Source organism: Eretmochelys imbricata, chromosome 1 (genome assembly GCF_965152235.1).
Source record: "Eretmochelys imbricata isolate rEreImb1 chromosome 1, rEreImb1.hap1, whole genome shotgun sequence".
NCBI classification, from domain to species: Eukaryota; Metazoa; Chordata; order Testudines; family Cheloniidae; genus Eretmochelys; species Eretmochelys imbricata.
The window spans coordinates 89,052,782-89,124,870 of record NC_135572.1 but is presented as its reverse complement, the minus strand read 5'-3'; positions in this window follow the sequence as shown (position 1 = coordinate 89,124,870).

Here is a 72,089-nt window from a genome sequence, read left to right as displayed (position 1 = left end):
AAAAGCAGTTCTAACCAATTATCCACATACATTTTATAACTCATTTTTAATTGAAGTGTACAGACCTATACCAAGGTTGTTGCACTTGTCCTTCCTCACCCTCCACTGCTGTATGTTACCCTTTCAATTTGGATTTATAAAATCCTTGAAGTAGGGAGTACCTATGTGTTTTCACTTGTTCTGTGAAATGCCTGTGGCAAGTTTTCTGTTCTCAGATACAGCCATGCCTCAGTTTCCCTCAATCACTAGGTGTTTTAGTCCTTAAGCCAAAATAAACATGACCAATTCTGAGGAAATGGAAGTCTGAAAGCATCCAAATGAACTACTGCTCCAACACACATTCATAAACTTAGCTCCTTAGTGGAGCACTCACCAGAAGTTATTTACATATATATACTCTCCACAAGTTTCCTTACTTTCTTGCCTGCCTCTTGGGCATCCTCCCAAGCCCTTTTTTCATATTGCTTCCTTAGCTCCCTCTCACAGGTCTTCCCCAGGCCCCAGTAATTTTCTCAGAGGAAAACAGGCTATAATTTTGGCCCTGTGCCCAGAAAGCCATGTTATCAGGCTCATGGTTTCCAAAGTGCCTAGCATGCTTTCAGGCACTATGAAAATAAATAAAGGGCCAGATGCTGACTTCCTGTTGCCATACTATTCAGTGGAGTAGAAAGGTGAAAGGCCCCAGGATGTGGCTTAATCACATTACCAATCTGCACCTGGCAGGCAGAACAGGCTCTCAGAACTGCTACTCTCCCCCTGCAAAGGTAGGCAGGGAATGGAAGGAACCTTTGTTCCCTCTCCGCCTTCCCCAATAATGCACTGGCCAGTGTAGCTCTGCCAGAGGACAGGGATAGAGACAATTAATCTGTGACTGTTTAATATCAGTAGATTATGCTTTTCACCTGGAGAAAAAGAGCCTCTCTGAGAATCACAATTCCTTCCTTGGGCTGCTCCAAGAGGTGTGAAGTCTCAGGACCTGAATCTCACACTAAACCCCTGTACATAGTTTTGGCAATATAAAGAGGCCTTAGTATAAGAAGCAGGTCCCCAGTCTTCTCCTACATAAATTAAAAATAAGTAATTGCTTGTAGTATTTCCAGTCCAAGTGGAAACAGTAACTAGGAATTTCACAAGAGAGCCTAATCTATGAGAAATCCAGCCAAATTATGCAGACAACACAGCTTATCTGGTTTGGATAAAGTTCAGATAAGTGTCAACACTTTTAGAACTGAATCCCCAGTCCTAATGAATTTTTTACATTACAGTTTAGAAAAGAAGTTAGGAGTTTCTGACACTGACCCTGATCCTGCAGCCTGTACACTAACGATTCTCTCCTTGACGTTAATGGTGGTTTTGTGTGAGTAAGAGCTACAGTTTCAGGATCAATATTTGTATGTCTATTCCTGTGTCAGCTTCAGCATCTAAATTTATTTTGATTTTGTTCACTTAATACTGTATAACGCAGACAGATCTTGGTCTTCGGCAATTGAATCTGCGACCTCTGGAGCTAAATGTATGAGCCTCTACTGCATGAGCTAAAAGCCATATGCCTGTTAGCTAACGCTATAGAACACACTCATTAATCTCTCTCTAAGTGGTCTCAGTGCCACTAGATGGGCCAGAAAACCACACCCAGGAGATGGGTGGGTTTCAAATGCACTTACTTTTAGCCCTTTAGTACATAACTGAACCATAGTGTAATGATGCAATAGTAGTAACAGTAGTAGAAAAGTCTATTTATTCATGTCTGAATACTGGTGACATCATGGAAGAATTTTCTGAAGTCTTGTTGATCCATTGCTAGTTTTGCACACTCAGCAGTTGTCTTCCCAGTGATCTGCCACACACCATCTATCCATCTCCTCACTGGTTGCCCCGACTTCAGTGACCCGTCACCATTCCTCCCATGACAACTTTCAAGGTTATTTCCATCTCTGTGCATGTGACCAAAGTACATAAATTTGCACCTGTTTGTTTCTGGCAGCAAAGTCTGCTTCTCTCCAATCATACTTCTCACTTAAGCTTTCATCTTCTTTCCTGTCCAGGAGATATGCAGGAGTCTATGCCAGCACCACTTCTCAAAGGCTTCAATTTTCTTCTTGTCAGCAACTTGTGTTTCCCAGGCTTCACATCCATAAATCACTATGAAAAAAAAAAAGCTGAAAAGTCAAGCCTTTGCACGTTTCAAGAGACCATGGTTTTCCCACACTTTGTAACAGAGGCCATGGCTGAGCAAGCCATCCTAGTCTTCTTCCTATTTCTTCAGAGCAACCTCTTATGTTGAATATGTATAATCCCAGATAATTAATCTACTGCCTCTATAGCTTGACTGTTAATCATGATGTCTGCTTGCATCCTATTATTGATCATGGCAATGCACATGCATTTTGGTTTTGCTACATTCAGGAATAGTTTTCATTCTCTGTTTTCACAGACTCCAATGGTTGTTGAATTGCACTAATGCTTGCAGCAAACAGTGTTGTATCATCAGCATATCATCACATAATCATATATCACATCAGCATATCGTATATCATTATCATTATAATCAGCATTATCATTAAAATTAATCAATCATATATCAGCATATCTGAAGCACCCAACAATGGAAATCCGAGCACCTTCTCTTTAATCAAAAACATTCAGGGCTTGTCTCATAATAAATTTGGGGTATATGTTGAAAAGACTGGTGAAAAGAATGCAGCCTTGTTTCACACCGTGCCCAATAGAAAGCCACTTGCTGTCACCCACTGCTGTGGTCTAGTGTTAACAGGAGAGACTTGCAATAGGTTCAGTGGGAGAGGTTTTGGAATCCCCATGCCACCCAATATCCTCCAGAGTTGATCATGGCAGACAGTATCTTTGGAGTAGTCAATGAACCATATGATCAATGGGTGACTATACTCCCTGCATTTTTCAATGGTATGATGGATATTCATGATTTGATCACATGTGCCTTGTCCTTCTCTAATAGTATCTGGACTGAGACCATCAAACCAATTGCATATAGGCCACTGAACAGCTATCAGATAATTTTCAGTTCTAATTGGCTTGGGTTACATTTTGGGATGTTCGGCTTGGGATATTTAAAAATAAAAATCTGCAGCTTCCATCCTGCAATGGCATTCATGTGGGCAGATTATTGTGATGATATAGAGCTGAACTGCATACAGAGCATCTCAGTATAATCACCTAGGTCCACCCAAAAAAAGATGTCACTGCAGGATAAGGGCCCTAATCTTTAAACAAGCTATGAATACCACAGGAATATGCAGAATGTGAAGCAGCAGGCAAACAGTAACTGGATTTCTCTTATCTAATATTTTAATCTGGAATCCAAGACTATTCAACATATCTGAGAAAGGACTAATTCATAAGAATACCCATACTGGGTTAAACCAATGGTCCATTTAGCCTATTATTCTGTCTGTGACAGTGATCAGTGCCAGATGCTTCGGAACAGAAGAGGGCAATTATCAAGTAATCCATCCCCTGTCATTTAAGTCCCTGCTTCTGAGAATCAGAGGTTTAGGGACACCCAGAGAATGGGTTTGTGTTTTTGACTAGCTTGGCTAAGAGCCATTGATAGACCTATCGTCCATGAATTTATCTAATTCTTTTTTTAACTTAGTTAACTTTTAGCCTTCACAACATCCCCTGGCAATGAGCTTTACCTGAAACATTCTCACTGATTTTTCTCAGGGAAGTTTGAGAAGTTTTGACAGAAACATTACATATTCATTTGTTCCCTCCTGGAAATATCATCGTTAATGCCTGGATTTTAAAGTTTGGTTCCATTTGGATATGTATCCAAAACAAAAAACAAACAAAAAAAAACCCACACACAAAAAAACCCAGATGGCTCATCCAAAGTTTAACAATTTTACCTGGAAATAGGATTGGGGAAGTTCTAAAAAGGCCCACAGTTTTTGCCAAACTCATTGTGTCCCAGTTCTGTCCAGGCCAGAAACATAAAACCAAGTTAACAGCTTTTTCTGCAGTATTTTAGTACTGGTACATGTAGTACCAGCCAAAACCATTAAGTGCAGAAGCATGCAAACATTTGAAATGGTTACCTTAACTTTTCAGGATGAAAATTTAAGTAAGCTCTTAATTCATCTGTCCAGGCTGATCCTCGGCGCCAATAATTATTCTGTGTTCTATATACATGCTTGAGAGCACTACAATAATATTTTAAGTGGTGTATTGTTGTAAACTAATTATTTATGACTTGCATTGGATTTGGGAATATCAGCCCTCCGATTTGTCTAGCTAGATGAGAGACTGCTCCACTTCATTAAAAAATAAAGTAAATAGGGAAGTATTAACCTCAAGAATATTCTGTTGCAACAAACATTCTGTGCATTCAAATGCAGATTCTGGGCACAGAAACAGGCATGTTTGCAAAAATCTGCTTGCACAATTTCAGAGGCTAGATTTAAAATTTTCCCTTCACATCTAATTGCCTGATTCCTGACATATGTTGTTAAAGCAGATGCATCCTCCAACACTTAGTTTTACCATTAATTATGTAACAAACCTACACCTACTTTGGAATATCCCAGTTGTTAATATGTTGCACAATCTGTCCACTTGGAATTTCATGGCGACAGCAGAAATAAAATTCAGATCCTCCTGCACCAAAACCTCATTGTTTTAGCTGTGGCAGTAGAAGGCCTACAGCACACAGCTGGGAAGCTCTGATTCTGTGCAGGAGACGGCAATAGTGCATACATTGTAGCTGGCACTTTATGAAACAGTCAGAATAAAACTAGGGTGCAAGAGGCTTTTACTATACAACTGAGGTGGTGGTGCCATTTGATTTGATTGACAGAAGAATAATTGAATGTATAATACTATAGCTGCAAGGAGCAAAAATATAGCTACTGGTGATTGTGCAACAAAAAGCTGAAAGCTGCTGTAATAAAATTTGCTTGGTAGTCAGTAATGGATAGCCTTTCTACTGATAATTTGCTCTGAGCACAAGCAGTGCACCATACTGTTATTTATAGTGTAAAACTTATTTAAGATATTTAGAAAGCTTGTGCTGTGGAGTTAATCACATTTACTCACCTGGCTTCCCCAGATTTGCAGTCTTTCCTCACAGAGATCTGACATTTATTTCACCACAAGGTAACTTCCAGGACCTTTGATATTTTATTTGGAAGTCTGACAGGGAAAACAGCAGTGCTGCTATGTTCCATTGAAATCCAATATCTCTGCAGTAGCACAGAGTGCAGGATCCAAAATTTCTACTGCTAGGATATCAGTTATTAAGTATTTCAGTGCTGTATCTTGCTATACCAGTCTTTTATGTTCTCATTATTGAGAAGTTCCCATGTGCTGCCTCTTTTTAAGTTCTCTGTAGTATTTCTCCATACTCTGGAAGCAACTACATAAAGCTTTAATAGAGCAAAGTCATCAATTGCTCATGAAGTGTCAACAAACTCAAGCTTTCATTTCCAATATTTACTTTTTTCTCTTCCAATTCACTTGTTTTCCTGGAAATTCAGAACAAAATGCCACAAAATTCTTCAGTGGTTAGTACAAGAAATTCAGAAGCACATATATAGCCAAAAAAAATTATGTAAATAATTGACACTTCAAACATCCATGAGAAGCAGGGAATTTTTATTATTCATGCAACAGTTAGCTTCTCATGATACAGTACAATACTTCCTACAGATGTCTCAGATGGATCTTTACTTTAAGAGTAAAACTCTCTTAGCAGTTATCAAGCAAAAAAAAAAAAAAAAAGAGTGATCTCCGTTGCAGCCTCATAGCCTCATACATGTGTGGAGAAGGACCTTACCAATGGCACAACCCTGAGAGTAAAGTATTATTCAATGACAGTTAAGATGGCAGAATCTGGACCTATGCACAAAGAATTATCTAAAGGCTTTATGACTTCATTTAGGCACAGTGGATATTGAAGCATGGTGTAGAGCCATCACTCCACAGAGCAGAAGAGAACTCCTTATTCTCTCCCAACACATTCACAGAATCTGGTCCTATATTTACAGGTGAACTGTTGATTTTATTTTATATAGAGCTCCATATGTGCATGGCAATGTACAGAGAAGTATGCAGGGTGGGTCCCTGCTCTGAACATCTTGCAGTCTAATTGAGAGGAATACCATTTTACTTAGTTAGGATAAAACTAGATAAAGAAGATCAATACAGAATTTGTGGCAAAGACTAATTATGTCTGTGTTTATATATGTACAGTGCTTAACACAACTCTGAATGAGGCCTTTAGATGCTTTTAGGATATTAAACAGTAGAAACAATATGATGGCGGTGGGTATGCAGAGAAAAGAAGACCACAGAAAAAAATAGAAAAAGGAACAAAGCTCTTGAAAAACAAACACACATTTTTTAGAATGAAAATGAGATATCTTCTTCCCTTGATGGAATCTGATGCAGAGAGAGAGTTGAGGCTGAAAGTGGAGACAAAGGTTGGAGCAATGAGAAAAAAGCTGATAGTTGCAGTGATATTTTGAATGGTCTGGTGTGACGGGGCTGGGACACACCACCACAGAGCCTCCTGCTGTTCACTCTGGGAATTAGCTCAGTTCATGCGGAGTGCCCTCTGCCGGGGGTGTCCCATCCGTCTCTCACCCTCGATTGGCTTCTCGACCCGCGTTGCTCCCAGCTCGCGGCGTCCTCTTCCGGACACTGCCCTGGGGCATTGCCCCCAAGTCTACACTTGCCGTCTTCCGGGTGGAAGGGAGGGCGGGGTTAACATCAATCTTTTCTCCTCACCCTCGCCACCGTGGCCAACCACATCCCCAGAGTCTAACCCCTTCTATCAGGGGTTGGGTGCAGTCCGCTATGGCCACTCCTAATGACCAGGTGTAGCACAAGGGGGAAGGGGGGGACCCAGGCCTGCCCTCTACTCTGGGTCCCGGCCCAGGGACACTCTGGCAGCAGCCTCCCTGCCCTCCTTTACTCCCCTTGTCCACCTCTCCTCCCTGGGCCACTTCCCCTTCGGCCCCCTTGCACCTTGTAGGCCCTTCTATCAGGGCCTGCAGCCTGGCAGGTATTGGGCTGGAGCTCTCCTCAGCTCCCCCCAAGCCTGCCCAGCACTGTGCTATCCTGGGTGCTGGTTTTCTTCACTCAGGAGACAGACCTTCTCCCTTGAAGGTCTGGAAGAGACTGCCTGCTCCCTTCCTGGGCAGCCTTTATATAGGGCCTAGCCTAGCCCTGATTGGCTGGCTGTAATACTGGCCCTGATTGGCTCTCTAACAGGCCCTCCCTAATTGATTGCCACATTGTGCAGCCGCTCTGGCCTGTTGTAGCCCAATCTGGTATGGGGGTGGGGCAGTGCCCCACCTCATCTGGGCAGGTGAAAAGAATGGAGGTCAGAACAGAGGAGGTTGCAGTCGTTGTAGCAAAATATAAAGAAGCCATGGACACAAGTCTTAGCAGCAGGGATGGACTAATCTGATAAATTATCTTTTTTTTCCGTTTCCCCTGCACCCTTCTTCTTCCTCTTCTCTGCTATTATTGCCTATTTTACACTAGTGGCTTTGCTCCCGGGGCCTCAATCACACTTACCTAGAGACTATTGGTCAAGTAGTGCAATTGACGCTCCCAATATGCATGCTGAGGTGAGGATGGTGGGCAGTTTGCTACCTCCCATGGAGTACTGCTTGTAATACTAGGGGCCTCCAGTAGAGGGAAAGAGAGAGGCACAGAGCCAGTGGGTCACTCTGAAGGACCTGTCAGTTGCTTTCCCTTCTCCATGACAACTTCAGAAGACAATAGTTAAGAAGCTTGCCACACTACACTCTTTCTTACCACTTCCAGTCTGCTTTCAATACAAGCCAAAAATTGGGGGAAATCTGATTTGCCTTGTCTTCTCCCAGCAGTGGCAATTCACTGTAGATCTTCCCCAATTAGATGTATGGTCTATGGAGACAGGAGTTACACCTCAGGAGATCTTAATTCAAATGTTTTCTTAGGCCAAAAGTGAGACTCATCCAGTGACTAGGGTATTTTACATAACCATACCAAGAGTATCCAAGAATATAAATAACATAATTGATTACTGATTAACATTATCATGATTGCAACAACACTCAATAACTGGGTACTGCTTTGCATTGTCCAAATACTCAGGAAGCCATAGTCACCTCACTCAAGAACACATAAGTAAAGATGCAGGTTAGAGTTTGTGGTATATTGAAAACTGAGTTACAGTTACAAAATGTCACTTTAAATGCTAAGTGTTTTCCTGGTGCTGCTTGCAGGGTAGCAGGCTCTGAGGGAAGCCTGTGATCTGGGGCCTCAGCAATCAGTCTTCAAAAGAGCCAGTCCGGAGCAAAGTGGGTTGAGTTGTACCTCTGTCTTAGGTAGCAGCATGCAATGCATCTCTCATTTTTTGGTTCTCGTGTTTTAGGGCTCATCTACACAGTGGGGTAATGTGTAAGTGTATCTATGTTTTGTTTCTAACTCTCCTTGTGTACAGTGGGACCATAACAGGATAAAGTGCATTTTTAAAGCTATGTGGGAAAACATTCCTAGTGAATTTTAGCACTGTGGGCTTGGTGCAAAGCCCACTGAAGTCAATAGGAGCTTTTCCACAGTCTTGAATGGGCTTCAGGTCAGGCATTTTGTGTACCTGAGGCCAGAATTTTTAAGAGCACTGATATTCGCCTACAAATTTATCACACACATAGATAAGGCTTCATGATAAAGAGTGTGTATCCGTTGTGAATTTACAGAATGACTAATATAATAATGTATTTGTTTCAAAATATGCACATCGAAGAAACAGTTTCGCTGCCTCCTGTTTCAGTCAGTCATTTCATAGCATCCAACCAAGAAGGAATCTAAAATCTGATTAGGAGACATGTCACCCAGAACTACAGCTGCCAGATGTAAATAGTAAGTAGAAAGTAACACAACAAAGAGACTGAGGGGCAGAAAAAGCAGACTAACAATAAAACCTAAAATAGGTACCAGAATAAAATTTCAGGAAAAAAGGAAGAATAAATAACATTTTCAAAAGTGCCCAAGTGAGTTGGACTCCTAGGTCCCTTTGAAAAATCAATACCATATGGGCTCCTAAGTCACTTTAATGCCTTTGAATATTTTAAATCCTGAATCTCTCTCTCTCTCTCTCTCTCTCTCTTTCTGTATATTAGAAAAAAAAAAAGGCAAATGAAGAACATAACGTTCCAAGAAAGACAGTTAAAAGTAACCAACCCATACATGCAGGTACACAAATATTTGGCAACTAATTCCATTAAGTTCTGCAGTACATAATTAATTTCTGAACATTTCAATTTCAAGGAGCTTTTAAAAAATTAATGTAACCCTCTTTATTAACATACTTACCTTATAAATTTAATAAAAAATAGAGTCAGAATTCTGTTTCTGAGTTAATAAGAGTTCATTCTGTTAAAATGACTAAATCATTCTCTTCTTCTGAGTTTTTAATAGTACATCATTCCATTATCCAAAAGCAATTCAACACAAACGAAAAGTTTCTCACAGATGATTGAACAATCAGGACAAGAAAATGTACTTTGGAATCTATGCTAAAACATAGGAGGTTTCCATGTTCAATTAAAGCTTTTTAGAGATGAAAATAAGCTTCTTAAATGTGATTTTTAAAAGTTAAATTTCAAAGACAAAGTTTTGTGTATCATTTAAAGATTCACTGAAATGCTTTTGAAAACTAATTTTAAAAACCTGTTTAAGATTACCATTCATTGATAGAATACATGTGTATGCCTAAAAAATAAAACTACATGCATTTTAAAGTTGAATCAAAGGTTTTTTAATTGCCAAGACTTGAATTCAGGCCATCCATAAGCCTGTGTTTTTCCCTGCAACAGTTAATGACATAATTAATAACAAGAGTAGGGTGAGAATTCGCACTGTGTCAGTGATGTAAGTAACCATAGCAAGAGAAACACAGAACCCCCAGGACTCAAACTTTAATATTGGCTTCAAAGTGAGGGGTGATCAATTTTAAACAATTTGTTTAAATAGAGATCTAGATATTAAAAATATAGTATTAATGGATACTGGCTGAAGCTGCAAGATTTGAAAATGGCTCCAGATTTCAAACTTCCTACATTTTGGGGATGTTGACATCTGGGGTCTTGGTTCTGGCAAATCTCAAATTTGATATCAATGGAACTACTTGCATCAAAGAAGTTACACCACAGATGTATATGGTATCAAGATAACCTCCTATGTGTTCTATTTTGTTGGGGTCAGATGCCAAATGTCCTTAATTTCTATTGAAGTGATAAAGAGCTGAGATGTTTAAGTGCTTTGCTGGACTGGGAATAACTGCGTACATAGAATTAAGTATGTGACTGGGGGCCAGAGTTCTCTACACCTTTTTTGATTGAACCTGGACGTTTGGCCATTTGTTTGTATGGGATCAGGTCCTTTTGGAAGGTTTTCCTCTCCATTTCCTACCCAGTTCTTTTGCTGACAAGTCCTTAAAGGTGGGCCCTAAACTACACTTGGATGCTGTGATGTAACAGGGCTCTGCGACTCCCCCTGCCTGCACCCACAAATCCATTTCCCTTCCACAACCTGCTCGTTAAACTGGGCAGGATGGACTAATGGATGTGCAGGGCTCGGAGCAGCACATGTATGCCTACAGACAGTTCCCCGCAATAGGGGAATTCTCTGCTGGCCAGTTGCTGTCAGTTTCCAGACACTTTGCACCTCTTGAAGAGTCTGGCCTTAAGGTTCAACACCAATTCATAGAATCGTACAAATGTCATACAAATGGCAGACTGAAAGAGACCTTGATAGGTCAGGTAGTCCAGTCCCCTGCACTAAGGCAGGACCAAGTATTATCTAGACCATTCCTAACAGTTACTTATCTAAAAAACCTCCAATGAACAGAGATTCCACAACTCCCTAGGTAATTTGTTCCAGTACTTAACTACCCTTACAGTTAGGAAGTTTTTCTTAATGTCTAATCTAAATCTCCTTTGCTGCAATTTAAACCCATTGCTTCTTGTCCTGTCCTCAGTGATTAAGGGGAACAATTTACCAACCTCCTCTTTATAACAACCTTTTACATACTTGAAGACTGTTACCATGTCCCCCCTCAGTCTTCTCTTTTCCAGACTAAACAAACCCAGTCGTTTCAATCTTTCCTCAGAGGTCAAGTTTTCTATACCTTTAATCACGTTTGTTGCCTTCATCTGGACTTTCTCCAATTTGTCCACATCTTTCTTGAACCTTAACTGTCTTCATGTGCCTATTTCTTAAAATTATGTTATCTCCTTAAATTATTTTACATATATTGTCAGTGCAGTATGATGCAAACTGGAATATACAATACAAAACGTATTTACAAACTAGACATGAAGATATACAACTGAACATACAGATCTCATTCTGCCACATCATAACACTTGGTCTTGTAAAACCAGTGCAGGGAGCACATTCCAGGCCTCCCCCTGAATATAGCTTCCCACTTTCCTCCTCCTTTTAATGCTGGAGACTGTGATACAATGACAGATGAGCAGAGATGCTTGAGATTACACAAGGAGAAAGATAATCTGGTTCCAAACCATGTATAGCTCTATAAATTAAAATGAATACCTTGAACTGTTCTCTGCAACAAATACTAAATCAATGTCCTGGAAATTAGCTGTCATGTGCTTCCTGTGAAAGGCACCACTAGGCAAATGAGGGGCATTCATGTTCTACAATAAGTGATGTTCCTAAGTGCTTCACAAAGCATACTCCACTGAGGAGATATCAAAGCCATGGATAACTGTAGCAAAATCTAGATCTGAAAGGAAAGTTCAATCTCCTACTCAGATAGAGAGGGGAAAGAGCACCTATATGCCACTCAGCCAGGGATGCAGCTGCATTTTTCAGATTTGTTAGTAAGATGCACAAAGTTGAAAAAGCAAACACACAAAAAAACCTTCTGTTGAGGAAAAAGGTGTCACATCTGCCTGCTCCTCTGAATATTTTTCCTAGTCAGCAAGCATCATAGCCTTCTATGGCTTCAGGGTTAGCCATCAAGTTCTTAGCCAGGCCCCAAGCTCAACTAGATACAGAGAATTGACAGGATGAACTATCTGGATGTGATATAGACGTACACCTGAGTGTCTTCCGCATGTTGATGGCACTGCAGTGCAAGCCTCTTTACAATGTGGGCACATTGGTGTCACATATACACTGAGGATGGAAAAGAATAGATGCTTGTAGTAGCCCACGCAGGAGATCTCTTGGGATGGAGGACCCCTTAGAGAAAAGAATAAAAAAGATTAATTAATTGAAGCGCACAGCAATAAACACACATACCTGAATTCTTTTCCATTCTCAACATCTGCTTTTGTCCTATAGTTTATGTAGTAAAATGGGATTAACTAAGTAACTCAGAATATTATGGGCCTTTGACCTCACTTCCCATTTGTTGGCGGGGTTGCACCACCATTTTGAGTGTGTACTTCCAACAAAAAGGAGTATGTGTGTTAGCCTGCAGTAGCTGGAAGTACACATAGTGTTATTGTACTCCATGGGAGTCCCTATAAAAAACAGGCAAAGAAGAAAAAATACATAAGGATGGCATCTGTTGGGAAAATTCATGATTTTAATGCAGAAAATGAAGATTGGCAACAATATGTAGAAAGGTTGGACCACTATTTTCTGGCAAATTAGTTTAGAGATGAGGACAAACATAAAGTAATATCTCTGCGTCAGTAAAGCCTACTCCCTTTTAAGGACTTCATTACAACTTCTGAAACCGGGAGAGAAAGGTTTAGAAGCACTGCAAAGGATCTTAACTGAGCACTATACTCCAAAGCCCAGCAGTATTGTGTCATGTTTTAAGTTTTATCATCAGATGAGGAGGCAAGGAGAATCTGTATCACTGTAAATGGCTAAGCTTAAAAAGCTAACTGAATATTGTTCATTTGGAAATGTCCTAAAGGATATGCTGTGAGACATATTTGTTTGTGCTATTTATGATGAAAAAAAAAAAATCAAAGACAGTTACTGGCAAAAGGAAACTTAACCTGGCCCAAAGCAATAGAATTGGCAACAGCTATAGAAGTAGCAGTAAAAAAATTACAAGATTTGCATTTAGACTACAAGGGTAATCAAACTGATTCTATAAACAAAATGAAAAGCCAACAAAAAGGGGTTCAGGCTCCTGAAGGGAACTTCTGCTCTGGCATAATAAAAACATTTTATGTAAACATAAAATGGTCCAGTGTCATAAATGCCTCAAGGTTGGACACTTAGCCAGGAAATGCATAAGGAACAGCATATTAAAGCCAAGCAGTGAAACCCCGTAATTACAGAGAAAGAGGAAGGAAGCAGAGGGTGTTTTTCCTGAAGTGGGGAAGGACGAGACAGAGAAGGAGGCACACACTGGTATATCTACACTGCAATTAGATATCCACAGCTGGTCCATATCAGATGACTCAGGGTTGTGGGGCCCGGGCTAAGGGACTGTTTAATTGTGGTGTATACTTTCAGGCTTCCGCTGGGGCCCAGGCTCTAGGATCCTGGGGGTGGGAGGATCGCAGAGCTCAGTCTCCAGCCTGAGACTGAACATCTACACTGCCATTAAACAACCCTGTAGCCCAACCCCCACAGGCCAAGTCAGCTTGTATGAGCCAACTGTGGGTTTTTAACTGCAGTGTAGACATTGCCACTATGTGCTGCATAACAGGGAAGAAATTGGGATCTTACAAAGTAACAGTAGAGTTAAACAATCAGTAAGTACACATGGAAATAGATATGGGGCTTCAGCTATAGTGATTAATGAATACGCTATACCGAATAGGTGTGAGGTCACAAGTGAAGGCAGGAATAACCCTGCATACCTCACCGGAGAACCTATCCAGGTACTAAGTTCAGTGGTAATTCCTGTAAAATATAAAAGCAAAAAAAAAAAACAAACAAACAAAAAAACAATTTACCAGTCTTAGTTATCTGAGGAAAAAGGTAACATTTGTTAGGCAGAGATCATTTGAAAGAAATAAACTGAATTATGAAGAAATATTTACATTAGACCCAAGTAAAAATACCCACAACTCCAGGAAGTTCTGGATGCTCATCCCATAATTCTTTTAAGAAGGGTTAGGGACCTGGAAGAGGTGTGTGTGTGTGTGTGTGTTTGTGTGTGTGTGTGTGGGGGGGGGGTAATGGACAAGGTTTATTTTCAGGATTGGAGGACAGTCTATATATTTTATGCTGTCAGAGAACAAAAAGAGACTGAATTGGACAGGTTAGAAAAGAAGGTCATCATTTCACCTGTGCAATTTTCAGAATAGGCTACCCCCTCTAGTGCCAGTGATAAAACCACCCAACAAGACCATCCATATCTTTGGGGTTTATAAAGTAACAAGTCACTAAGCTTGGCAATTATCCCATTTGGTGATCAAAAGATTTGCTTGAGGTTCTAAGTGGAGGTCAAAAATTCAGTAAGCTGAACATATCACAGGCATACCGGCAGATAAGACTGGAGAAAGACTGTAAAAAATTCACCAAAAACTGACAAGACTTATAGCAATACAATAGATCACCATATGGAATATCAGTAGCGCCTGGAAATTTTTCAGAGCTATGGAAATTTTATTGCAAGGTATTCTGGGAGCTATAGTGAGGATCTCATCACTGGCAGAATGATCTTGAATGTGTTTCAATGCTGGAGAAGGTGATTAAAAGGTCTGCCAAGGTCCTCGCTGTTGAACAAGCTCCAGCACTCCAACAAGCTCCAACACAGAATACCACTGAGTTCAGAGCCTAGTTAGGTATGTTAAATTACTATTATAGGTTTCATCCAAATGTTTCATCCCTTTAAAAAGCTTTACATGACTTTTGACCCCTTGGCATCCAGGGACGAAACAAGAAAGTCTAAAATGCTACTAAAATCCTCAAAGCTCCTTGTTCATTTTGACCCAGGCAAAGAATTAATCCTGTCCTCCAATGCTTCATCATATGGGATGGGGGAAATATTGTCCCATAAAATGAGAGATGTTAGAGAAAGACCAACTGGATACATTTCTAGGACCTGCATAAACCTGAATGGGATTACTCCTAGTCAGAGAAAGCCTCACTATTTTTTTTGGCATAAAAATATTCCACCAATACTTATATGGGAAACCTTTTACCCTTTTGACAGATCACAAACCACTGGTGGGATTCTTCAGTGAAAATAAGGGGGTGCTAACCATGGCAGAGGCTCCGTAACAGCATTGGGATTGCATATTAGTTGCTTATAAGTATAAAATAGTTTATAAGGCTGTACATCAGCATGCCAATGCCGATGCTTTCAGTTGATTACTGTCACCAGGACCAGTTGGTTCAATGGTACCACCAGGAGAAATGGGGCTACTCATAGAACATCCATACCAAATCCCAGTAAAAAAACTTCCCAGATAAGAAAATGCGCAAGACAGGATCCAGTCCTGTCCTGGTTCATGCAGCACATATTACATGGTTAGCAATATCAGAGTAAGGGGAAAGATTTTTGCCCATTTAGGAGCAGGAGTACAGAGCTAAGTATAGAGAATGGATGTAAACTGTGGGTCACAAGCATCATTATTCCCTCACAAAGATGATATCGGATGAGATCTAGATAGGATGGGGATGGTTAAAAATGAGAGTTGCAGCCCTTGTTGTGGCTCAGTTCTTCTTTCTTCATCACTACAAAATGTGTTGAAGTGGAGAGCCCATGATTCCATGCATCTAGACTTAGGGCTGCTTATTGGGCACTAACAGTGAATAGAATGAAAGTTGGATAAACCAGAAGGGTATTGCCACAACAATCTTTTTACATTTTAAAATTTATTTTTAAATGTATATCACAGCTATTTCTCCATGCTGCACTAGCTACAATCCACTTGCATCATAGAATACATACTTCCCCTCAGAGCTGGTTGAATAGTTAATTGCAAAATTATAGCAATTATTCATTAGTTATTTGCCAACAAGTGTATCTGTTATTTGACCAACTCTACTTACTATATATATACGGCTAGATCTTCAGGTAATGTACGTGGGCAAAGCTCCATTAAAGTCCATGAGCACAGCTCCTCTTACACCACAATGTGCCCATTTGGCCTGTAGTGACAAATTTTCAGAGAACCAGATGTTCTTACACAGTGATGCCACTCTGTGTGTAAACTGTGTAGAGCCCACTTTACAGGGGCTTTGCCGAAGGATCAGTATTTGGTCCTAAAATTTCAGTGGGATTAAACTGCTAGCATTGCATCTAATCAGGATATGATCAATAATATTGTAACATAATAAAAATGTCTATGCACAGGAAACAAGTAGACCAGAAATAAACTGTAGCGAGATATAAAAAATGAGTTATTCACAAGGCTGTACACAAATTGATGCCACATGGATATATATTATAGAATGCCAACAATAATACTGCAGATATCTTTATGGTACTGTCATTTGATTTCAGATTCTGATTCGTAAGCCAAATATGGCCTGCCTTTCATTTATAGTTTATAATAATAAGTCACTTTACAATCCGAGGGGGGGGGGGGGAGGGGACCAAAACAAAACAAAACAAACTTGCTTTTCAAATGTTACTCTGCGTTCATATCCTAAATATTTTGGAGGGAAAAAGGTATTGAGGGTGCTTTGAAGATCAGTACATGAATCTATAGGTATCTCATTGAAAGTAGTGGGCTGATTCCCCACTGCCTTGTATCTCACATATTCATTTACATTTGTGAAAAATGAGTTCAAAGAGATTGTAAAATACTAACAAATCAGAATGCGAGTGATTTTGCACTCACTTTGTGCTGGGGTAAGTGACAGTACAAGAAATAAGGAAGTGGATAATCAGGTCCCATTGTTTTTGTTTGGAAAATGTCACTCCACGTCCAAAATGTATAGCAACACCTTGTTTCTGTATTTAATACAGCAGTTCTCAATAAACAGAGATAGCAACTTCAGTGGCAAGAGTCTCTCAAAGATATTGTGCATAACTGATCCAGACTCCTGTAACTTGCTCTATTAGTTATCATAAAACTATTCTGACTGCATAATTCCAAGTAATGAGATACTAAAAACAGAACTGCAGCAAACAGGCTACTGGAGATTTGAATTCTAATGCAGTAGCTAGTAATTATGATGGTGAATTTTATTAAATAATACTCTTCCTAGACTAAGCAAATGTATAATATTAATTTTATTGCAATGAAAACTTGAGAGTACTATTTACAAGGTGATAACCATAACCTGAGCTAAATCAACTCTGAAACCAAAAAGCTCTACTTTTTTTTCAAGTGCAAAGTTTATTAACTTATGATATTGTTATTATCCAGTTAATAGGAAGGACTCCAAGGTTATTTTACAATGGTGTTTAAAAATAGTAACCTTTACAAAGAAAGAGAAGAAAAAAGATGAGAAACAAAATAGGCTGTCAGATAATGGAAGTATTTTATTAAGAAAGTCTTGTATACTTTCCTACAGTCTTTTTTCGGCACGTCTTTCCTCACTCCATATTTTCCATCTCTCTTCCCCTCTTATTATTTTCCGTATGCCCACCACTTCCTTCCCTTACAGTCAGTAAAAAGAAGCCTACATGATAGATATGATGGGGCAAAGAACCTTTAAGGGACATTTAAGGGTATAAGATCATGGGACAAAATAATCAAAAGGTGTTTTTGTTTATATGCAATTTTTCTTTAATTACTTGGACAACCACATTTTCTCCCTGGTATTTTGTTCTTTTCTTTCATGCAATTTTTGGGGGTCTTGTGCTGCAGCAGAATGGTGTGACAGACACTGAGATAGCATCTTTGTTGCTGGCAAACAGTTTGAAAGCAAAGTAAATTAAAGGAGATATCCAAGATCACATGGTCAATCAGTGACAGTGTTGAGATTAGAAAATGCCAGGTCTGTGCGCTAGCAGCTCAACCAGAGATTCCCAAAATGATCCACAACATTTATAATTTATATGAACAATTACTGCTCCACAATTATGCATTCCAACTAGGTAGAGTGTGTGTGAAGATGACCAGTTATTAGAAAATAAAGTCCCATTTGTGTAAAGGGAGTAAAGTTGGTAAGACATAAAATACAGCATGTGTTGTGTGCCTCAGTTATAGTTTGTTAAGCTTGGAATACTACTTTAAAAAAAATGGTTCATTTTTAACAACCACTAAAATATGCAGAAAAAACAAACATATTTTTATTTCAGTGATTTTATCTTTCCTTTGGTATTCATGCTCGAAGAGGCTTCATGGACACTAAGGCACTTGCATCCAGACCCTGTCACATTCTGAACTTACAAAAAAAATCATTGACTCTGATTTCCATAGGAAATAAAATGAAACCCTCATCACTGAGACATAACAATATATTATTTGGGAAAAAAATACGTTTTTTGCAAGTACTCTCCAAGGTTGCTCTGCAAGCTTCATTCTAATTTAGCTGCATTAACTCTCATGAAACTGGCCCTGCTGTACAGACACTATAGGCTTGTTCAAAGGACTCCAACTCTCCTGCAAATCCTCTGTCTTTGACAAGAGTAGTCCAAACCCTTATGTTTCTATTTCTAGAACTCAGTATATTCAGAAAACAAATATTACTTACATTAATATAAATATAAGGGCATCCTCAGAGCCTGTCAACAAAAATGTAAGCCTTAGGATGAAATATACTAGCTATACCATACTGTGTTCTGCTAAAATGTAACTGTGCCAGCAGCATCTATCCTTTATCTTTATCTCAGGGGAAACAACATAAAAAAACCCTGTTCCTACAGTGCCTTAAAATTACACTGTTTCAACTATGTTTCTGTCCAGTGCCCAGCTTCTCTCCAGGAGTAGGTTACATGTACTATTCTTTGCTTTAATACACCCAGTGGGTATCCCTCTTTGGCATGATTGGTCCTGTGAACAGAGTTCCTACGTAATGAACATCAATTTTTAAATTAACATAGGTAAAATGTATGTTCATGAAAGTTGCACCAGTGGTAATGTATCAGGTTTAGAAAATTCCTTGGTGCAATACAAACAGTATCCTGGTGAAATGACAAATCAAGATTAACTTGTATTTCTTTTGCTTTCTCTTTGGAAAAAGGAAATGAAAAGGCCTACAGCAGTTTCAGAATCCATACCTGCTGGATAAATGAACAGATAATTCAACTCAGGATATTCAATCCATACCTGCTGGATAAATGAACAGATAATTCAACTCACTGAAATTAGTGGTATTATATCAGTTTGGTCCACACTTTACATCAAGATTACAGAGATGTCTGACAGAAATGTGGTACAGGGTAAGAGCACCACTGAAGTCTGCTGCATGTCAAGTTCCCTGCATATTCCCACTCTTGGAATAGTTTGACAAGCAGTACCGCAGATGAAAGAGAGAGCAGAGTCTTCACTGAATAATGACTGAAGATTCATTCTGCCAAACCTAGTATTAGATCTGGATGCAAATCCAATACATAATGTTCTGTAAAAGTGTACTCCATGTAGCAATTGTACTCCATGTAGCAACCCTGCATATTTCAATAAGGCAAATGTGTTTCTAGAATGCAACAGATGTAGTCACTCCTCTGGCAGAATGGGCTCTAAGAAAACCCAGAGAGGAGAGCAAAACTCTATAACATATTTCTAAGCCTGAACCAGCTGAATAAGGACTGAACTGAAATGGCCAGACCTTTTGAAATACCAATATATGAAATAAATAACTTAGAAGACCTATAGACCTTAATTGTATCTCTAGGTGACTTGAAAGCACCTTCTTTGCATCTAAGACACACAGTCTAGTTTATCTGTATGGAGGCTTGGGGAAAAAAAAAAAAACACAAGTAAATTGATACTTTGGTTAACATGGAACTCCAAGACTACCTTTGGAAGGAATTTAGGATGTGATCTAAGAACCAGTCTATGAAAAATGGTGTAGGAAGGATGTGCCACTAGTGTTTGCAGCTCACTAAAACTTCTAGCTGAAGTGATTGCTGTTATAAAAAACATCATTATAGAATGTGAAACAAAGAACAATCCAGTAAAGGTTTAAATGGGGAAGACAGGAGGTATGTTAAAATCAAATTCAAATTCCATGCAGAGACCGGGTAATGAACTAGGGAATAAAGGGTCAATAAACCTATTAAAAAGTTTTTCACCTGCTTGTTTGAGAAAATGAATTAATACAATGTGAGTGTGGCCTGCTGCTATTGCTTCCAGATAAAAAATAATAGAAGGTACAGATAACATTGTCTTTAAATGTAACATATATTACTAAGTTCAGCTGTATAGGGGCTGAAACTGGATCAATATTCCTATCAGCTGCTCTCCAACAAATCTTTTTCATTTAGAGCCATAACTTTTCCTGGTAGATGGCTTGTTGCATCCCCAGGGAACATGACCTTTCTAAAATCATCAAAGTCCTATCACCCATCTTGCTAGGTATAATAATTGAGGATATGGGTGGAGAACCTTTCCCTCTTGTTGAGATAGTAAGTCCATTGGCAATGGAAACTACTTGTACATGCAATAGGAGAAGAGGAAAATTTGGTGTCTCACTGTTGTTTTAGCCATGTTGAAGGAACTAGGATCATGCAAATTTTGCTTTATTTTCTTCAGAACTTTGGGAATTAGGAGGAAATAAATACATGAGACCCATTCTCCGGTCTAAAAGGAACACATCTGTTAATGACTATCAGTCCAAACACGCTCTTGGGGACATTTCATATTGAGTCTGGTGGGGGAAAAGATCTATGTCTGCAAACCTCCAGTGACTGAAGATGTTCTGAATCCTTTAAATACTACTTGTGAATCTGTAAAGAGTCCCTGCTGAGATGTTCACCCACCACATTTAAAGTAATTGGGTAAATGTTAAATACAATGCACCAGTCCCAAAGCTTTATTACCTCATGGCATATCTGGGACAGATGAGATCCATCTTGCTTGTTTATATAATATACTCCAGACATGTTGTCTGTGGCCAACTGGATCATTGTATTCCATATCTGAGGAAGAAAAGCCTTGGGAGCCAAACACATAGCTTGCAGTTCTAACAAGTTTATGTGTAATAGAGATTTGTTGAAGTTCAAACGGCCCCCCAACTATCTGTGGTCACTATTAGAATCGGAGATGGGTTGAATAATACACCTTTAAGAAATTTTGTGGCTGCAGCCACCGCATTAGACAACATCAAATTTCTTTCAGCAGTGTGAGTATTTTTAGAATACTGTTCCCTACTTAAAAAACTAGTTTTGAAGTGGCTTCATCCTGAGTCTGTTGTATGGAGTCACATATGTTATAAATGTCAAGCATTGTAGCATCAGTATCTTTATGATAAATTATTTTCAGCAATCTCTCTTCCAGGAAAAAAGCCCTTCCCCTCACAGAGTCAATGCTTGGTTCAATGAAAAGAATCTTTTGAGATAGAATAAACAGGGATTTCTCTCTGTTTATAAGGAGACCCACAGCTTCAAAAAGAAGAGGTCATGTTAATGGCTTCTTCTTATTCCTCTTTGGATTGGCTCTTTAAAATGCTATTATCAGATAAGGAAGATGAAAATCACTCTCTTATTTAAATGCACTGCTACTGGAGTCAGAAATTTGGTTAAAAGCTGGGAGTGATGGAAAGGCCGAAGGGTAAGACTCTGTATTGGAAGTAGTCTGAACCAGAATAAAAAGTAGATACCTGAGGTGTGATAATTTTAGAGGAATATGAAAATATGCATCTTTGAAGTTCAGATCCCAGAACCAATCTAGAGTAGACAGGGACAGTGATGATTAAAGTCAGTGACAGCATCCTGAATAGAAACTTTATGATGTATCCGTTTAGAACTTTGAGATCTAAAATCAATCTATCAGTTCTTCTGGGGGGATTAGAAAGTAATAGTAATAGAACACTTTGTTTCTGAAGTTTAAAGATATTTGTGCTATAGATCCCATGCTGAGTACAGCCTGTACTTCAGCTCTTAACAGATGCTTGTGGGAAAGGCCACTGAAAAGGGATGAGAGAGGGGAGACACATTTGTCCATGGTGATAATTGTCCATGCATAGTAAAATTTGGACAGGTGGACTCCAGAATTGTAGATGAGTTCTTCCAAGACTGGTTAGAAGCTCTCAAATAACAAGTCAAACCTGTGACCTGAAATTCAGTATGAAGGATATGACTGAGAAATCCTTTATTCTCACATGAAGTTTTTGTTTTTTGTGAAGATGTCTGCTGTTGAAGGTGCTGATGGTAGTAATACCGTCTACTCTTCCTCTTAACTATGATTAGATGAAGATAAGGCTTATTGCCTGTGATTGCCAGCAGGAGAGAAAAAAAAAAACAACACCACCTTTTGCAGTGATAATCAAGATGGGCCATTTCCAGCAGTTGATAAGAATGTGTGAGGACCAGTGGGGGGAGGGGAAATATTTTATTTTTCCCCCCTACTGTTCCTCACATGTTCTTGTCAACTGCTGGAAATGGCCCATCTTGATTATCACTACACAAGGTTTTTTTTTTATTATGTTTTTCCTCTCCTGCTGGTAATAGCTCACCTTAACTGATCACTCTTGTTATAGTGTGTATGATAACACCCAGTGTTTCATGTTCTCTGTGTATATATATATATATATATATATATATATCTTCCTACTGTATTTTCCACTGCATGCATCCAATGAAGTGGGTTTTAGCCCACAAAAGCTTATGCTCAAATAAATTTGTTAGTCTCTAAGGTGCCACAAGTACTCCTGTTCTTTTTGCGGATACAGACTAACACGGCTGCTACTCTGAAACAGGTACAGATGTCTTCCTTCTAGAAGAAGACAAAAGACCTTAAGATCTTGCTATGGGCAGAGTCTCTCTCAATTTTTCCAGTGTCTCATAATTTTTTTAACTAAAATAGGCCATCCCTTTCAAAGGGCAAGTCCTATATATTTTTATCTCATACCAAATGGAAGAGAAGATTAATATTATCACACATTCTTTCATAGAGTTTTTGCAGATGTCACCCATCTTGAGACTGTACCGGAAGTATCAAATGATGCCATAAGTCAGGATTTTTCAAAGTTGGGGGTCACGACCCAGTACTGAGTCATGGCATGTAAGGCACTGGGTTGCTCTGGTCAGCACCGCTGACCGGGACATTAAAAGTCCCGTCGGCGGCGCTGCCCAGCTAAGGCAGGCTAGTTTCTACCTGTTCTGACACTGTGCTGCACCCTGGAAGTGGCCAACAGCGGGTCTGGCTTTTAGGAAGGGGGGCCAGCGGGCTTCTGTGCACTGCCCCCGCCTCGAGCACTGGCTCCACACTCCCATTGGCTGGGAGCCGGCAAATGGGAGCTGGGGGGGGGCTGTACGGGGCAGGCAGTACCTCCTATGGCCATGCCCCCTGGACGTGCTCAAGTGCTATGGCATGTAGGAGCGGGGCAAGGTGCTCCTTGAAAGCACTGCTACTAGAAAGTTCCACCTCCTGGCTGCATCTGGTTGATGTTTTCCAAGGGTAGGAATATTCAGAGGAAAACTGAAAAAAAAACAAGACTACACCTGGGTAGTTGCTGCATTTGGCAGCATATAAAAATGAATTCCTCTAATATGGCAGGGGGAGGAATGATATAAATGCATATCACACTGATGAGTATAGTGTAAATACCTAGATATAATGTGTCCTCTCTTGTAACTACAATCTTGATCTGGTGAGGTCCTTAAACAATGGGACTTCTCACATTCTTAAAGTTCGGCACACACAAAGTTAGTACCTTCCTGAACTGGGGTATAAAACATGGGGGGAAAACAAAAAACAAAAAACCAAAGCACTTTATGTGTGTGTGGCAGGGTAGGATGGGTGAATCATTATTACCCCATTGGCAGATAGAAACCAAAAAACCATGTCAGTCTCCTCACTTATATTGCTCATAAAATATATATTGCAAGCATTGAGAGAGACAAGTATATATACCAGGCTGCAGGTAAATATAAAGTCATTAACATTAGGAGACAAACCTGTGTCATCTTCTATAGACAACAGGGCAGTAGCAGCAGACAACATTACAAAGTCCAAGCAAAGTCAGGCTTTGTGGCTTAGTGTGGAGCACGGGTTCCCAAATTTGGTTCGTGGCTTGTTCAGTGTAAGCTCCTGGGTGGGCCGCGAGACACTTTGTTTACCTGAGTGTCTGCAGGTATGGCCGCTCACAGCTCCCAGTGGCCACAGTTCACCATTCCCAGCCAATGGGATCTGCGGGAAGCGGTGGACTGGCGGGAGCTGTGAGTGGCCGTACCTGCAGAAGCTCAGGTAAACAAAGCGTCTCATGGCCTGCCAGGGGCTTACCCTGAACAAGCCGCAAACCAAGTTTGGGAACCTGGTGTACAGTATCTCCCAGCCTGAAGCCACTTTGGCTCAGATTTACAAAGGTGCCTACAAAAACAATGAGGAGACCAGTGACACCTTAAAGACTAACAGATTTATTTGGGCAAATCTGTTAGTCTTTAAGGTGCCACCGGAGTTCTCATTGTTTTTGTGGATACAGACTAACATGGCTACCCCTTTGATAAAGGTACCTCGGCATCTAAGTCTGGGGTTTAGGTTCCATTGTAATTCACAAAACTCCTGCCTAACTTGTAGGTGCCTAAGTTTCTGCCTCTGGGCACATGCACTGGTGCCTCATCTAGACATCTGGATGCCTATATTCCACCTAAACGCCCAAATGATTCACAAACTCGGGGCTTGTCTGTGGGGCCCAATCCAATCGAAATCCTCAGAACCTGCCTACTGGAGTAGATCCCATTCAAAACCTTGTTGCCCAATGGTTAGTGCACTCACTGGAGAGGTAGGAGATCCAGGTTCAAGTCCCTCCCTCTGCCTGAGGGGGAAAAAGGATTTGAAGAGGACTCTCCTATATCTCTCAGGGCAACACTCCAACTATGAGATATTCTGATGGGGCATTCCCTCAGTCTTTCCTGTTGAAACTGCTCCACTGTGTATAAATATTTAAAGAGTCATTGGACCAGACAGTAAGAGAGAGAATGACACTGTTGTCCTGTGATTAGGCACCAAGAGGGGAGATCCAGGATCTAGTGCCGCTGCTTTGATCACTCTTAAGTTATTTATCCAAAATGGAACAGCTTCAAGAGAAGACACTGAGGGAGTCCCCATCAGACTATCCCATAGATCTGTGGTTAGAGCACTGATGGAGGTGGTGTCCCTTTGTTCAAATCTTGCCACTGCCTCCTCGGATAATTGAACCTGCTGTTAGATGTTATAAGGTGGGTGCTGCTGCCACCACTACCACCTTCTCCATTTGTGTGTGGTGTTAGGCAGATGCCTAACTCATTCTCACGAGGACCAAAATAGGGTGCCTAAGCCACCTGACTCTGGGAGAGGGGTTCTATTTGTGGATTACAAGCAGAGATAGGGTCTTCCCTGCAGCCTTGACTTAGGTGTTTCTCTCCTAGAATGGGGCAGAACTTACAACACATCCCTCTCCTCAGCATCTCCCACTCTTAGGTAGCTCCCTGGCCTGCACGATGGCTTTTGTGGATCACAATACAATATTCCTATTGTTCCTCATTAATTTTATAGCCATCTCGGTGCGTAACTCAGGCTTTGCTGATCACAAGGTGTTCCTGGGATTTTCTAGGGGCCTAAAAAGTTAAATATTTCAATCATTAGTGTCATAACACCTATGTTCCTTTGTGGATCCAGGCTTTCATGTCCATAGTAAAGAGTTTCTCTCTTTCAACTGTGACTCTAAGAAGATTTTCCACAATATTTTTATTTCATAATTTTCACAATTACAAGTTATCCATTTTTTTTCTTAAATCCCTCCGAACCTCACAGATTAGCAGATCCCAGAGACAGTTATGGGTCTGTTTGTCTAATATGTATCAGTAGCTCCCTGATCTGTTTTTTTTTTTTTATTTTGAAGGACTCAAGAAAGGTGGCTATATTTTAGCACCATGCAACTCTTTGCAATGAATGTCCATATGATTTGGAGACTTTTTTACTATAGCAAAGCTCTTTCAGGCTGACACAAATTTTTACTCATAAATTACCAGACACATAGATGAACATGATATATTCTTAGGAAAAGTCAACACAGCTTTTGTAAAGGAAAATTGTGCCTCACCAATCTATTAGAATTGTTTCAGGGGGGTCAACAAACTTGTGGATAAGGGTGATCTAGTGGCTATGGTATACTTGGACTTTCAAATAGCCTTTGAAAAAATTCCACACCAAAGTCTCCTAAGCAAAGTAAGCAGTCATGGGAGAAAGAGGGAAAGTCCTCTCTCATGGATCAGTCACTGGTTAAAAGATAGGAAGGAAAGGGTAGGAGTAAATGGTCTGCTCAGGGTCCGCCAATGATCTGAACTGGGACCAGTGCTGTTCAAAATATTCATAAATGATCTGGAAAAAAGGGGTAAACAGTGAGGTGGCAACGATTGCAGAGAATATAAAATTACTCAAGGTAGTTAAGTCCAAGGCTGACTATAAAGAGTCACAAAGGGATGTCACAAAACTGGGAGACTGGGCAACAAAATGGCAGATGAAATTCAGTGTTGATAAATGCAAAGTAATGCATATTAGAAAACACAATCCCAACTATACATACAAAATGGTGGGGTCTAAATTAGCTGTTACCACTCAAGAGAAAGATCTTAGAGTCAGTGTGGATAGTTCTCTGAAAACATCCGCTCAATGTGCTGTGGCAGTCAAAAAAAGCTAACCATGTTAGGAACTATGAGGAAAGGTGGTAAACAATAAGACAGAAAATATCATAATGCTACAATATAAATGCACCTTGAATACTGTGTGCAGTTCTGGTCACCCCATCAGAGAAGGGTAACAAAAATTATTAGAAGTATAAAGCAGCTTCCATTTTAGGAGAGTTTAAAATGCTGGGACTGTTCATTTTAGAAAATAGACAACCAAGCAGGGATGGTATCATTAATTGTATGGAGAAAATGAATAAAGAATTGTAAATTATGCCTTCACATAACACAAGAACTAGGGGTTAGTGAAATTAATAGGTAGGTTTAAAACAAACAAAAGGAAGTATTTCTTCACACAATGCATAGTCAACCGGTGGAAATCATTTTCAGGTGATGTTGTAAATGCCAAAACTGTAACTGGACTCAAAATAGAATTAGATAAGTATGTCTTAGCTAAGATGGTCAGGGACACAACCTCATGCTCTGAGTGTCCCAAAATCTCTGACTGCCAGAAGCTGGGGCTGGATGAACGGATGGATCACTCACTAATTGCCCCATTCTATTATTTCCCTTTGAAGCAGCTGGTGTTGGCCATTGTTGGAAGACAAGTTACAGGGATAACAGGACCATTAGTCTGACCCTGTATAGTCATTCCTATGTACTCCATCTTCATGCTGAGGATAGATCCCATTAAGTTTTGTTTCCACTGATTTTCAAGGGGTTAAATTTATAATGGTAATGTCATACTAAGATGCTTTGCATAAAGTATGTATAATATCTCTAGCTATTAGCATTGCAAGCTTAATCTAATGCATGACAATTAGGTGCTTTCTAAGTAGTTTTTGTTAGCACTGAGAATGAAAAGCTGATTATTAATTATTTATGATGACATGCGGAGATTGGTCCTGCATAACTGAAAACGTACAAGTATACTAAGCAAACATAACAGGAACCTTGTAGATTTTACGATAAATCAGTATTGTAATAATCAGATTTAAATAATATTTTATATTAGTAGCTTCTTCACTAATGCTAAATTAATAAATCATACAGGTTCTTCTTCATAATCTTTATGAAACTGAGAATTAAAGACATTCTAAATTTTAAGTAGCTGTTCCATGGTACAAAAAATAAGGTCACACAAATTAGGCATGGTTAAACTCCTACAGTACAAATTTCTTTTAGCTCCTATATGTTTCAGGGATAGAATGAGGAAACTTCTTTTGCTCAGACCTGTGCATGATTATGTTCCACAGGATGGGTCACACCAGCAACTATTTAGTTTGCAAATTCATTGTGTGTGTTGCATCTAGTATCAAAACATTCCTAGCTAACCACAGGTAGTCTTTTCTATTTATTTAATTCTGCAAATAGGTAGCCATCATTTGTTTGTTACAATGACAAATCTGGTCAACCCTAAATATTTTTTTAAACCCTTCTTTTGCACAATAGAAGCAAGACACAACTGTTACTTTAGTTCCTGTCCTTCATAACCATTTAAGAATCAGAAAATAATTTGTTTTCAGGTTCATGCCTGGAATAACTTAATTAAAACTACTGAGGGAGAAATTTTGTCCACTTTGCTTAATCTCAACTGGCACTGATAATTACTTATAATTAAGTAATAGTAGAATGATTTGAATAATATAAAAAAAAACCCTAGCCTGTAACTGTGCATATTCCTCAGACAAACCGATTAAAAAGCCCCTCAAACTTTTACAGTAATTTTCAGTTACCAGTGGCCTGTGTGTATATAAATCTCCTCACTGTATATTCCACTTTATGCATCCGATGAAGTGAGCTGTAGCTCACAAAAGCTTATGCTCAAATAAATTGGTTAGTCTCTAAGGTGCCACAAGTACTCCTTTTCTTTTTAGTTAAACATATATATTTCAGATTGCAGTATGTCCAATATGTGTGATTTAACCTTACCGCAAAACCCTTAAACTTTCCACTTTTGACTTTATGTGGTATAAATTTGTAAACTTAATATCACCCTAATATATAGATTGCATATGATAGAGGCACCAATATCAACTTCTAACGTAAAGTTGAGTTTTCAAACTTAAAGTAGAGACGAACCTTCTCTGTTATGTGTGAATAATATAATGTATCCTCCCTAAACTTACAGTATTCAGTGCTTGTCTACACTTAAACAGTGCTGCAGCAGCACTGGTACAACAAGACTACTGTAGACCTTAGTGAAGATGGGAGAGCTTCTTATGCTTGTAGTTTAGACCAGGGCTCAGTCTTTAAGCAAAGATATCTACACTGTAACATCAGTGCATCTGAATAGACCCAGGTTACTACTAGAAATAAGTGAACAAAACGTGGCCAGTGAGAAGACACGGCTGTGAAATTCCTTGTCACAAGAGATCAGACTGAGCACAGGCCCTAATGGTGTTCAGACCAGGTATAGCATTAAAACTTCTCAATACACCTTCTTTCAAGAAATAGTGCTGTTAAAGATAACCTGCACCCCAAAAGTCACCTTCTTCTGCCCTGAAGTAATAGCTACACCTGTTTGCTCTGGAGTTTTGTGCTCTGTAATTTTGAGCAGAACTTTGGTACATAGTCCTCGGGGATGTGAGAGAGAGAAAAAAATGTGTTTTTTCCCCAACTTTCAAAAGACCTCTTAACTTTGCAGAAAAACATTCCAACAAGGAGAATATTCCCAAATAAAGTGTTTTACATCAGTTCTGGAAGATAAATTTTACCATTTTATATATTTGAAGTGTCTGTTAAAACACTTTTCCCTAATTATCCTCATAGACTGAGAATTGGCCCAAAATAATTCATTTTCACAACAAGTTCTAGCTAATCCATCCTTGTGTTAAACTATAATTCATTTTTAATCTTTATGTCCCCCCAGATGGGATCTCATTCTATTGCTGTTTATTCTTTTCACATCTCTGCCTTCAATCTGTCCTTATTATGGTATCTAATATTACAATCTTAAAATAATAACAACAGGAATAGGTTCAATTTGTGCCATTTTCCATTCCTGATACAGTCGTCTTGGCAATTAATTCATATAGTGCAATTTCTCTGATCTTAGTGGAGACACACTCATCAGAATTATTACATCCAAGGTAGTCTGTGAAAGACCATATAGTGTCTATGCTGACTTTTTTAGGTTCTACATTTTGTTTGTTTAGATATTATTATTCTTTGTCCCATTGCTTAAATTATAATGAGCAAGAGAATGAATTACAAACCCTTAAACAAACACTGAAAAGATTAAGGTAATGATTAGGGTTTATGTATCATTGTGGGCCAGAGATTATATGGACTCCACAAGGGGAGTCTTATCACAGCTCCTCCAGGAAGTCAAAAGAGTAGGGGATGACTTAGGCAAATAATTGAGGTTCTAACACTTCCAGAGAGGTACCACCTCCCTGGAAGGCTCACATGTTCTGGTTCAAACTGGATTCTTAAACTAATTTGGGGCCTTTGGTCTTGGCTCCTGATTGAAACATTGATTCACCCATAGATGCCAAGGCCAGAAAGAATCATTGTAGTCATCTAGTCTGCCCTCCTGTATAACACAGGCCATAGAACTTCCCCAAAACAATTCCCAGAGCAGATCTTCCTGAATCCTGATTTAAAAATTGATATGAACTGTCAAGGTTCCTTCTCCACTCTGAACTCTAGGGTACAGATGTGGGGATCTGCATGAAAGACCCCCTAAGCTTATTCTTACCAGCTCAGGTTAAAAACTTCCTCAAGGTGCACACTTTGCCTTGTCCTTGAGCCCTATGCTGCCACCACCAAGCGTGTTAAACAAAGAACAAGGAAAGAGCCCACTTGGAGAGATCTTCCCCCTAAAATATTCCCCCCAAGTCCTACTCCCCCTTTCTTGGGGAAGGCTTGATAAAAATCCTCACCAATTTGCATAGGTGAACACAGACCGAAACCCTTGGATCTTCAGAACAATGAAAAATCAATCAGGTTCTTAAAAGAAGAATTTTAATTAAAGAAAAGATAAAAGAATCACCTCTGTAAAATCAGGATGGTAAATACCTTACAGGGTAATCAGATTCAAAACATAGAGAATCCCTCTAGGCAAAACCTTAAGTTACAAAAAGACACAAAACCAGGAATATACATTCCATTCAGCACAGCTAATTAACAAGCCATTAAACAAAACAAAATCTAACGCATTTCTAGCTAGATTGTTTACTAACTTTTTACAGGAGTTCTGAAGAGCATTCCTGACCTGGTCCTGGCAAAAGCATCACACAGACAGACAGACCCTCTGTCCCCATCCCCCACTTTGAAAGTATCTTGTCTCCTCATTGGTCATTTTGGTCAGGTGCCAGCGAGGTTATCTTAGCTTCTTAACCCTTTACAGGTGAAAGGGTTTTGCCTCTGGCCAGGAAGGATTTTATCTTTCTGTATATAGAAAGGTGGTTACCCTTCCCTTTATATGTATGATATGAACGTATAACCACAGGAAAAATGCAGTGGTGGAGTTTGACGGACTGACACCTACCAGAGCCCTATGTTAGAGTTGAGGGTGACGTCTGGTAAGCTTTTTAGTATGCATGCATGTAGGTTCTTTTATAGTTCTTATATGCTTTTTTTTTTTACAATTTTTTTACAATTTAAGAACAATAGTCCTTAGAAGCTTAGAGGAGCTGGGTGGTCTGTTAGGGGAGTGGGTGATAGGCAGTCAGGCCTAGTGTTCAGAGTCCTAATGCCAGAGCCAAGGGTCAAAATTAGGTTACCTAGAGTCAGAGAAGGTAGGAGAAAGGTTAGGATAGGACTGGAGCATGAGTGGGTGTAAAGCAGGGTCAAGGCTGAAACAGTGAAGGATCAAAACAGGAGCAGGACTCTTGGACTGAGGAGAGCATGCATGTACATTGAGTAGCAGTGAGTTGCTGCTGGCATCGGCGCCAACTCCATGGGTGCTCTGAGGCTGGAGCACCCATGGAGAAAAATTAGGGGGTGCTCCGCATCCACCAGCAGCCAAGCTCCCCCCGCCTCTCCTCCATCTCCCCACCCCCCTGAGCACACTGCATCCCCAGTCTTCCCCCTCTCTCCCAGCGCTTCCTGCCCCCGCCACTCCCCCCACTGCCTAACAGCTGTTTGGTGGTGCTTAGGACTTTCCGGGAGGGAGGGGGAGGAGCAGGGACACGGCACACTCAGGGAGGAGGCAGAGAAGAGGCAGGGCGGGGACTTGGCGGAAGGGGGTGGAATGGGTGAGGGTACTTTGGGGAGGGGGTGGCATGGGGGCACGGCAAGGGAGGGGTCAAGCACCCACCGGGCAGGGCGGAAGTTGGCACCTATGGCTGCTGGGCTTAAGAACAGCCTGCTAGCTTCTTCAGCCAATGAGGCTGGTCAGTCTGCCATGCAGCCAAGCAGACTCCTTAGGCTGTCAGGAGACTGAGCAGGTATGGCTGTAGGGCCTTCCTTCTTATTCCAGGCTATTGGGGAGAAAACAAAGAACAGGCACTAGCCTTTTAGAAAGAATGGCTACTAGAGATATCACTGTGTATCTCAGAGAGCTCAGCAGCCTTAAAAATCCCAGTCAGAAGGAAGTGAGATGCAGGTCTTTGCCCAATAAAGGTGACACCTGGGAGCTGGAAACCTTTAAATTAGTGTCTTTGAGGGATCATGGGCGGGGGGGGGGGCGGGTTACAGGTACTGTTGCCCTGTAATTGTGATACTCCTAGTCGGTCAGAGGGGGAAATTTAACCAGAGTATCCCACACAGAGGGAAATATGTTATAAGGAGGGCACACCCACTACCATCTAGCATGCTGGCTTTTGTGGATCCCATTCTAAGGTGCCTATCTCTCCTCATTCATTATTGCACAGGAAGCTCGGGTGCCAAACTCATGCTTTGTGGCTCCCATTATTCCAGTGCCTGCAAGTTAGGTGTCACAATGCCTAACTCCCTTTGTGGGTGACCAGTGACCACTTTTTTTGAAAGGAGTAGAGGGGAAAAAGGATTTTTCTAATTATCAATTTTCATTACAGTGAAATGTTTCTAACCCTTTTGGTGGTGATGACAGGAGATATTCACAGGCCCACAGACACTAAGTGGCAAGAAACAGTAGTTACCTTCTGCCACAATAGTGTGTGGAATTCCAGTTTGAGGCATTTTATACAAAAAGGAGTGGAGGGGGAATGAGGTCAGATCAGAAGAAATAATTGATCCAGGCCCTGATTCTGGGATACAGCGCTCCAAGACTCTGACAATCTCTCTCTCCCTTTTCTCTCTCTGTGATGTTTCTTCCCACATCTGGTCTCCAGCTCTCTGTTTAATTCATCTCCACTGGCACATTTAGGACCCACAATTCACCACTGATGCAGGGCTACTGGTGGCAGGAGTGGTGAGGCTGTAAGTGAAAAGGGCTCAGGCCTTTTTACCACCATGCTATTTAACCCTATCAGGAGGTGAGATGACATAATGATAAAAATAGCTGAACTCATCTGAACCCTGAATCTACATTACAGCTTTCATCAGTGTTGCTACTCATGGAGCTGCACCCACTCAGAATTACAGATCTGAAGAACTCTATTGTGGATTATACCTGTAGGCAGACAACAACAGGCTCAATGCAGTGCAGTATAATGACAGGACAGCTACTAGGTATTGCTTTTCTTGAGGTATGGAACTCATTTGTTATTGAATTTGTTTGTGAACAGCAATAGAACTGGATTTTCAGTTTTTTGGAAAATTCTATGAGTTTGAAGATTTTTCCCCATTCTGAAACAGAATGAAACCAAAAGTTCTGAAGTTTCTGCAAAATGAAATCCCCCCAGAAAATCATTTTGGCTCAATTGAAACATTTTGTTCCAATTTCAACATTTGGATCACCGTTCTGATCATGTATGCTCCAATAGACTTTCTGATGCCAACTGGCAGAGGCCACAGGGGTACAGGGTCACATTGGTCATCATAATCATTGTGAGATGTATGTAAAGAGAAGTAATGTATATACCCCTGAAAATTATGTTCTCTAGGCCTTGTAGTGAAAAGCAGGTCACTCAAAGGTAGCACTGAGACAAACTTTTCCACACAGGAGATGGGAGACACATATTTCCCTGGTAGACAATTGTGTATTGTGCATCTTACAATAGGAATCTATTAACATACTTTGTCAAATGCTAATGAAGAGCTTGAAAAGACTTCAGAAGAAAAATAACAGAAAGAGGTAAACAGCATGGAAGAGGGAAAACTATTTTCAAATGAACATCAAAGCTCTGATCTGGTATATCAATGGGTATGTCTACATCGGGACAAAAGACCCGCAACGTGGTGGCTGAGGCTGACTCAGGTCAGCTGATTTGGACTCATGGAACTTGCAGGGTCCCAGAGCTGGAGCTCAAGCCTGAACATCTACACAGGAATTTTTTCAGCCCTGCAGCCTGAGCCCAAGTCAGCTGACTTGGGCCATCTGCAGATTTTTTATCCCTGTGTAGATATACCCTGAGAGTATAGAGACGCCCTGAAATCCTCCAATCTGTGAAGACAAGCTGCCTGCAAACTTGATCTTATGAAAGGGGGAATCTCAGCCACCCTGGTTGAAAATGTTCAGGAAAGAACTTGGGATAAGCTAACACTGAAAAAACAGAGAATGCCTTGTGAGTTAAGTTTAGGATATAAAAAGTATGTTATGATTTTGTTTTTATGTAACCATTTGTTTCCAATATTCTTACTTACTATGCTTTGAGTTTCTTCTTTTGATAATAAGCATTTTCTTGTTTTCACTATAAACATATCTAAGTGTTGTGTGCTAAGCAACTGGTGTGTACTGTTTCCTTTGAAGTAGCAAATTGGAGAGTTCTGCGAATGTTCAGAGGAACAGGGGCTGGGCACTCTAGAGAGATACTTGGAGGACTGAGGGTTTGGTATGTGTGTCTTTCACTAACCTGTACAGACAGAGCAAGACCTGTGGAGGGCTGGAAGGCAGTGCTTGTGTTGCCAGATGTTGGTGGAGTCAAGGAGCTGATCCACAGCAGGCACAGATAATATCTGATCACACTAAAGGCATGTGTTAGAGAGGTGCTTCATGACACTGGGTACCCCTGGAAAGCATCACAATATGGCAATTCCTATGCTCTCATCGTCACAGTATGTGAATAACTTTCCAGTGCTAGAGGAGAGCGTGTACAGCCCTTTAAATACTGTTTAATCCTGTAAAGCCAAATCATGCAGTTCTTATCAAGCAACATTCCCATTTACGTCTACTGTTGTCTGAGTAAGGATTGCAGATATTGACCTATAAATGGTGTGTAAGTGGTATATAGAATTTTACATAGCCGTATTATATAGTCATGAATTTTACATAAATAGCTTTAAAATCTGAGTCCAAAACTAAAAACAAAACACTTCCATTTGCTTCAGCTAAAGCTATGTTTTTACACTGTCTAAAATCCATCTAAAATTCAATTGTATGTATATTTGAAACTAAAGGGGGAGACTTTTCAATTATTTAACTCCAGTCAAAAAAACAATTTATTCAATTTAATTTCTTTTAGCAGCATTCACATTTCCAACAAACAAATCTGTCAGCCCAAAAATTGTTCAAAACAGAAATAAAAAAACAATACTTGTACTATTTTTTTTTCTATTTGCAATAAAAAATATTTTGGAACTTACTCCTTTGGAGAAATCAAAGCAACCACATTCAATAATTTCACTCCAACAGCAATAAAAACAAATCAATCAGACAAACTCAGCTCCACAAAACATGTATAAAATAACTATGCCTTGCTGAAAAATATGTAGTCCATTGCACATCTTAGAGGCATAACTCTGTCAAACTTTTCTTTGGTAACATAACCTTCTGAATTACATTTTTAAAACTTTTTAATACAAAGGGTTCTTTGTAGGTCAGCATCAGTAGCTGGTTCAAATGTAAAATCTTCACAGGATTTCAGCAGGTAATGATGGTTGCACCAGTCTCTGACTTCTGAATATTATGAATAAACAAAGAGCTGAAAACAAAACAAGTCGTTGGGCTACCATTATCTCGCATTAATGCGGCAGACATGCTGCTCTGCGGCAAGTACAAGTCTCATTCATAGATCATCAGTAGAGACAAAGGCATTTCATTAACCAAAGCAAGAGCAAAGGTTAGAATCTAATATGATTATTTAAAAATAATCTTCCATGGAATATGAAGGTTAGCAGCCAATGACTGTTTTGTACCCTGAAGCCTTATGTTTTGGGGATCTTCATTTAGCTTCTAGGGCTAGTTGAATGTTTTAACCCAGGCGTTTTTTAACAGGACATTTTTTTAGCAAAAATTCTGAATGCTTTTATTTATGGGGAGGGATAGCTCAGTGGTTTGAGCATTGGCCTGCTAAACCCAGGGTTGTGAGCTCAATCCTTGAGGGGCCATTTTGGGATCTGGGGCAAAAAGAAAAAAAAATGGATGATTTAGTTGGGGATTGGTCCTGCTTTGAGCAGAGGGTTGGACTAGATGACCTCCTGAGGTCCCTTCCGACCCTATATTCTATGATTCATATGAGGAGAGATTAAAGAGGCTAGGACTTTTCAGCTTGGAAAAGAGGAGACTAAGGAGATATATGATAGAGGTATATAAAATCATGAGTGGTGTGGAGAAAGTGAATAACGAAAAGTTATTTACTTGTTCCCATAATATAAGAACTAGGGGCCACCAAATGGAATTAATGGATAGCAGGTTTAAAACAAATAAAAGGAAGTTCTTCACTCAGCGCAGTCAACCTGTGGAACTCCTTGCCTGGGGAGGTTGTGAAGCTAGGACTATAACAGGGTTTAAAAGAGAACTAGATAGCCATTAATGGATTTAACCTCCATGAGTTTATTAGTCAGGATGGGTAAGGAATGGTGTCCATAGCCTCTGTCAGAGTGTTTGTCAGAGTATGGAGATGGATGGCAGGAGAGAGATCAATTGATCATTACCTGTTAGGTTCACTCCCTCTGGGGCACCTGGCATTGGCCACTGTTGGCAGACAGGATACTGGGCTGGATGGACTTTTGGTCTGACCCAGTATAGCCATTCTTATGTTCTTATGCTTCATTGCATTGGGCACTATACAAGTATAGAAACATACAATCCCTTAGGAAAAAAAAAAACAAGTTGGGTGGAGGTGATAAGTGGAGTGCCCCACAGGGCATGACCAGAAGAGATACAATTTTTAATACTTTTGGTAATTATGCATGTTCTTATCTCTTCCTTTAACAATTATAGTGTTGCTTAGGCTTTCTCTGGTCTACATAGTCTCCTTTATTCCTCCACCATTTCCTCTTTTTTTTCTTTTGTCCCATCCCTACTGGGATATTTTAGGGAAGAAAAATGCCAAATTGCATTACCAACTTATATCACACCCGGTCTCCATTTGGCTTTTCTGATTATCTGAAGAACCTGAGACTGAATTGTCCCCATTTGCCAGTCAGTGGATGCCACATCAGATATTTAGCCCTGTCAGTAATCCTTGCTCTCCATTCACTCAAGATGTTGTGAAATCCAGTGAGAGGAGTTGGCTTCAAATAGCACTCTCCTGACATAAGAAAACACATCAGTGACAGTTTTCCCAGTTGGGGTGGTGGAACAGAATAAGCCTTGTTCTTCATGCCCCCCCATGATAGAAACACTTATCCATAATAAGAAAAGGAGTACTTGTGGCACCTTAGAGACTAACCAATTTATTTGAGCATAAGTTTTTGTGAGCTACAGCTCACTTCATTGGATGCTGTAGCTCACAAAAACTTATGCTCAAATAAATTAGTTAGTCGCTAAGGTGCCACAAGTACTCCTTTTCTTTTTGTGGATACAGACTAATACGGCTGCTACTCTGAAACTTATCCATAATGACATTTCTACTACTGTCTACAATTCTTTCCATGTCATAGTAAAGGAATACTTTACATACCACACATAGGACTTAAATCCCTGCTGCACATTGATACATAGATCTGTATCAATAACTCCTGTGCCCGTATCTGGAAACTCCTGCCTTTTGCACATCTACTCATATCCCATCTCATGCCAACAGCTGTGCCTATGTTTCTGAAACAGACAAGACTGAATATTTTATGCTTGCTCTAAGCCATATACAGGATATGCACAGGAAATGAGAATGTATTTGCTACAAAAAAGCCTGAAATGGCCTTAAATTGTTTCTGACCAACCACTCTGAAGCTATACATTAAAACACCATAAAAAGGCTGATGTTAATTAATGCAATATTCTTGATAATTCTGTCTGTTCAGAATATCCATTTAAAGTCTATTAATGTAAAATTCTCAATAATTATGTCCGCTGAGGATGTCCATTAAAACTCTAATAGTAACTTAGAGGAAAAATCAAGAACAGTTTTATTGGATTTTTTCTCCCGAGGAATGTTGTAGACTTTTTAATGGATAGTTTAGAAATTGTTAAGGGTAAATTAAAGATTAGACTTTAAAAGCAGATTTTAGATTTTATGTGATGGCAATTATTTGATATGGCTGAAGCCTCTGGTTGATTTTGAACAAACTTCTTTTAAAAAAAATCTGTTATGAGGATAGATTGCATCAGAATGACTATCATAGTTTTACTTTGCGTTACACTGGGGAGAGCTCTTTTGTCCAACTATTACAGATAAATAACTCTGAGACTGCAAATGCCCTTTAGAATGAGCTAAGGGAAAATTGTAGCTGTTTATTTGCCTTGTTGCCCTGTCAGGCAATGAACAGATGAACTGTAGAATTATTCAGTTGTACAGGCAGAATCACCCTGAACACTAATGTCAAGAACTATTTAGCCTTGTTTCAAACCACTCAACTGGGAGAAAACAAGATAAGATTGGAGTGACTACTTCTACACACCAGTGCCTCTTATCTCTCATTTGAAATGCAGTAAACTTTTGTACTAGTCTAAATTTTGGCACTGAGTTCCTGTTATGCGTCCTTCACACAAGTTATCAAGTACCTGGCTCTATAGTATAGATGGGACTGAGAACAATCTTTCATCTTTTATAGTATTTGGGGACCACAGTCTGTACTGGCAAGAGGATTGTTGTATTTATTCTTATAACCAAAGCTTAAACTTGCCAGTACCCAGCTGGGCCAGGTGTGTGTGTGAAGGGGGATGGTGGGGGGGGAAACCCTGTGCATCAGGCTGTGTTGTGTCTGCAGAGCTGTTCTGCATCTCAGTCCCTGCCTAGCTGGTTAATGTGTGACACTGGCTATCTTGGCTGACACACTAGAGCCTGAACCACATACCTCCAGAGCTAAGTGGAGAAACTTTTACAATTTGAGCCAAAGAAACAGCCTCTGTAGCCGGGGGCTGTAACAAATTCCTACCTTTGGGGATTGAGCAGTGAGAAAATATGTAATACACAATTGCCAGTGGGTTACATATGCTTTTCCCCTCAACCATCTCATTCATGCTAACACAAAAGGATGATGCATGTAGCCTATCCCAATTGTTGTCCCCTTGGATCAGCAGAATGTCCCCTTTCTTCTGCTTGGGATTCTCTGCTACCACGGAGGCAAGGGCAAGAGTTGCACAAATAATATACTACATAATAGACCAAATAATACACTAAGGTCATGTCTACAGTTACCGGGGATCGATGATGCAGTGGGGGGTCAACCCGGTAAATTGACCGCAGAACACTCTCTCTACAATACTCCACTGGAACGAGAGGAGTAAAGTAAGTCAATGGGAGAGCATCTCCCATTGACACAGAGTGGTGTAGACACAGTAATAAGTCAACCAAAGCTACGTTGACACCAGTTATATTATTCACATAGCTGGAGTAGTGTAACTTAGGTCGACTTACCCTGATAGAGTACAGGTTTCAGAGTAACAGCCGTGTTAGTCTGTATTCGCAAAAAGAAAAGGAGTACTTGTGGCACCTTAGAGACTAACAAATTTATTTGAGCATAAGCTTTCGTGAGCTATAGCTCACTTCATCGGATGCATACTGTGGAAAGTGTAGAAGATCTTTTTATATACACACAAAGCATGAAAAAATACCTCCTCCCACCCCACTCTCCTGCTGGTAATAGCTTATCTAAAGTGATCACTCTCCTTACAATGTGTATGATAATCAAGTTGGGCCATTTCTAGCACAAATCCAGGTTTGATAAGGCCTAAATCACCCTCATGGTGAGATCACCACACAGAAATCTTGTTTTCAATCCCTTCGTTGTCTCAGTAGCCTATGGTTTCTCTTCATTTGGATCAGTTTGATGTTTTGTTCTAATTCAACAGTTCTGTGGTTTGATCTTTTCCTCTCTCTCTCCGTGAGTAAGATTATTTGGGGTGCATTCACTTTACAGTTATTTCAGAGTAGCTAATGCAGTTTTTATTTACTCTCCATCAGAAAGATTTTTCTGAGAATTAAATTAGTTATTTCTTTTTTCTTTTGATTTATGAGGAAAATGATATCCCATTTCAAAGAGCTGAAATTTTTGAGAGCACAGGAAAGAACATTTTACTATAAATTGTATGTAAATTACTAGTGGGGATTGTTTTGTTGTTTTGGGAAAAAATGAGAACAAAGTAGTTGTTGTGCTTGAGGCAAAAAGTGATTGAAAGACTATCCAGTAGCTTTTTTGACCCAAATTAAGATTTAAACACAGATTCCATACATAGTGGACGTTTTAAAATAGTTTGCAACAAGTTTACAATTAAATTGCACAAGGTCCTGTTTTCCTTGCTATGTTGGATCATGTGGTCTCATTTACAAATTATTTTCTATGTTCTTCAGACAAACATCAGGAAGCTGATTGCTTCTAATCAAGAAAAAAAAATGGTAACAAAAGAGGCACACTTGTTGAGCATTTCCACCAATCACAGCTTGAAAAATGTTCATGCACAGTTGAAATCCTTAATTTTTAAAGACATCAGACAAGTTAGATTAATTTAGGTCACTAAAAATGATTTGCTCAAATCATAAGAGTAAATACATAAACTATTTCATTTTACAGAAGGATGAGGTTTTCCAATTACAGAAAGAGTAAATAAAATAGCTCTCACTAATGGCACACTCAGCCTGCTCATTATTAAAAATTTCCTTTTGGCCGTGATAGTCTTTTAATTGTCATAGAATCAGATGGAAATCACAAGGACAAACTTTGTTTTTAAGGTTTCTTAAGACTAAATGAAGTTTTCCTTAAAGTTACATTGGAAATGAGGTATGGAAAGGTACGCAAGATAGGTTGCCATTACAGGGTTCACTCATTTTTAAACCACTCCTTCCTGTTTTCTTTTTTAAAAAAAATCAGAATTCAGGGTAGTAGCAACAGCTGGGAAGTAGATTGCACAGGGGCAGGAATGATGTTTGCTTGAAGGGGAATTCCTGAGTAGTGGAGACTAGGAGGGAAATAATGGGAAGCTGTGGATCTGGAGAGCAAAGGTGAATAGGAGAGAGCCAAGAAGATAGACAGGCAGACAGTGAGAGGGGAGCAGGAGTAGCAAGCAGTGGAAAGAGGCCAGAAGTGAAAAAGTGAATATGAATGGGGAACTAACTGACAGTTGTTCTTGTGTCACCTGCTGGTCCGTGTGGGCCATATGTCCCCTTCAGTGCCTGACCCACCAAGGCTATGGGTCTTTTCTAGCTTTTTAGCTGACTGACTCATTAGCTCAAGCTGTAGAGACATATGCTTTCAGTTCCGGAAGTCCCTCTTTCAAATACTGATGTGTTAGCAAAGATGGGGGTTGTCACGCTAGCTGGCTGAGGGACATCACCAGAGGAGAGGGGCAATGGTGGAGGAATGATGTTCTTATAGCAAAGAGTGGCTGAGAGGACTGGAATAAATTGCATGACTATTTGCTATTTGTGTTGCAGTAATACACAGATGCTGCAATGAGGATCAAAACCCCATTCTTCTAGGTACTGGAGTAACACAAAAATATAAGGTCCCCGCTCAAAGGAGCTGGAGTAGTGCTTTCCACACAACCTTAGACAAGAACTTAGGGCCACTGGATCTCAAAAAAACATGAATTCAATAACCACAACCTACTCTTAACAGCCCTGTCACCTATTCAGCACTGGTGCAGAGCCTTACAATGCACAAGGGTATAGAGACCTCTATACTTATCCACTGACATGCTCCAGATATCACCCCTTCAGGACAGAGGTGCATCACAGGGCTTGAGTGCTGCTGTAGCCTTGTGTAGGGTCTAGACATGTGGGTAAGGGAATTGGGGAAAGAAGAGAAAGTCAGTAGAATGAGAACAAAAGAAACGGCAGCGAGGGGAGACGAAAGCTAGAAGGTAGACGAGAGAGAGACTTTTCCTAGTCCTGTTCATGCGAGAAGGACCAGGAAAGTAAATGGGTGAAGGAATAAGCCCCCTAACAGATACTATACCCAATATAGTAAAATGCTCACTTTAGATAGACAATGACATTACATATTCACCTTGTGTGCATGGAGTAGTTGAATGTGGTAAAGCAAATTCTCCTCCCCTTTATATAGCCATAGCTACTCTAAGATCCCAGTGCCGCAAGCTGGTGAATGGGCTCTGCGCAGGCTCAGGAATCTGGCTGGGTGGATTAGATTGCCAGATCAGATTATAAATTAGTAACTCTGATGTTACTGACATTGAGTCTACAAGTATAAAGCTTCACTTGTCAGGGTATGACAAATTATTGCAGCTGCCCCAGATTAAGTTCTTGAGGGAAAATCCTTTTAGAGCTGTTAATTTTATTTGTTTTTGTGGTGTGGTGAGGTTGGGAAAGCTTTGTACTTCTGTTAAGACTGTCTTGTTCAAAGCTGCCTTTCTTGTTTCTATAAGGCCCTTGTATTGAGTGAGCCAAATATGACATGTTACCTTTAGCAATCTGAAAATCTCAGAGAACCTTCTCTTTCCCTTAGCTCTGTATGAATGGCAAGATAGGATGCCATTACAGGGTTCACTCATTTTTAAACCATTTAAAAATGGTTAATGGATATTTCTCTGTAAACGTTGTCATTGGCTTTAATTAGTCTAATCTCTACTCCCAGGGTCAATGGTAACCTTGTATTTCTCAACATCTATAAAAGAATATGAGCATTTAACTTGATTCTATTTGTTGGACAATAGCACCTAAAGGGCCCAAGTGGAATTGAGGCTCCATTGTATTAGGTACTGTACAAACATGCAGTAAGTGACAGTCTTTGGCAAGAACAGTTTACAGAATGGGCAAAGCAAATAAAGTGGAGGAGGATTAGAAAGCAAGTATCATCCCCATCTTGGAGGGGAGGGACTGAGGCACAGAGTTTAAGGGGCTTGCACAAGCTCATAGAGGAAGTCTGTGGCAGAGAAAATACTTGAAGCCAGATCTTCTGAAATCTAGACTAGGGCCTTAAGCATAAGGACACCCTTTCTCTTTTACTATGATTCTACTGCTCAGTACTAAGACCCTGGTGATCACTGAGACTAGAAACCCTACCTTCAATAAAATTGTAGGTTGCTATGTGAACTTTGGGCCAAATTACAAACACAATAAACAAATTCCCAAGATCCACATGCTATTACAGTGTTGGCATGAGCTAACATATAGGGTCAGAGCATGGGCTTTTTCATGCCCACACAATGGTCCTCTCAGACTGCCTTCTCAGAAACAAGTATCAGGGGGTAGTGTGTTAGTCTGTATCCACAAAAACAACAAGGAGTCTGGTGGCACCTTAAAGTCTAACAGATTTATTTGGGCATAAGCTTTCGTGGGCTAGAACCCAGTGCATCCGATGAAGTGGGTTCTAGCCCACAAAAGCTTATGCCCAAATAAATCTGTCAATCTTTAAGGTGCCACGGACTCCTTGTTGTTTTCTCAATAACAAAGTCAGTCCCTCTTCCTGCCAGTCAGTTCTCATTCCTGTTTAATATATCAAGCTGTGGGGAGATGTTGCATAATGAGCTCTACCTGCCTTGACCTTTGAGATTCTTGAACAATTCCAGTCTGGTCCCTAAATGCCAACAAGTACAGGAGAGGGAAAGTTTTTCAGCCTGACATCGCTCGGGTGGCCCCCAACCTCAGTGTCCAGAGTCATCTGGAGACCCAGATGGCTACTGATCTACTTGAGTAATAAGTAGTTAACAGTGTGTGCATGCAACTATCTGATTTCTGTAAAGTCATAACGGATTACACAACAATAGATGCACAGTTGTATGCACATTTTTGCATACAGATCTGATATGTATTTTAAAAATATTTCCATGTAAGTCTTATGTGGTGTCACTAAGACCATTAGGCTCGTAAAAACATCAAAAAAGAGTTTGAAATACCTCTGTGTGATGACTAGATCTTTCTTTCTTTTTTCAACACTATCCAAGTCTCTAATATATGTGAAGGTGCTAACTCAATCATACTGATGTGGCTTGCGTTTATCTTTCCAACACTTCATGGTGTTCCTTTTCCCTCCAGAAACTGCTTTCATTCATTGATATGCCACTGCATCTCAAATATCAGCAGTACATACAGTAATTGAATAATTATTAGCAATCTCTGACACCAGCAACAGCTGGGTACTATTCAGCCCTTCACCTCTGGTGCAAGTAATATGCAAACTCTTCTGCACCTATCTGCTTTCCTGTCTTCTGCCCCCCTCAGGACTGCAATATGGGTTAAACTATTTGCAAATGGATTAGAAGGATATTTAGCAGAAGAAAAACCCAACAATACTGGTTTTACTTTTTACACAAGCAACAAAGCCCATTTAAAAATGTCAGCAGAATCCTAGAGAGAGTTCCTAGGAAGGTTTTACTAATATACTATAATTTTAGATTAAAATAAGTCATCAGGAACATGCTGTTTATATTCTGTAGCCAACTCAGAGGCACATCAGTACATGCTGGGGCAACTAAAGGAGAGAAGCTTTTTTAAAAAAATATGAATCTATTATACGTTTGATATACAGACATAATATAGCTTTAGAAACATCAGACAGCAAAAGCTCTCTGTGTGAGATCTGAGTATGCCAACATCTGTAAACCTAAAGACTTCTGTTTTTGTTAAGTGTAGTTTTTCTACCTTTCATCTGAAAGAAAAAAGCAAAATTAAATGTCACTGTGCATGTTTTTTTTTTTTTTTGACGGGTGGCTATCACTAGAAATAGTGGAAAGGTAACTGGTATATTTTAAATGAGCAACATGGAATAATGTTTACAGGGACATACACTGAATAATACATTAAATATGTTCTATTTAGAGAAGGGCAACCTTAAGCAAGCAAGCAAACAAAACAAGAAAGGATTAGTTAGGGAAAATCATCAGAACAGAGGAAATATAAATACTTCAGTACTTCAGTACAATACTTCATTTGTAATCCCAATGGAAATTATAACTGGTTTATTACAAAGGAGAGGATAAACTTTGTGGCATGTTGAAAAGATAAAGTATGTGCATATAGATTTGCCAAAGTTTAAATATGATGAAAACTCATTGCAAAAGACAATAAAGAAAACCTTGGTGCTGTAAAGAAAAAGAAAATAAAATGTCAGCCATTACTTCTAAGCTTTATGCCTTTATAAGGATTATAACATTGTGCTTTTTCTTTCTCTTTGTGCTTGTTAGGATTCCCTAGTTTTGCTTTGCTAAGTGTTGCTGACAAAAGCACCTATCTACCATTCTCATCTCTCCAAGATTTTCTTCCTTTCTGGAAAAGAGCATAAGAGCATGCTGTGCAAAAAATTAGGCCACCAGTCTCTTTTGAAGTAACACAGGAGGGGATTTTATTGTCAGGCCTTTTTTTGTTATTATTTGGTACGTCTAAAACATGTCAGCATGAATATGTGATTTTGATCCTTGTGTTTGAATAATAAGCATTGTTGAGGATAAACATTCCATGTGATAAAAGAAGGGTAATAGCTTCTTTAGGGCTTCTCTGAAATAATAATAAATAATAATAATAATAATAATAACAACAATAATAAAAAAGAATTTACTGCGTACTAATGATCATTTAACACATTGAGTAATAAAGAGAAGATTTATGGGATCAATCAATAGTCACAAATATTAGTGATGTAACAAACCAGACAAAGAAGTAAGCAAGGATATTCAGAATTAACTGAAATTGTACTATTTCACATCAATCTTACTGCATTTTTCAATATGAAAATAAGGAATTAAAAGGGAATTCATCCTTGACCTGCAGGTTCCTTGTTATATGGAGATGTACCACATGGTACATAAGCTAAACTGTTACTGTAATATACCTAGACATAACAGATGGTTTCATATAAGGCAATAATGTCTTATTTCTGAATTTCCCTGTCTTGTTCAAGTGAGGCATGTATTATAATGTAGCGGACATATTTACACAGCCCTTAAATCAAGCAGAAAAAAACCCCTCTGATCAGCTATATATCCAGGATGACCCAGGTTCTCAGACAACACAGGTTCATAATCAACAGGCTTAGTGGCACCTAGCAACCTATTTCTATACTGCATCTAGGACAAGGGTGGGCAAACTTTTTGCCTGAGGGTCACATCAGGGTTGCGAAACTGTATGGAGGGCCAGGTAGGGAAGGCTGTGCCTCTGCAAATAGCCTGGCCCCGACCCCATCTGCCCCCTAACTGCCCCCCCGGGACTCAACCCCCCTCCAGCCCCCCCACTCCCTGTCCCCTGACTGCCCTGACCCCTATCCACATCCCCACCCCCTGGCAGACCCCCCGGGAACCCCCAAACCACCAATCCCCCCACATACTCATTGTCCCCTGACTGCCCCCTCCTGGGACCCTCATCCCTAACTGCCCCCCCAGGACCCCACCCCCTATCCAACCCACCCCTGCTCCCTGTCCACCCCCTCCCAGGACCCCCCACTCCCTCCCGGGACAGCACCCCCTATCCAACCCACCCTGCTCCTTGTTCTTAGAATGGCACTCCCATCATCTGGGTAGGGCTGAGGAGTATTGGTAGCGAGGTTAATTAGTTATATTTATGTTATCGCTGGGTTATTTCTGGTTAATGACTGATCTGTATATTTATTACTGTATACTTTATAAAGATAGTCAATAGTACCTACAGAATTGAATGCTTTTACAGTAGGAGAGTAAAAATCCAAATCAATAAAATACATTTGGTTGGTCAAATGAACTCACTATTGAACACAGTAACAATGGGCAATTAGTACATGTTGGTAACTCACATTCCTTTTGGAACATGAAATGTGACTTCTCTATATGCAGCAAGAAGAACCTAAATCCTTCAAACTATGCTCCACTAGTTAGATTTGGATAATGTTTATGATCTGCATTTCTTTGTAGAGAAAATAAGCACAACAAATCAGCCATCTTGATTAATAACAAATTAGCTTGATACCCCCAAGACAGTGCTTCAAGTGTATTTAAAATAATTCCACATGGTGCTTTTTAAGTTTGAACTTTGATCTCCAGTTAACCTCTTCGGATAAAATTAGTCCTCCAGTGATGTTGGGAGGGCTGACCAAAATGTCTAAGGTAAATAAACTTCTATAGAGCTTAAACAAATATCTTTGTCACTACTACATTGTTCATTTTAACTTGTTTGCCATTTTAGCATATCCTGAAATATTGTAGTATAAAATGGTAATAACCAGTCCTGAAACCATTTCATGTCTCACCCACATATTTAACCATTTGCTATTATTTACTGAGTTTCAACTGTGTTATCAGTGCTGTACGTATATATTATGATTCTTCACATAAGGTGCTAACACGTCTGGCACAAAAATGGAATGGTTTCATAAAAAATCCCTCCTAGATTTTTCTCCCAGATGGTGGGAGACCCTGGCCATGCCAGTTATCCACACTGGGTAGCTTATATTCAGGCCCCAGATTCTTATTCCTTGCAAGGGGGACTGCACACTTTGCAGGCCTTTTTATGTATCTATCAATGAGGGGAATGAAAAGGAAAATAAGTATTCCAGTGCACCTTCTTCCCAGAGCCAACTCAAAGGGGAAAAGGCATGCAGTACCTTCTTACTCTGGGGCTGCCTGTGTAGTGGTTTTCTAGGAATCTTTCTGGCTGGGTAGTTGAATCTGGTTCACTCTTGCAGGCTTACCGTTGAAGTTTGCAATACTCTCCCATAAGGTTGGAGAACTCCTGGACAGGAGATCCCCCTGAAGCTTCAGCAGTCACTCTAGCCATTTCCTGCTTAGGATGGTCTCTTTCCTCTAGCAGACTATAGTTTCCAATTTTTTAAAGGCCTCCTGCCTACCATCCATGATTGACAGGGCCAGAGAAGTAGGACTTGTCCTGAACATTGGTGCCTTCCTCATCCATCCTTCCTCATCCTCATCCCTAACCATTCCAACACAGGTTCCTAAATCATGAATACAAGAAAGAGTTTGAGGTGGTGTGGGGAATTCAGAGGTCTTTCTTGACAGGCTTCATGGAACTATATTTTAAGGAGGAACTTGAATGGAGTTGTTCACTGGTATGGAAAATGTTCTGAAAGTAAGAAAAGGTGAAGGCCATAGAAGGCACAAAGTTAGGAAGGAGACACTGGAGGAGTTAAGGGATTACAAATAGAGGGAAGAACTTAGAACAGAGATATGAGAAGGAATCTGTGCAGGAACTAGAAGATAAGAATGAAGAGCGGGCACTTCAGGCCAAAGGCCACTGGAAATCAATAGGAGTCTTTCCATTATTTTTAGCTTCACTGGGTATTAAATCAGGACATTAATGGAGATGAAAAAGGGATTCGGGGGTATGGGGGTGGAGGGAGGACAGCCACAGCAGATAGTCATTGGCATTTGGGCTGCAGAATCAATGTCAGTCATGATGAGAACCCAGTGTTTGATTCTCTGAGCCAGATTGAGTATGAAGGACAGGGGGGTGGAAACTATTTTTTCTATGTAAATTGAGCGAATTTAAAATGGAACCACTGAGACAGACATGAACCCTCCCCATCCCCAAAAACATGTTCACAGTTACTTTTCTGCATAGAATTGAATCTTAAATGCTTGTCAAAGTATGTTTTTTGTTCTAGTAACAAGATTGCATACAGTCTTTAAAAAATAGTACACCTGGTAATGAGTGGAGGAGCAAAAGAATAGTTTCCAAATCTAAGAGTGTCAAAGAAAGTGGAACAGTGAAAGTAGGAAATGGGGGATATACTTAGTAATTGGCTACATCTATAAAGAGGGTACAACACACTCACTAATTATAAGCAAACATCTCCAACTGCTGACAAGTTGGGAGGCAGAGTCATGACTTCTTGCCTGCTTGCTCACAGGGGTTAGTGTTGGGCAAAAAGTCCTTTCCTTTTTCCCAATCACATGTGTCTAGAGACAAGTATAACGTGGCCACACAAGATAGAGGGTGAGCCTTTCTGTTGCTGCATTAGATCCAACCACTGTCTAGTCCACAGACAGCTAATATGAAATATGACACACTGCAGTGTGCTGTTTGTGTTTTCTCCAGTAACCTGCATGGACATAAAGCAGAGGAAAATATTAGCCTTTGACAGAGACATTTAAGAACAGCAGAGTACCAATGCAGCAACATTTCACTATCACTGTGCTGATAAAGTTATCAGGAGTACTCTCTCTTCCATTGTTTTTGTCCCTATAGAGTCAACTGCATTAACATTACATACCATTTGAGCACACACACTAGTTGAGAAAATAAAAACCATTTCGCATTTATTTCTATATAGTGATATTATGAAACTATCAAGGTGACCTGGACAGCACTGAAATACCCATTTAACTTCCTTATGGCCTCCCCTCCTCTTTTATGAGTTTAAGAATATTAAATCTCATATATTCCTTTCTGTTGCTTTTAACAACAGACACAGAAACTAAATAATGTGATTGAAGGAGGATTCTGTGGTTAGTTTCTCCTTGTCCAGTCAGAACTCCTGTATTTTTTATTTTTTTTTTTTTTTACAACTTGATTAATGTATTGTCAAGGTTGAAGTCACATTGTTTGTGATGGCTGTGCCTAGCATCATGAATCACATTCTATGCTAAAATTTATGTACCCAAATGCTCTCACTCTTTGTTGTTCCTGTTTAGACTAGGATGCTAAAACATTTAGCTAAATATAATATAAATAACAGACTATTATACTAAAAATAAATAATCCACATGTAAATAAAGTTCCTTTTGTGACACAGGAGGTAATAAGTATCCAAGTCAAATGGCAACGGAACTAGACGTTTTGTTTGGGTTCTTTGATTCAAACAAAAGATTCTGTGTAAAGTGTACGTTGTCTGAGACATTAAGTGCTTCCTGCTCCTCTGCAACTATTCTGGAGAGTAACTACCATGCCCACTTCCTGAGCTGTTATCTTTGTCAAGACGAGTCAATTATTTAAACCTTAAGTAACTGACCAGAATGAAGAGTTTCAGAAACGTTTGGAGTAATCTACGTGTGGAGGTAAATTTAATATTTTAAAGTTCCAGACCTCCTGAGTTTCAAATTATTGGCTGTTGTCATTTTCATCTCCTTTGAGCATAGAATTTACAGCCCAGAAAGCAGCACAGAAAAGGACATATGGCTAACAGTCTGTCAGTTCCTGAGAAGTGTCTTTTTTTTAAGAAGACAACTTGGGAGTGATGTAAACCTACATGGGTCTCACAAAGGTTTGGGGAAGTGTTTGTGTGTAGCATGTTCCTGTCCCCCTCCCCCTTTTCTCTTTCAAGGAGGATGGATGTGGTAGGAGAGTAGAGCAATTTAAGTGTGTGTCTCTCAGGAATATTAAAAATAAAATATCCAACTCAGAAACAACTGTTAACGTTAAATTCCAGCTTCGGTTTGGCTCTCAGATACCAAAACATCCCGATCTAATTTTAGGTGTTTATATTATCATCAAAATCTACAAAACTTTCTCACAAGAGACAATGCATATACATTTACTGATCTAAAGTTAATTGATGGGAAAAAACGAATAACTGTTTCTGAGCCTGACGGGAGGAAACCTTGGGTCAGGATCAGAAATTCCCATTGGATTATATTTTCTGCTGAATATGACATGATTTATGTATCTCCCATATAAAGCTCTTAGTGTGTCCAATGATTACAATCATATGGGCTTCAGAGGATTAGAAATATACTTTTCTATTAAAATATTTGTATATGCCTCTGCATGACATTAAATTCACTGCAAGAGTTTTATACCAAAAGCTATAGAATATAAAATGTCAATGTAAAAAGGTAAATGCAGACATAGTACAACAGAGCTAGTTGCTTGATCCTTATCAAGTCCCTAAGACTCCCACAGCAGAAAGTGAAAAAAGTGATGTTTCACTTTCTGGAGAGATCTCACTTGAGCCCTCTACATCCCAAAAGAAAAAGATAAGTGTGTAACAATTGTCCCCGCAATACCTTCCAAGCCACTCTTCTGTTTTCTGCAGTCTGTGTGTGTGAGGGGACTCTCATATTTTCTTTCAGGCTTGGCTCTTCCAGCCACCCTGACTCTTCCTAGCCTCTGACTTAGACCTTCCCCCACCCAGACCCTGTTCAACAAACTCCCAGTTACTTCAAACCACATCACTACAGCCAACTTTCCAAATCTCTTGTTTCCTGCTTCCCAACTCTCTCATTCTCAGCTCCTCTGTGCTAAATTTATCCCAGTCATGCTAAATCATAGGTCCATGAACACCATTGTGTGTCCTCAAATCCACCCCATCACCATTTAAACAGTTTTTGGGGGAGACGGAATACAGAGAGAGAGAATATTACTTTATAGGCTGGTAGTGAAGGCATCCACCTGGGAGGTGGGAGACCTAGGGTTCAGTTCCTCTGCTCCAATGACTACTTATTTTTACAGAGATAAGGTAGGTAAAGGAATATATTTTATTGATCCAACTTCTGTTGGTGAAAGAGACAAACAGTAGGGATTACACACAGCTCTTCTTACATAGTGGAATAGCTTCAGCAGGAGAGATTGAAGGAGACCCCCCATTAGGGTAACTTTAGCTCAGTAGTTAGAGCCTTTGAGTAGTGGGAGACCCCTATTCAAATCCTGTCTCCTTCTCAGGCAGAGGAGGGACTTGAATCTAGGTCTCCTACATCCTGGGTGAGCGCCATAACCTTTGGACTAAAGTATAAGGTGGGTGATAGTACCATCAAGAAAAAAGGTTCCAAGCTATGGACTGTAATCAGAAAACTGCAATCAGAGATAAGTCCAGGCTGCAGGGAAGCACCTAAGCACTGATCTCCATAAGAGGGTTTAGGACACACCTCTCTCATTGGCATCTCCCATTGGCTATCTTTGGCAATTCCCCACCTACCATGCTGGCTTTTGGGGAATCACATTCTTATGCACAAGCATTATAGGAGAATCCTAAGCACCTAACTGAGTGTTTGATTTTCTAGGTACATAAATGATTTTACATAAATGATTTTCTAGGTACATAAATGTTAGCTATTGCAGTGCTCCCATTGTGGATCTGCAGTAAGATTCTCAAGTTGGGGATAGCCTCCCTTCTATGGAAATGGTTTTGCTTCATGGGAATCCACCTTCTGTCCAAAGACCTCTTGCACCCTTACCCCAAAATCTCCCTTCTTGAACTCCACACTTAAGGTATCCACTTTTCCACCTGCATGACAGGGTTCAGTCTTCCAGTCCAAAGGCTTTCCAAAGCTCAGATCACCATTCACTTTCTTGTTTATTTGTATGTGTAAACCTTCTGCCCGTCAGAGTTGGCAGCAACAAGGGCTGGGTTCAATATCTAGGGGATTCATTCCAATAACACAATGCAAACCAGCTCGAGCCCCCACCCAGTGACCTGGGACAAATATATACCACCCCTGCTGGGCGCCTCCAAGAGGCAATACTTCCCCTCTCGCAAGCACATAGTCTGAGTGTAGCAAAAAGCCTTTTAATAACAGAGAGAAACAATGTGGCATTATGTTGAGGAAACACCACCAACAGGATTCATAACACAACCCATGAGCAAAAAAACCCACCCCAAGCAAATTGGGGCATGTCCTTTCCCTTTGGTTCTTGAGTCCAGCAACCCCAAATCACCCAAAGTCCCAAAAGTCCAATGACACAAAAGTCTCTGTCTCTGGTCAGGGCAGCCCCAGAGTTCGAAAGTTTATCTGCAGAGCTTTACATCCCAACCTGGGTGGAGATGCGGGGGGGAGAGAGAGGTAAGGGGTACCTTACATGATCTGAAGCTGACCGCCCCACAGCTCCATAGGCCTTCGCTCCGCCAGCAGCCCCAAGAACTGCTTCGCTCGGCTCCGCTGCTCCACCAGCCGGTCCACAAACTGCTCCACAATATAGCTTCAGGCTCCCCCACTACTTAACACAACGCTCAGTGATTTCAGCTCTTAGTCAGTTCAGCTCTTTGGTGAATTCAGCTTGTAGTAGGGGAGCCTCAGTGCTAGTGCACCATTAGCCCAAAGTGAATTCAGCTCAGCAGCCTGTAACTAGACTCCTAATGGAATCAAAATTAGCTCTGATATTCCACAGTGGAGAGAGGAGGAAGTGCAATTAGCATGTAAGGCCCTTACCCAGGGGCCCATACCAAGTATTAATACTTGTCCCCAGACTCTCTCAATTCACAGAGTTTTGGAACCCATGACCCTTGCCTAGCGAGTGCTACTTAGTTGATGGCGAGTCCCTCCATCATAACAAAATGCCCAGTACAGTTCCAAGCACAGTTCCCATAATCAAGGTAATAACAATTTATTCTTCCTGCCACAATAACAGAGACACTGGGGATCCCACAGCAGCCAAAGTGACCATTTGGGCAGCTATGGCCTCATTCTAGGCGGGGTGGGTGTGCCTATACAAATGAGATCAGCCCCTGAAGTTCTTTTCCACAACTTGCCACACCTCACCTCCAGATGTCAAGGTGGAGCTCATCCTGACACTACTTACATATATCTGAGCTCTCATTAGGGTTGCCAACTTTCTAATTGCACAAAACCAAACACCCCTGCCCCTGTCCCTCCCCTGGGGCCCTGCACCTTCTCCATCCCTTCTCAGGCTCCCAGCCCAGCTCGCTCCATCCCCTCTCCCTCTGTCGCTTGGTCTCCTTCACAAACACTCACTTTCACTGGGCTGGGGCCGGGGTGTGGGGGATCGGGAGGGGGAGGGCTCTGGCTGGGGGTGTGGGGCCTGGGGTGGAGCCAGGGATGAGGCGTTTGGAGTGAAGAAGAGGGCTGCGGGCTGGTGCAGAAGTTGGAGTGTGGAAGGAAGTGTGGGCTCCAGGAGGAAGTTTGCATGTGGGAGGGGACTCCAGTCTGGGGCAGAGGGTTGCGGTGCAGGAAGGGGCGCGGGATCCCAGGGGCACTTACTGTGGCTCCCAGGAAGTGGCCACCAGGTCCTTAGGTGCATGGGCAGCCAGTGAGGCTCCATCCGCTGCCCTCATGCCTGCAGGCGCCGCCCCACAGCTCCCATTGGTTGCGGTTCCTGGCCAATGGGAGCTGCGGAGCTGGTTCTCAGGGCTGCAGAGACCTGGTGGCCGCTTCTTGGATCCATGCGGAGACATAGCAGGCAGCGAGCCTGCCTTAATCCTGGCCCCTCGCTGCGCCACTGAACGAAGCCACCAGGTCCCCCTTTCGAGCGGACGTTCCAGTCGAAAACTGGTCGCCTGCCAACCCTAGCTCTTATTGAGTGAGATGAAACTAAGGGTCACCTTCAGAATTATCCTGCCCAGAATGTCAAATATTGTGTAAAGAAGTTGAATGAATACACAGACAATCTCTTTTGCATATTCATCTAAAACCACTTGATCTGAAGAAGTGTTTTTTTACCCACAAAAGCTTATGCCCTAATAATTCTGTTAGTCTTTAAGATGCCACTGGACTCCTTGTTGTTTTTGTGGATACAGACTAAAAAGGCTACCCCCTGATACTTGAAGCCTCTATTGTAACTCATGAAAACTGTAAACAGAAAAATAAATAGAGAAATTCCAGACAGTAGACCAGTTGCATACTTCTAATGATCAACTAAGCTATCCCTACTCCCTCTATTCACTGTTGCTTCTTCACCAGGTCCTCCTGCTGTTTTTGCTTGGTTTCCCAGCTACTCCATTTTGATCTTTGCTGCATGTCTCTCTATCCTGATGCTCTCTGTTCCAATGTGTTCTGCTCTCTGTTTGATGAGCAAAAGTGAAAATTTCCAAGATTTCTGACATTCAAAGAGCTAATATTTTAGAGATCAGGAATCTTGTAAATTTCACTTGGCCATGGAATATAACTGAGCAGCAAGGGGAGCTAATCTAAAGAAAACAATACCCCAAAGGGCTTCTATGCTGTACAATTGTCTGTGGACTGACTTCAGACTCTGGCATTCATTAGTACATACATTCTTGGCACAGTGTGTTTGTTTTTAATTTTGCAAACCAAAACTGACTCTAAATTTAATCCTGGAGTGATGTTTTTTTTCCCCCAGCCAATTACAATAATCCTGGAATAAGGGTTTATCATATACAGTATCCAAATAAAGATTCCTTTCCTTTTTTCCCCCCCCATTTGGACAGTAAAAGGGAAGCATTATGTACAACAGCTGGTGGTGTTTTCTTCATTAACTTGCTAAATATCTCCATGATGGGAATAATGTAAAGATTGCATCTCACAGCAAACTCTTGAAACATGGAAGAGCATATGATTTCTATTCCTTGATGCTGTGACAAGGAGGCAGCCTAATCAAACACTGCAAGTAAAGTCTAAGGGGGTGGGGGGGAATCCCTACAGATGCCAAGAAATCATTACAATTTTAGCACACTGATTACTCTAGCACATTGTGTACAAAACATCATGAAAAGGGCTTGAGAAAAAGGGTCCAATCCTGCTGTTAACATATGAGCACCAAACACAGGTGAGAGCTTCTTTACTTAATGTTCACTGCCCAGTTGACTTTCATCTTGTGATACATCAATAAAAAACAAGCAAATTATAGCCCATTTAGTAGTAATAAAATAAAAGGGTAAGGGATTGATGATCTCTTGTGTTTCTGCCTATAGGCCTAGGTATACAAGAACAGTTTAAGTAGTTAGCACAAATATAAGGCCTTATAGATTGAGTAGGAGTAGTTGGTCCATAAATTAGCATATGTAAGTAAACTAACATTGACCTTAATTCACAAGATGACACAAGGCTTTGTTTTGTAATAATCACAAGTGTTGCAAACTGCTGGTAGGAAACTGCAAGAAGACAATTTGTACCAGTTTAGAATATTTTTGGAGCAACAGCAGATGCCTAACCACAGTTAGAAGTAGTAATCCAATTGTCAAGGTTCCTCCCCCACTCTGAACTCTAGGGTACAGATGTGGGGACCTGCATGAAAAACCTCCTAAGCTTATCTTTACCAGCTTAGGTCAAAACTTCCCCAAGGTACAAAGTATTCCACCCGTGGTCCTTGGACTAGCCGCTACCACCACCAAACTAATACTGGTTACTGGGGAAGAGCTGTTTGGACGCGTCCTTCCCCCCAAAATACTTCCCAAAACCCTGCACCCCACTTCCTGGACAAGGTTTGGTAAAAAGCCTCACCAATTTGCCTAGGTGACTACAGACCCAGACCCTTGGATCTTAAGAACAATGAACAATCCTCCCAACACTTGCACCCCCCCTTTCCTGGGAAATGTTGGATAAAAAGCCTCACCAATTTGCATAGGTGACCACAGACCCAAACCCTTGGATCTGAGAACAATGAAAAAGCATTCAGTTTTTTACAAGAAGACTTTTAATAGAAAATAGAAGTAAATAGAAATAAAGAAATCCCCCCTGTAAAATCAGGATGGTAGATATCTTACAGGGTAATTAGATTAAAAAACATAGAGAACCCCTCTAGGCAAAACCTTAAGTTACAAAAAAGATACACAGACAGAAATAGTTATTCTATTCAGCACAATTCTTTTCTCAGCCATTTAAAGAAATCATAATCTAACACATACCTAGCTAGATTACTTACTAAAAGTTCTAAGACTCCATTCCTGGTCTATCCCTGGCAAGACCAGCATACAGACAGACACAGACCCTTTGTTTCTCTCCCTCCTCCCAGCTTTTGAAAGTATCTTGTCTCCTCATTGGTCATTTTGGTCAGGTGCCAGCGAGGTTACCTTTAGCTTCTTAACCCTTTACAGGTGAGAGGAGCTTTCCCCTGGCCAGGAGGGATTTCAAAGGGGTTTACCCGTCCCTTTATATTTATGACACGCCCCCCAAATCTCAGCTAGGGTGAAACACTGGCTGGGATTTCTTCCTGGAGCTCTAGGAAAAACAGAGTTAATAAGACACATGCATCTCTAAATATACTACCAAGTACATAAAGACTAACAATATTTTCCACATCTCAAGGACGATTTTAACCAGTTGATTCTGGGAAACTTTCACGGGAGAGTGCATCAGCCACTTTGTTAGAAGCTCCTCAGATGTGTTGGATGTCGAAATCAAAATCTTGGAGAGCTAAACTCCACCGAAGAAGTTTTTCGTTAGTTTCCTTGACGGTGTGAAGCCACTTTAGTGCAGCATGGTCGGTTTGCAGGTGGAAACGCCGTCCCCAAACATATGGGCGTAGCTTTTCCAGAGCGTAGACAATGGCATAACATTCTTTTTCAGTGACTGACCAGTTGCTTTCCCTCTCAGACAGTTTTTTGCTGAGAAACACTACAGGGTGGAATTCTTGATGAGGTGCTTTCTGCATTAAAACTGCTCCCACACCACGCTCGGACGCATCTGTGGTTACTAGGAACGGTTTGTCAAAGTCTGGGGCCCTTAGTACAGGGTCAGACATGAGTGTCGCTTTAAGCTTGTTAAAGGCCTTCTGACACTTTCCGGTCCACTGAACAGCATTTGGCTGTTTCTTTTTGGTTAGGTCTGTCAGTGGGGCAGTGATTTGGCTGTAGTGCGGTACAAATCGTCTGTAATAATCGGCCAAGCCTAAGAAGGATTGAACCTGTTTCTTTGACTTTGGGACAGGCCACTTTTGGATAGCATCCACTTTGGCCTGTAGGGGGCTGATAGTTCCTTGACCCACCTGGTGTCCAAGGTAAGTCACTCTGTTTAGGCCTATTTGACACTTCTTAGCCTTAACAGTTAGTCCTGCCTCCCTTATGCGCTCAAGGACTTTTTGTAGATGTTCCAGGTGGTCTGCCCAGGAATCCGAAAATATGGCCACGTCGTCAAGGTAGGCGACTGCATATTCTCCTAATCCCACTAGGAGACCATCTACAAGTCTTTGGAAAGTGGCGGGTGCATTTCGCAGCCCGAAAGGGAGTACATTAAATTCATACAGCCCGAGATGTGTGATGAAGGCTGACCTTTCCTTGGCAGATTCATCTAGCGGTACCTGCCAGTACCCCTTGGTTAAGTCCAAGGTAGAGATGAACTGGGCCCGTCCCAGTTTCTCTAATAGTTCATCTGTGCGTGGCATTGGATAGTTGTCTGGGCGAGTTACAGCATTTAGCTTACGGTAGTCCACGCAAAAACGTATTTCCCCATCTGGTTTGGGAACTAGAACCACTGGAGATGCCCATGCACTTTCAGAGGGGCAGATTACACCCATCTGTAACATATCCTGGATCTCCCGTTCTATAGCAGTTTTAGCTTGAGGAGACACCCGGTAAGGTTGGACCCTAATTGGGTGAGCATTACCTGTGTCAATGGAGTGGTATGCCCGTTCAGTCAGTCCTGGGATGGCTGAGAACGTTGGCGCGTAGCTAGTGCACAGCTCCTGGATCTGCTGTCGCTGCATACGCCCAAGGGTCATGGAGAGGTTCACCTCTTCCACACCACCACCACATTTCCCTTCGTAGTAGACACCCTCAGGCCACTCAGCATCATCTTCTCCCTGGGCTGTAAACTGACAAACCTTTAATTCTCTGGAATAAAAGGGCTTTAGAGAATTAATATGGTACACCTTAGGCTTTCGGTTGGAGGTGGGGAATGCTATGAGATAATTAACAGCTCCCAGGCGCTCCTGGACCGTGAATGGCCCTTCCCACGATGCTTCCATTTTATGGGCCTGGAGCGCCCTTAAGACCATGACCTGGTCTCCTACTTTGAAGGAACGCTCTCTGGCATGTTTATCATACCAGGCTTTTTGCTCTTTTTGAGCATCCTGTAAGTTTTCTCTAGCAAGGGCTAAAGAGGTTCGGAGGGTGTTTTGTAGGTTGGTTACAAAGTCCAGAATGTTAGTTCCTGGAGAAGGTGTAAATCCCTCCCATTGCTGCTTCACCAACTGCAATGGCCCCTTAACCTCACGGCCATATACAAGTTCAAATGGGGAAAACCCTAAACTGGGATGTGGTACAGCTCTGTAGGCAAAGAGCAACTGCTGCAACACTAGGTCCCAATCATTGGAGTGCTCATTTACAAATTTACGTATCATGGCCCCCAAAGTTCCATTAAACTTCTCCACCATGCCATTTGTTTGATGGTGGTAAGGAGTGGCAACCAAGTGATTTACCCCATGAGCTTCCCAAAGGCTTTTCATAGTTCCTGCCAGGAAATTAGTCCCTGCATCTGTGAGGATGTCGGAGGGCCAACCTACCCTGGCAAAAACGTCTGCTAGTGCCTGGCACACACTTTTAGCCCTGGTGTTGCTTAGAGCTACTGCTTCCGGCCATCGGGTGGCAAAATCCATGAAAGTCAGTATGTACTGCTTTCCTCTGGGTGTCTTTTTCGGAAAAGGACCCAGAATATCCACAGCTACTCGCTGAAATGGAACTTCAATGATGGGGAGTGGGTGGAGAGGGGCTTTGACCTGGTCTTGGGGTTTTCCCACTCTTTGGCACACCTCACAAGACTGGACATAGGTAGAAACATCCTTGCCCATTCCCTCCCAGTGGAATGACCCCCCCCAAACGGTCTTTGGTCCTGTTCACCCCAGCATGGCCACTAGGGTGATCGTGGGCTAAGCTCAAGAGCTTGGCCCGGTATTTAGTTGGAACTACCAACTGTCTCTGAGGATGCCAGTCTTCCTGGTGTCCACCAGAAAGAGTTTCCTTGTATAAAAGTCCTCTTTCTACAACAAACCTGGATCGATTAGAAGAGCTGAGAGGCGGTGGGTTGCTCCGTGCCGCTGTCCAAGCTCTCTGGAGGCTTTCATCTGCTTCCTGTTCGGTCTGGAACTGTTCCCTTGATGCTGGAGACATCAGTCCCTCATTGGATTGTGGACCTAGGCTTGGTCCCTCTGGAAGCGATATAGGGGATGGAGCTGTTTCTGTTGACTGTGCACCGCTCTCCGCTGGTGCGCTATGTTGGGATTCAGGCTCCGGCTGAGCCTCTTGTGTTGGGTTATCGGCTGCTGCCAGTTCAGGGTCGGTGGGGCCCTCTGGTGTTGAGGTTGCAAGTACTGGATTCAGTGCTGACACTGGGTCTGGTGTTGGTTGTTCGGCTGGTTCCGGTTCTGGGACTGGTTCCGTCTGGGTCTCTGGGACTGGATCCACTACTGCTGTTGCAGACATTGGCCTGGGGTCCGGGTCCATCACCTCTGACTGGGTCCTGATAGAAGTTTCCGGAACAGAGCTAGGCCTCACGGCTTGTTTAGCCTGGCTGTGGGTGACCGTTCCCACCCTCTTGGCCTGCTTCACATGATTGGCCAAGTCCTCCCCCAACAGCATGGGGATGGGATAATCATCATAGACTGCAAAAGTCCACATTCCTGACCAGCCCTTGTACTGGACAGGCAACTTGGCTGTAGGCAAATTGAAAGAGTTGGACTTGAAGGGTTGAATCGTCACTTGGATCTCTGGGTTGATTAAATTGGGGTCCACTAAGGAAGCATGGATACCTGACACTTGTGCTCCGGTGTCCCTCCACGCGGTGACCTTCTTCCCGCCCACACTCACAGTTTCCCTCCGCTCCAAGGGTATCTGGGAGGTATCTGGGCCTGTGGACCTCTGGTGTGATTCCGGTGCAATGAACTGTAATCTGTTGGGGTTCTTGGGGCAGTTGGCCTTTACATGCCCCAGCTCGTTACATTTAAAACATCGTCCAGCTGACGGGTCACTGGGGCGAGGAGGGTTGCTGGAGAACGGGGTGGCAGGACGATAAGGGGTCTGGAGGGTTCTTTGGGAGGTAGGTGGGGCCTTGGGCGGCCCCCGGTAATAGGGTGTGGTCTGGGGTGGTCCCTTCTGGTCTCCGCTCCAACTGCGACCAGTTTTCTTCTTCTCTGCCACCTCCACCCATCTGGCTCCAATCTCTCCTGCCTCGATTACAGTTTTGGGTTTCCCATCTAGGATGTATCTTTCTATTTCCTCGGGAACACCCTCTAAGAATTGTTCCATTTGCATTAGGAAGGGCAACACTTGCTCTTGGAGATTCAATACTTGCTCCTGATATCCAGGCATCCCAATGTTTCACAATGTGGTAGGCATGTCGGGTAAATGACATGTCTGGTTTCCACCTTAGGGCTCTGAACCTCCGACGAGACTGCTCGGGTGTTATCCCCATTCTGACTCTCGCCTTGGATTTAAACAGTTCATACTTGTTCATGTGTTCTTTAGGCATTTCAGCTGCCACCTCAGCTAAGGGTCCACTGAGCTGCGGCCTCAGCTCTACCATGTATTGGTCAGTAGAGATGTTGTACCCAAGGCAGGCCCTTTCGAAGTTTTCTAGGAAGGCCTCAGTATCATCACCTGCCTTGTAGATGGGGAACTTTCTGGGATGGGAAGTGGTACCTGGAGAAGGATTGCTAGGGTTTGTTGGTATATTCTGCTGGGCCTTTATCCTCTCCACCTCCTCCACATGCTTCCTCTCTTTTTCCTTCTCCTCCTCCACATGCTTCCTCTCTTTTTTCTTCTCCTCCTCCACATGCTTCCTTGCCTCCATTTCCCTCTTGTGGGCAGCCTCCTGTACCTCCTTCTCCAGCCGCATGAGTTCTATCTGTCTTTCATGTTCCCTTTGTTTTTCCTCAGCCTGAAATTTGGCTAATTCCAGCTGTAGTCGAGCTGAGGATTTGGTCATTCTAACCTCTCTGTTTTTAACTAACTTTACACCCGAGGTTTAGAAATAAACAAAAAAAAAAACTTGGCTGTAAAATTTTGCTGTGCTGGAATAGAATACCTATTCTCTGATAGTGATTGTCAGCCTACAGAAAAAGACAATTCCCTTGTCTCTGCTCTGGGCCCAAATTAAAGCAAAAAAATTCCAACTACTTGGAAACCTGCTTATCCAGCCCAAAGAAAAAGCAAATGGGTAGAACACACACCCCCTATTTACTTTTAGGAAGAAAAGAAAAAAAAAACCTCTGGGTTGGAAGACTGTGAATTTCCCTGCAGGAGTTAAGTACCCTGCCTCCAGGCAAAGAAAACCTGCAATTCACAAGATAATCCCCTTTTGTCTCTGCTTGGCCACAAAGCAGAGAAAAACAATCTGCTTTCAGTTTCAACTGCTTTCTGGACTTCCTTTCCAAAGGAAAAAATAATTTCTTTTTAAAATCTGTATTTCTAGTTCAAAAAATCTCAACTGGATCTCAAAATGATTTCAGGTTAATCCCACCACTATGCCACCATGTCAAGGTTCCTCCCCCACTCTGAACTCTAGGGTACAGATGTGGGGACCTGCATGAAAAACCTCCTAAGCTTATCTTTACCAGCTTAGGTCAAAACTTCCCCAAGGTACAAAGTATTCCACCTGTGGTCCTTGGACTAGCCGCTACCACCACCAAACTAATACTGGTTACTGGGGAAGAGCTGTTTGGACGCGTCCTTCCCCCCAAAATACTTCCCAAAACCCTGCACCCCACTTCCTGGACAAGGTTTGGTAAAAAGCCTCACCAATTTGCCTAGGTGACTACAGACCCAGACCCTTGGATCTTAAGAACAATGAACAATCCTCCCAACACTTGCACCCCCCCTTTCCTGGGAAATGTTGGATAAAAAGCCTCACCAATTTGCATAGGTGACCACAGACCCAAACCCTTGGATCTGAGAACAATGAAAAAGCATTCAGTTTTTTACAAGAAGACTTTTAATAGAAAATAGAAGTAAATAGAAATAAAGAAATCCCCCCTGTAAAATCAGGATGGTAGATATCTTACAGGGTAATTAGATTAAAAAACATAGAGAACCCCTCTAGGCAAAACCTTAAGTTACAAAAAAGATACACAGACAGAAATAGTTATTCTATTCAGCACAATTCTTTTCTCAGCCATTTAAAGAAATCATAATCTAACACATACCTAGCTAGATTACTTACTAAAAGTTCTAAGACTCCATTCCTGGTCTATCCCTGGCAAGACCAGCATACAGACAGACACAGACCCTTTGTTTCTCTCCCTCCTCCCAGCTTTTGAAAGTATCTTGTCTCCTCATTGGTCATTTTGGTCAGGTGCCAGCGAGGTTACCTTTAGCTTCTTAACCCTTTACAGGTGAGAGGAGCTTTCCCCTGGCCAGGAGGGATTTCAAAGGGGTTTACCCTTCCCTTTATATTTATGACACCAATTGATGTATATGTTAATGAGCTTAACCTAATAAATATACTAACATATAGAATATGGGCACCTCAGTGTTATATGGGTGAGGAAGTTAAGATATGTATGCATAGCTCTTCCCTCCTTTATCATATGAGTCCATCAAGACCTATAAAACCTCTGGTCTCAGGTACAGCCTGAGTTCATCAGCATTCCAGAGTTGGACTAGGATCTGTCTCAACTTCTACAGCTCTGCCCAAGGATAGAGTAAGTATATATATCTATAATGGTGTCCTTTGCTCCTACAATGTTTATTATGTCACTTTACTTTTTGGATTGTTTTACTTATTGGACTAATCATTATAATAGAATTTTTACAGTTACAAAAGCTCTTCCTTGAGCATCAGTGTTGTCACTACTGTGTCCCCGGGCTTCCCAAAGCAGGAAGTCTGATAATACTGTGCCTGATCTTGGGACAAGAACAAACGAAATTGCAGAGTACTAACTGGGCAAACTAAATCAATAAATCAGGCAACAAAATAAAAGAAATCCAAGCACCAGAACATAGTACACATGAAACTGTACAAAAGATCGTCGTGTTTTCAAAAGTATAAGTATTGTTCATTGCCTTAGAACTTGTGCACCTTATAGCACCTAATATCATTCACATAAATTAAAATCCTTGTACCCTAATGCAGCAGTGATTTAATCTGCTAAATAGAGGCCTGGCCAAACAGCTAAGGGTGTACTGTTTCCTCAAGTTCACCTAAAATGGGCTTTGGTGGCATTTCACAGAGAGTAAGTTCCAGAGAAATGGGCCTTCCAGAGGATGTTCAGCAGCTCCTGATCAACCTAAAGAACTAATAGCAATACTGAACTAGCTTATTGTAACCTCCACTGTGGGAAATAACAAGAAAAATGTTACCTCTAAAGCCATTTTTGGTTTCTGAAGAATATATCTAAAATAATTAACAAAACGTATGTAAATACCAGATGCTGCAGAGATGGAGAAAGTTTTATTGGCAGGAATTTGGAATGGGACTATAGAATTACTCATCAGTGGCCACAACTAGAGCACATCTTGTCAGCATTCTCACCATTCATGACTCTGAAGCTTCCTGACATTCAAGTGGCTCTTTGTTCACCCTTAACCAGTTAAGACCCCAGCAAAAAGTAGCCATTAGAACAAGAGGCACAGTAAAGATAAAAAACAGAAAGAAAACTCGTGTGTAATTATTTTTAGATCTGGGCAAATTACTGCAATGAATAACGTATACTGCAATGAATAACGTATTAGTGAATATCACCTCTTTGTGCTTGCAAAGTCTTCAAATGCATCATGGATTGTCTTGAATTTATTATTCAAAATTATTTTTTATTATTTATTTTCAGTAGTGCCCACAGTATGCCAAGCACTTTCCACCAGAATTGCCAAAAATCACCCAAAGAATTTAGTATTTCAAAATCGCAAAGATTAGAAATAGAGGTACAGGGGGTAAAGATTCTACAATATAGTCACTCAATAGTCAGAATTTTGGTTTGACGGGGCACATAGGTCACATGGCATCTTTCTCTTCCCTAATTATAGAAACTTAATGTTGCCCCCTTCACTGGAGCAGTTAGCCAGTATCTGGGGCCTTTCTGGGTTGTTTCTATTAGGAGGAGAAATTGATTATATGAGTTAAGTATTTCTTTGGTGTAGTTCTATGTTTTTGTTTCTTTCTTTTTTGTCCCCCTTACTCCCTTCCAAAAGAAGATACATCGTACTGTTTCCCTAAAACCTTAAGGACAAATAATTGCAGGCAATTTACTTGGATTTTTAGACAAGTCAACCTTCCGAGCAATTGTTGTGACCAAAAGAAGCTCCATCTCTTAAACTTCCTCCCAGAGCCACGCTCACCATGGCTACTCTGGGTTTCTCTGTGCTTTTTCAGCTGCCTTTCTGACACACACACAGCTGCAATCAATCAAACCATTAGCTCTTTCATTCACAGTCAATCCCTTAGAAACCTTTTGATCCACACAGTTTAGCTTCCAATTGGTTTTTGCATGCACCCTCATGCAGGGGGTGGTAACTTACTTGCCTCCAGATATCTTACTCCATAAAAAAGAGTAATTGCTTCTTCCATTCAGATTGAATAAAGGGAGGCTATTACATCCATTGACTAACTGGGTGTGTGGTTGATTTCTTGATCAAAGCCTCAATTGGTGGCAGTCAGTAATACCTTCCACCATAACAAAAAAATAAGAACCTTATTTCTGATTTTTTTTTTGCAGAAACTTGCAATATGGGGCAAATCCAGAACCTTCTGCCAGAATTTCACTGGGTACCAGTACTGCGGAACATATTTAGTTCTGCTCCTGGATATAGAGGGGTCCATGCTGAGTGGGGAATGAAACGTATGGCAGTGCATGGGGTGGGGCATTGGCAGACCAGGGGAAGGACGTTGATGCACAGATCCTCCTGTCCTCTACCCAGGGGCAGGTGTGTACAAAGACCCCATGTATGTTATTACAGATGCTCTGTGGTTGGGAGAGGATTCCTCCTCCGTGTACATCTCCACATCATGTGACCTGGCCATTTGCATCAAGCACAGAGGATGGATTTGTGCTTATTTGCTGATTCAATTAACTTTTCTGCCAGTAAACTAGTTCTCTGGAACTTCTGAGGAGCGTGAACAGAAAAGGAACCTGAACTCAGCTGAAATAAATTCTGTAAAAAATTCTAACAAATTTCAGTGGAAAAAATATTTTGCAGTATTTGCCTAGCTCTTACTATTATAAAGAGCAGGTATACCTTACAAAACAGAACATTACCTGTGACAGATGCTGTCTGGCATTGCCTTGGAAAGACTTTGTTTTAATAAAGTAATAAATGATAAGTCAAGAATATTTCGTTTGCAATTTAGGCAAATAATGCACAGCATAGAAATGAAAACAACTGTTAGGTTTTTTTTTTTTTTTTAATAGAACTGAAAATAAATCAGGAAAGGTTGCATCATCCAACTTGCATGCTCAGGCAGGTACATTACTAACCAGCCCAATGTTTATTATGGAAACTGCTGAAATGTAGAATTAGCTTGAGGTAAAGGATTGGCAGTCTCTGATGTTTTGAGGTTACACAGTGAAACACACATAAAACATTGGCCTTGTTTCTGGTCTCTCTCACACTGTGTAAATAAGGATCAACTCTAGGGAAGTCAATGACATTATACCAGCATAAAGATGGTGTGAGACCAGGCGCATTGACTCCAGCAAGTCCCATCATCTTCTTGCCTGAAAAATGCTCTGTATTTTTCAAGCCCAGATCATCAGTTGGTGTAAATCAGTGTAGCTCCTCCATTGACTTACACCAGATGAGGATGTACTGACAGAGCAAAATCATATGGTTTGCTGCAATTAAACTTGTTCCAGAAGCATCATCTCTGGGGATGAAATATTTCTAGAAATAAATGATATTTCCATGCAGGACATTAGTGATACAATGATGAATAATTCTGAGTTTCAGGTATTTTATAACTTTCTCGAAAAATTGAAACTGCTTTCCAAGGCTGTGCATCGGAATGAAGAAATAGAGCTTGTTCTATTGCCTGCTTGAAATGTACTGCATTGCTATCCAAGAAACCTGAGGTTTAATTTTCACTCACAGCATTAGTTCTCCAAAAGCCTAAAAATGGCTAAAACTGACAGTGCAGCTCAGACAGTGCAGAGGGGAGGGAATGTCTCATCTATTTTAAAACTGTCTCCCCCAAGGGAGGATCAGCATTGACAAACTCTGAAAAACTCCTACCTAGTCCTGCTCTGATGGAAAGAAAATGCTTGCAATGTGAGTCAGAGGTGTGGAGACTGCTTGTGAAGATATAAAGCAGAAGATCCTCAGGGCTGTAAGTGAAAACAAGAAAGACTGAGAAAAAGTTAAGAAAAATACCATGGCCTGAGTTCTCATTTTTTTAAGTAATAATATTTAGCACTGGTGAAGCACTTTGAAACGTTAAATAGTTGATCTTTATAATACCCTTAGGTATGGATTATCTTCATTTCTCAGAGGAGGCAGGGCGGTTAATCATCTGACTTGCCCAGAACAGAGGGTGTCGATTTCAGAACCAGGATTAAAACACAAAAATAAAAAAACACTCACCCAAACTTCAACTCTGAGTGCCTGAGTCTGTGTTCAGTCTACTAGCTCACATGCATTCCTTTAAAGATAAAGAACAATACTTTGCACTTCTGGCCCTGCTTTGTATGTAAGCAGTAAAACAAAACTTATTTGGCTTTTGAGCTGAAGCCCCTGAGGAGAAGCACTTAAAAACTTTACTGGTAGCAAAGTCAAATTAGCAACAACATTGAGTAGTTAGGTGAGTAAATCTATACAGAACAGCATCTAACAAATGAAGCTGTCACACTATTGTGTACAGTAATACAATAAGGAGAAATGTAATAACTCCATGTAGGCAGAGAGTGGCAGGAGCTGCCATTGGTTCAGGTTCCAGGAACACCTAGGAGGTTGTTTGCTTCAGTCCCCGGAGCCTAGATGGAACAGCTCCTTATGACCCCACCTCCCACATCCACCTAAGTTATGAGAGAGAGTGTGGCAAGAGTTGCACACTGTAAGTATTGGAGGCACAATCTATAACATCTGACATCTGGTAAGCAAGGGTGATGGTGGTCTGGGGTCTTTGGATGGTTACAGGAAGGAAGCATGGGGATGAATGTAAAAAGATATTTAGAACTAACCAGACACACAGGTTTCCTGGCCAGATTAGTCTGTAGCATGTGTCATTGGGGGGTGAGGGGGACTCTGCTTTGTTGTCCCATTGCTGAAGCAGCATTTCCTACATGGCTCCTGATATTGGACTGCTCCAACCACTAGTCTAGGCTTCAAGGCTTTCCATGTCCCCTGGCTTTATATCGTTGTCCTATACAAGGATAGTAGCCCTTTCTTGTGGCCCAACACCTTGTCAGAGCACTCTGAGAACTTCCCAGATTAATCCCCAGGGTCTACAGCACTTTGGGTGCAACAGCCTTCAGGCTCCTGTCCCTTTGCGAGCCTGAGCTACAGCTGGTTCCACCTCCCTAAGAGTTTCCTTCAGAACCCTCTGCTCAGTCCTTTGACTGTAGGGCCCCTGCCCAGTCCCTGCTGCTCCTCTACAAATACTGCATGCACCAGAATTCAGTTACAACATCTACCAGTCACAACCTGCACCCCATGCAGTTTCTCAGCAACTTCACTAGTCAGCTTCCCTGTTCTGCTCCCAGCTTGTCCCATGGCTTATACCTTCCCGCAAAAAAGAGGTTACATTGTGAGTCAGAGTCTTTCCTAATTTCCTCTCCCTCTGATCCTCTACTGGTTAGGGGAAGGGGATGCACCACATGCCCTACCTGGAGGGTGATAGGTCAGCAAGGTAGTGGGGCGGGGGGTAATGAAAATGGTAGTTTCCTGCTTAGCAGAGTAATCAAAATACACATTTGTTGCCATTAATAAAAAAACGTCTTCCACCTAAGGGTCTTTCCAAGCAATAATTAGTTGTGCTAACAGAAATTAAACCCACCAGCAAGCTGAAATCAACTACACTGCTAAATGCACAGCTAATAGAAATGCTTTGTATGTTATACACATTAAAATCATTATTTTTTCCACTTCCTGCACCAAGCTTAGACTTTTGAGTCAATTTTCTTCCTTGAAATAAAAGAAAGTTTATGAGATGCATATTCAGTTCACTTTGAGAGCCCTCCTCAGCTTACTTTTCATTCTTGTTCTTGATAGGTGAATGTGGTAAATTCCTCAGTGAGTCTGAAAGACTTTTCTGAACAAACAGAATCTGAGGAGAATTTATGATTATCATACTATGGAACTCGCTGTCAGTTTTAAAACTGTAACTACAGTAAATGAGCAGGAAAGGCTATTCTATGTGTGAGGCTCTTAATCAGTCAAAGTGACAATGCTGCTCCTGATAGGGGTGAGACACAGCATTTCACAATGTGTAATGTGAATTTAATGTTCCTGAATGGTTCATTATGTACAGTTGTGGACACTGACAGTCCCATTTATTTAGAGAACTGATACAGAGAGCCTGATTCCTCACTGCCTTTCACCTGGTGTAGTCCTTGAACACGCTGTGCAAAGTGGTGTTAAATGTTCCCATACCTGAAAAGTAACCATTTTCACCCACTTTGTACTGTGGTAAATGAGTGAACAAGATGCAGGGCAGTGAAGATTCAGACTTGCAATGGGCAACAACAGCGAGGCACCAATTGACCAGTGAGCCTCCAACCACGCCAACAGTCAAAGGGTTTGATTCTACTCTCACATCAACGTAAAACAGGTGTAAAACAGTAATCAAGGGAGTTACACCCATGTACAAGTTTACATGAGAGAAGAAACAGACCCACCATACCTGGGGTAGATTAATCTTCACACCTGTCCCAGCCCTTAGCCTCAGCACTGAGGCTTCCAACGTGAATGCCAGTGGTGCCAACTTTTATGGCCATTTGTAAATCCCTGTCTAACATTAATCAGACTGAGGCTGCCATCACAATTCAACACATCTTAATGTACAGATATTTCCACCTCCACAGAGGGGATGTTTTTCCCAGGGCCAATATAAACGTCTAATGAGGCTTCTCCTCTTTAAGTACCTGACTAAATAATTAAGTTCCCAGTTGCACATCTGCATCACTCACAGAACTTCCATTGAAGTCAACAGGATTTTCAAACACAGAATAGATGCAGGATGGGGCACTAAGTACAACCAGTGAATGAAAAAAAAATGTTACAAAACACCCAAAATATCTTAACTAGCACTTGGCTGGTTTGGAATACAGGAGAATCTTGTAAATGAAGAATGATATCTCCATTGTCAAACAGCAAGTGATGTCAGCGATATTTTCTTTCTTCTGATCCTCAATAATTGTTAGATCACTGGTTTCAGAGTAGCCATGTTATCCACAAAAAGAAAAGGAGGACTTGTGGCACCCTGGAGACTAACCAATTTATTTGAGCATAAGCTTTCGGGAGCTACAGCTCACTTCATCGGATGCATAATCACTGTTCACATTAAAAGCACAGGAGGATGACAGATATGGTAACAGTTCAGAAGCATGTTTGTGGGGTGACAATAAGTTGCTAACAGGAACCTTTTTTGCAAAAGTTTACATTGTGAAAGGCTAAGCAGTGTTCTTATGCTGCAGGGCCACGAGAAATGAATTTGTTTCCATTGAACGCTGGCTCTGACCTTAACTGCAAGAGCATTCTCCGTTTTGAAAGGCCACCAGGTACTATTTCTTACTTCTTGGGAAGACAGACATGCAGCCGAAACATCTAGAACGTTGGAGTAGTGTTACCAACTGTCCTTCATGTTGCAGATCTGTGTTTTTATTTTTCAAGCTGAGAAAAGTTATCAGATTTGCTGGTGCAGACATGCCAATTAAAAACCTAATGTAATGAAATGCAGACATAGTAACAGAGCACGTTATCTGATCATTTACAGCAAAATGTAAAGTGTGGTTCGTGTAGCATCCTCACTTTTCTTTCAATACAGATCTGTGTGGTAACAGGCATTCTCTACTTTAATGCAAACAGTTCCTTGTTTTAAAAAAGGTTAGATAACACAAGTCTTGCAATATGCCTCAAGTGGAATTTCATATCTTAAAAAAAAGTGAAAATGTACTAGGTAAAACCCTGGTTCCCAATTATACTGCTAATTGGCAGTGGCAAAATGCTTAAATTAAGATTGTTCCCAATGATTGTTACTGATAAAAAATAGTTTATGGAGAAGAAGAAGGCTGGTCCAATGGCTAGGACACTAGCCAAAGCCTTTGGAGACCTTGGTTTAATTTCTTGCTTCCACCACAGAGTTCCTGTGTGACCTTAGCCTCTCTGTGCCTCCATTCCCCATCTGTAAAATGGGAATGATACTTCCCTCCTTGCAGGAGTGTTGTGATAAATAAATGCATTCAGATACTACAGTGATATGCTGTATTTATTCACTCTAACCAGAAAATAGGAAGGGGTATACGCCTAATTAAGACAACTCCATACATAGTTAAACCTAGACTCTTATTTTCACAGCAGTTGAGTCAATGTCTCCTTTTTTAAACAGAAATCAAGCTACTTGCATTGCATAACTTGTCCACATGAAACTACACAGATCCCCTTTTTTCCAGTTCTCTTTATAATATTCAGAATGTTATTGCACACATTGGAAGGTCTGGACACTGGAATTTACATCTCTACTTTTACAAAGGAGTTCTCAGGAAACCAAATTTGGTCAGGATCTTAGAATTAAATCTCACCCAGATCTCAGAATTAAGTTTCACCCAGCCATATCACCAAATCAAAGATTGGCAGTTCTATTTGTCACAAATATACAAGCATTCTGAGGGACAAAACACTAAAACACTTGTTGAATGGGGAAGGTGCTATAGTTTTCTAATACTCAGCAACTAAATTGCTGATTTTCAGATTTGAGCACAAACCAATCTCAAGTTATATGCTCGTTTGCTCATCTAAACACTCCAAAATGTAGAAAAAAGACACATAAAGAAAAAATAGGGAAAGTATTACTAATCCAGTTTACCAATTTTCTTTTCTTTTATCATTCAGACTGTCATAAATATAAAGGGAAGGGTAAACCCCTTTGAAATCCCTCCTGGCCAGGGGAAAGCTCCTCTCACCTGTAAAGGGTTAAGAAGCTAAAGGTAACCTCGCTGGCACCTGACCAAAATGACCAATGAGGAGACAAGATACTTTCAAAAGCTTGGAGGAGGGAGAGAAACAAAGGGTCTCCGTCTGTCTGTATGCTGTTTCTGCCGGGGATAGACCAGGAATGGAGTCTTAGAACTTTTAGTAAGTAATCTAGCTAGGTACGTGTTAGATTATGATTTCTTTAGATGGCTGAGAAAAGAATTGTGCTGAATAGAATAACTATTTCTGTCTGTGTATCTTTTTTGTAACTTAAGTTTTTGCCTAGAGGGATTCTCTATGTTTTGAATCTAATTACCCTGTAAGGTATCTACCATCCTGATTTTACAGAGGTCATTTCTTTACTTCTATTTCTATTAAAAGTCTTCTTGTAAGAAAACTGAATGCTTTTTCATTGTTCTCAGATCCAAGGGTTTGGGTCTGTGGTCACCTATGCAAATTGGTAAGGCTTTTTATCCAACATTTCCCAGGAAAGTGGGGCATGCAAGTGTTGGGAGGATTGTTCATTGTTCTTAAAATCCAA